This window comes from Lepidochelys olivacea (genome assembly GCF_965140295.1).
Source record: "Lepidochelys olivacea isolate rLepOli2 genome assembly, chromosome: 5".
NCBI classification, from domain to species: Eukaryota; Metazoa; Chordata; order Testudines; family Cheloniidae; genus Lepidochelys; species Lepidochelys olivacea.
The window spans coordinates 12,646,317-12,718,405 of NC_140415.1; the positions used below are offsets into that span (position 1 = coordinate 12,646,317).

General features: G+C 45.7%; 1 protein-coding gene across 1 annotated transcript; it reads left to right on the forward strand.

Annotated features, from left to right (window-relative positions):
- Nucleotides 1–3,765: 3,765 nt before the first annotated feature.
- Nucleotides 3,766–46,693, forward strand: LOC311521334 (urea transporter 2-like; the record flags this gene model as incomplete). Its single annotated transcript, XM_084629616.1, has 10 exons — nucleotides 3,766–3,826; nucleotides 22,899–23,058; nucleotides 23,803–23,992; nucleotides 30,518–30,646; nucleotides 33,229–33,421; nucleotides 37,683–37,830; nucleotides 38,693–38,827; nucleotides 40,810–40,859; nucleotides 41,808–42,519; nucleotides 46,608–46,693. Exons 2-10 carry the CDS (start codon nucleotides 22,914–22,916, stop codon nucleotides 46,691–46,693), a joined length of 1,788 nt encoding a protein of 595 aa, XP_084485742.1. The 5' UTR covers nucleotides 3,766–3,826; nucleotides 22,899–22,913.
- Nucleotides 46,694–72,089: the final 25,396 nt, after the last annotated feature.

The following is a 72,089-nucleotide window of genomic DNA, read 5'->3' on the forward strand; positions in this document are numbered from 1 at the left end:
TTAGTCAATGGCTCTGACAATGCCGGTGATACTGAAAGGATGGAGTTAGGCACATAGAGCCTTTCTGGATCGGGCCACTAGTGTTTCCTGCATCAAGTCTAGGCTGTCTGGCTGAGCAAAAATGGATCTTTTCAGACAACGTCCAGTCTTTCTTTAAAGCCCTCATGTGACAACTAGGTAAGTTGTTCCAATGGTTAATTACTCTTATTGTGCACCATATTGTTAGTCTAAATTTGTTAAACTTCAGCTTCCAGCCACCTGGTCTTGTTATATCTTAGTCTGTGAGATTGAAGAGCCAGCTACTGTCGGAAATCTCTTCCCCCTGAAGGAATTTATAGAACATGATCAAGCTACTCTTTGATAAGATCTTCTATTTGACAAGATAAACAGCTAGAGTCTTGCAAAGACATGTATTCCAGGCATCTGATCATTCTTGCAGCTCTTTTCTGAACCCTTTCCAGTTTGTCACTCTCCCTTTTAAAGCGTGCCTCTGCCCCGCAAGACCTGAACATGGTATGCCTGAATTAGCCCGAGAGGATTTTTTTTCAGATGAACTTGACAGGGATGCTTGTGAACATTTTGCTGAGAAATGCATTTCCTCCTTGAGTCGCCTTAATGCTAATTAGCTATCTAGTGTCATAGGGGGTTGTTCTGGGGGCATTCTGTGGGGGCAGTCCCAAGGAATGAGGGCGGGGGTTGCAGCACCTTCGTACTTGTTTAGCCTAACCAAAAGAAAGCTGAGGGGAGATATGATTGCTCTCTGTAAATATATCAGCAGGATAAATACCGGAGAGGGAGAAGAATTATTTAAGCTCAGTACCAATGTGGACACAAGAACAAATGGATATAAACTGGCCATCAGGAACTTTAGACTTGAAATTAGATGAAGGTTTCTAACCATCGGAGGAGTGAAGTTCTGGAACAGCCTTCCAAGGGAAGAAGTGGGGGCAAAAGACCTATCTGGCTTTAAGATTAAACTTGATAAGTTTATGGAGGAGATGGTATGATGGGATAACATGATTTTGGCAATTAATTCATCTTTAACTATTCATGGTAAATAGGCCCAATGGTCTGTGATGGGATGTTAGATGGGGTGGGATCTGAGTTACTACAGAGAATTCTTTCCTGGGTACCTGGCTGGTAAATCTTGCCCACATGCTCAGGGTTCAGCTGATCGCCATATTTGGGGTCAGGAAGGAATTTTCCTCCAGGGCAGATTGGAAGAGGCCCTGGGGGGGTTTCGCCTTCTTCTTCAGCATGGGGCACGGGTCACTTGCTGAAGGATTCTCTGCACCTTGAAGTCTTTAAACCATGATTTGAGGACTTCAATAGCTCAGACATAGGTGAGAGGTTTATTGCAGGAGTGGGTGGGTGAGATTCGGTGGCCTGCGTTGTGCAGAAGGTCAGACTAGATGATCATAATGGTCCCTTCTGACCTTAATATCTATGAATCTACTCTAGCATGTAGTACCTAGGAGGCCTGGGGCAGTGCAAATACAATATAGAGTAATAGAAAGCCTGCTTTACCTTACACCAGGAGCCAGGGTTGCATTTGAACAGCCCCAGAATGTGGGAAGTATAAAGGTGGCTTAGAGGTAAGGTCCTGGAACAGAGGTTTTGTGGTCAAACTCTTTATATTAGGACCGTCCGCCCAAATCCTTTTCCTTCCTCTGAGCGGCTGGTGTTTGTTGAACAGGAAAGAAAAGTAAAGGGCTCCCCAAGAGTAACAAACAATGAGAAAAGGCAAACATTATTACTGAGCACTTCCTAGAATAACATCACGCTATCTTATATAACACATGTGCTATGAGCCACAGCTTCAGTTTATCGCACAATCTGGCGATGTCCCAAGGATGGTGCCTGGGAGATTAAGCGGGGACCAGCTCACACTAATGAATTGAAGCTGAAAACTGCGAGCACAGACCCAGCTAAGAAAAAGTAAGAACATTCTTCCATTAAAAATATCTTGATCAGAATACGGTGCATGTGATTCATAGGCAGGGATGGGCATCTACAATATATATAAATAGAATATCCTCCTTTCAGTTACTGCAGAGCAAGAGCTTGTATTTCTACAGGGTAGGAAGCAAAGCCACAAAACCAGATGTGGTCTGTACTTCAACTACAAGCTGGTGGACTTGATGCAGGAATTCCTGGGAGAGATACTATGGTCTGTGTTCTTCTGACGAGATAATCACGATGGTCTTTTGTGGCCTTAAAATCTATGAAACTGGGTCTTTAATTCATGTGAAAGATATCTAAGCAGAGCTGGTTGGAATTTTACATCCAAAACAGAGGGCTTTCAGAGAATGCTGATTCATGGAACATGAAACCTTCAGCTAATCAAAGGCGGGGTCCTTCAGGAGCTTGTCAAAGATTTGGTCATTCGTGCTCAGCATACACCGCAACGGCAGCGTGCCTGCCAAAACCACAGTTTTCCAGGGAATGCAGCTCTGGGGGGACTTCCGATGCTTCCACTCTCCCTGCCATAGAGTTAGGAACCGAAAGCCCTGGGGTGGTCTCCCAGAATCAGCTCTTCTAGGGCAAATCCACCATGCAGACTGCCCCGGGGCTAACAGCAACCATGACATTCACAAGAATGTAAAAAGAAAAGGAGTACTTGTGGCACCTTAGAGACTAACAAATTAGTTACTTTATAAGAATGTAAGTTCCACGCAGCAGCTGTGGGGAGTGGATTTTGTGTCAGAAGCACCGTGTGTCAGTGTTTCTTAAATGAATTTGTTTTTAAGATTTCCAGTTTGCAGGAAATGTTAAAAAAAAAAAAAACAACATTAAAATAATAGATTTATTCCCTTTGGAACTGAACCAAAGCAAAATTTCCTGTGAACTGCAAATCCTGCGTTTTGGCCAGCTCTAGATCTAAGTTCATGGGGTTTTCACTGTCCTTTCTTGCACTATTCACCCTTCTTAGATTCCCCTCTGGTACCCTCTTTCTACCTTTCACAGCTATGTATGTTTGCCTTATAAACTTCTCAAAAATGCCAATGTTCTACTATGCTAGATTCCTCCCACAGGCCAGGGGGTCCCGGTGAAAAAAATAACTTGAATTTCTCAAGTGACTAGGAAAAACCCAGTTCACAAAGTAAAGGTCATAAGTGTGCTAAGCACCTGGAGCAGAAGCACATTACAGGATTGGGCTCACGGAATTCTGCTGAGAAGCAAATATGAGCCCAAAGCAGTTTCATACAGCCTTAGAATTTGGGGTTAGGGTGGGAAGTTTCAAAAGCCAAATCCATATATCGTAACTGGTTCATATCACAGGACTTGACCAAAGCAAAATCCTGGCTCCGATTCCCTCCTCAGGTTTGGGGGTGTTGGATGGTTCAAATTTTTGCAGCTGACTCCCCTCTCTGCTAAGAAGCCATCTACACTGATGTGTGTATAGATGCATTAAAATGGACAAAGACATACCATAGAAATAAGTTCAGACTCCTCCGGATTCTTCTTTGGTGACCTAACAGGCAAAGTTACACAATTAAATAATTGAATTTTAATGTGGAGTGGAAAAGTGTAGGCTTGATGAAAATGCAAAACAGCAGCAGGAAAGATGGGGTTTAGTAAGATACTTGGCAAGAAACCAAGACAAAAGGTGGAGCAGGTGGCTACCTTTTAGCATGTCTTTCCAATCTGCCATGTAACATGAAATGGTAGGAGGAGTGCTCAATTTGTTGCGTTACGATAGGAGCTGTTCTCGCTATATAAACTGGTGGGGCACTTGGTCTACTATCTCTGGCTCGGCACACATTCTTTAATAGATAGTCAGATACTGCATAGCAACAGCTGCCTTGCTGGACTCAGCTGGAAGGTAAGAAGAGTTTGTTTTAATGCAGAGCTTGAATTTCTTATGTATCTGTGCCTTTTCCCCCATGAATAGGAAAATACAGACAGTTAACAAAACTCTTGAATGGAAGTAAATGAAAGTAAATAAAGCAGATTAGAGTAAGTGAAACAGCACCCGGGGACTGCCTCAATCATATTCATTCCCAGCACTTTTCTGCTAGGCACTCTAATTACATTTATTAACCCGACTGACTGTACCTTTGATACATGCACTGCTTCTCTCTTATCTGTTCTGTTTACTGCCTTTTAATTTTGCAAATGAAAAATGACCAGTCAAAACTGATCAGGATCAACTGTGATAGCAAAGCCAGAGATATTCTAATATTGGACAGATCTTTGAAAGTTGAACTATGGATGGATTTAATGCGTGTTTGATTGTCACAGTTGAGCTACATTTGAAATGAGTGTTTTAAGAAGGCATTTATCTATGAGCAATGTGCTGGAATTATGAATAGGCAGCAGGTTTAAAACAAAGAAAAGGATGTACTACTTCACACAATACACAGTCAACCTGTGGAACTCATTCCCAGGGGATGTTGTGAATGCCAAAACTATAACTAGGTTCAAAAAAGAACTACATAAGTTCATGGAGGCATCAATGGTTACTAGCCAAGATGGTCAGGGATACAAACTGATGTGCTGAGTGTTCCTAGCCTCTGATTACCAAAAGCTGGGTGGAATTGACAGGGGATGTATCACTGGATGATTGCTTGTTCTGTTCATTCGCTCTGAAGCAATTGGATTGGCCACTGTCGGAAGACAAAATACTGGGCTAAATGGACCATTGGTCTGACCCAGTATGGCCATTCTTATGGGAAAGCACCAAACACCAATTTAACCATAAATTCCTTTATTAAATCCAAAAACCAAATGATACTTTATGCAGTAGCTCTAAATATAGCTAAGACCCTAAAAATGAGCAGTCACTACACCCAATACAGTAACAGAGTATTCTTAAGTATATGATCAGTATACTTACAAATAGGCCAGACCTTGGGCTAACCCTCTCATTCTGGTGTACTCCAGCTAGTACCAGGTTTCCCATGGCGCCACAGTGCCGGGCCCAGGCTCCAAAGGGGCCCTGCCCCCAATCCGCTCTGCTTGGGCTGCAAGGCCCCCAAAGCTCCTCTCTGCCCCTGCCCACCACTCTCTCCTGCGGGGGAGGCAGAAGCTTGGTCCTGCCGGCTCCTGGGCTCCTGCTGCAAGGCTGGCTCCTCCCACACCCACCAGCAGCCAAGCTCCCCCGCCTCTTCTCCAGAGTGTGCCACATTCCCACCCCTTCCCCTCCCTCCCAGCACTTCCCCCACCGCCAAACAGCTGTTTGCCAGTGCTCCGGGAGGGGGAGCGAGGAGTGGGGCCACAGCATGCTTGGGGGAAGAGGCAGAAAAGAGGCAGGGGCAGGGCCTTGGGGAAGGGGGTGGAATCAGGGCAGGGCGGAGCAAAGGCGGGGCCCCAGCACTCCCCCATCCCACCCTCCCCACCCCCCGCCGTGAGCCACTCAGGGCAGGGGGCTGGGGTGTGGGCTGGAGTCATGGGGGTGCTCCCTGCCCTGACTCCAACACCCCTCCCCCCAACCACATTCCCACCTCCACCCCTCGCACCAAACAGGAGCTGCCCCAGGTAAGCGCTCCACACCCCAACTTCCTGCTCCAGGCCTGAGCCCCCTCCCACACCCTAACTCCTGGCCAGACCCCACACCCCGATGGTTTTTTTACTTTCTTTTTTATATAAAGTGCTCTTATCCAAAGCGCTTTACAGTAGGTAGCTAAAGGTACAAACAATATTTGGAAAGATCATTAAGTGGTCCCCCGAGACCCACCCCCACCCCCCCGCAGTGATTTTCAGGTGGCCTGTGGAAGAATAAGTTAGACTAGAAAAACAATCAAGCTATCTCACTCTATTTTCGTGTACTCGCTATTACTTACAGGAGGAGGGTGAAGAAAAAAAGAATGAAAAATGGGGGCAGGGGGGGAACTAAAAGAGAACGTTCTTTTTCTCGGCTGGGTCCCAAGGAGGGGCCCCAAAAATGAAGCTGAGCCCAGGGCCCCACTAACCTTAAATCTACCACTGGGGCTGACCCCTCCCCCACAGCTCCCCACGCCGCAGCCAGGGGCTGACCCTCCCCCCCCCACTCCCCGAGCTCCGCGTGCTGCTGCTAGAACTGGGGCTGACCCCTCCCTTGCCCCAGCTCCCCACACCGCTGCCAGGGGCTGACGTTGGCCCCTAAACCTCCCCCCCCCCACAAGCTGCATTCTGGCTGGGTCCGGGGCTGACCCCTCAAGCCCTGCTGCCTGACACCTCGCATCGCCGCTCCCCGCACGCACATTCCTCCACACCCCGCTATGGGGGGGCACACTGGACTTTTTTGGTAAACTGGGCATTTGTTCATTTGCTCTTGCCAACTGATCAGTGCAAGAGCAAACAGGATAAATGCCCGGTTTTGTCAAAATAGTCAGGCTGGCCGGGACAGAGCTTAAAAAGGGAACAGTCCCAGCCAAATGGGGACGTATGGTCACCCTATCTCCAGGCAAGTGGATCCTGAGGGAGTCTTGGGGTGGGGAGGGAGGTCTGTGTGTTGGGATGCTGGGAAGTGGGGGGTCTGAGTGGGATGCTGTGTAGTTGTGATGGTGGGCTGTGGGGAAGTGCATTGGGCAGTAGTGGTGCGGCTGTGTGTGGGGAGGGAGGGTGCTGGGTTGGGGGGGAGTGCAGGCCGCTGTGCGTTTGTGGTGGAGGGTCTGTGTGTGGGGCTGCTGGGCATAGCAGTTCCGGGAGATGCTGGGCATAGGGAGTTGGGGGCTGTGTGGCACAGCCTGGGCCCACCCCCGAGAGGAAGGGGCACACTGGCAGCACAGGGCTGGGCGGGCCAGTGTGCGTCTGACAACTGCCGGTTTGAATACAGTGCCCTTGCACTGGGCTGGGTGGAGCAGGGCCGGCCCCACCGTGCTATGCCCCATTGCCCCTGGCTGGTCCCTTGCTCTGGGGACCAAACTCCCCACGCCATGCTCCTTTGCCCCCGTGGGGGCCCACAAATATGTTTGGGGCTGGGCCCACAAAAGGTTAATCCAGCCCTGAGTCTCCAGCATAATCAGGTAGAGTCTGACCAAGAACTTTCAGATTCATGGCTCTCTTTATACTCTTCAGGTAACTTGACAGCTTTAACAAAAACCCAGTCTGAGGCAGTTTATGCTTGCCCCTTTCCTTCCTCCAAGCTTCCCTTTCTTGTCTTCTCCCCACATCCTTGCTTGCCAGCAGAACAGTGGAAACTTTTGTGCTTGTTTCTTTTAAGACAATTTTTCTTTGTCTTGTTGGTGCAGCTCTTTGTTAGTTTTGGAATCATACATTTTCCCCACATTACGAGTTATATTACTTATTATTCTCACGGCCTTCTTTTATTTGATTTTTGAGGCCCTCTCCGTATTAGCCACAATCCATAAAGCAAATACATTATTTTCTTAACCAAACTTATGCTAACGCTAATTGTTTAATTTCATAATTATCCTACATTCACCACCTTAGAACCCTACATACTACATGGGCTTTACTACATTAAGCATTTTAAACATACATCTATAATTTTGCAACATCTTGTACAACTAATAAACTTGACAATACAAAATCAAAACTACAATTACCATAATCACACTGATAACTATCAAAGCTCTGAATGACAATCTTCACCATGACAGGTTTCAGAGTAGCAGCCGTGTTAGTCTGTATTCGCAAAAAGAAAAGGCGGACTTGTGGCACCTTAGAGACTAACAAATTTATTTGCGCGTAAGCTTTCGTGAGCTACACCTCACTTCTGTAGCTCATGAAAGCTTATGCTCAAATAAATTTGTTAGTCTCTAAGGTGCCACAAATACTCCGTTTCTTTTTGCAAATCTTCACCATGAATGTAATTCCACTTTGTACCCTTGTTCCCACCAGGTGGAGCTAGTTAACTGCCGAATTCTCTGTGCATGGCTATTAAGCTTTTAAGATCCAGGTTCAAGTGAGGATAGCATGCCCAAATTTGGGTATTGCTTTTCAAGCATTCTCCTCTCATCTGAATTCAGCCCATCATTCAGTTACATTATGGAAAATGGGTATGGGATGTAAAGTCTTTCCATTTATCACTGCAGTGAATTTTGGTGGGGTACAAAAAATTGGCCAATCAGAATAACATTTTTTGGATCTAGCTATGTGGCTATTGCCATCCACCAAGCAATATTTACCAATCCCAGCATAAGCAGTTTTCATTTCACCAGTTCCCCAGCATCTCTACTGTACTGTGCAGTTTGGAGATTGCTCCCGCAGAGTTAACTCACATGCCAGCAGCTCTGTCTGTAAGACATTACATGGGCATCTATTGGTGTCTCCCAGGTGTGAGCAACAGGACAAGCTCAGTGCTTTCAAGACCTTGTCCTCATCTTGCAACAGTATTTGAGGAGGAGAAACAAACTCTTTTCCAACTTAATTAGTTGCCGTATCTTCCAGAACTTTGAGAGGTTTAACAGGGGTTTGAATGACCTGATCTGCAATTACTGGGACAGATAGCGTAGGTGGGATAAGGAGTCCTGTATTCTTTTCATGATATTGGAGCCTGGAGAGGTTTTGTTGTTATAGTTTTACACCAATCAGCCTCATCACATTTTCAGTTTCTCTGGGGTTATACAAGAGGGCAATTTACCTTATTCCATATCAGTGAGAGTGGCCTTGATTTTGGCTAATACATTCTCTCCAGGCATAGAACAGGGTATGGCCCTGGCCATTGCCCCACTTTGATAACCTTAATTGGTTTGGTTAACTTGTTCGTTGACTTTGTGCTGTACTTCCTTAAACAAACTGCATATTATATACATTCAAAAGTTATTGATTAATGAGTTCTTTCCTATGCTCAGTCACTGGGCTCAGGATGTCCTGGCGTTGGAATGCATGGTCATGTTCCCACAAGGGCTCAATGTCTGCCTGGTTTCAGATTGATGCTCTGGCTCCAAACCACCTGCTACATCACTGGCAGATAGGCTCCGTTGGCTTTGCCTTTGAATTGATTTGGGTGCCTTTACTTCTGCATTTGTACCAACAAAGTCTTCCCAATAGTCCTTTATCATTTTGCCATACAATTAGCCAAGCTCCGGCAGACAGAATCCTTTTGGCAAAGGCAATGAAATCAAATTAAACAACACAGGTACATGTCTACATTGAACATTGTTGTATAGCTCTTCTTTAAGGGGCCTTAATACCAATCCATTACCGGGTCCTGCCTCTACCCTGAAGCACTCTGAGTTTTTCTTTTCAATGTACTTTTGTGCCACTCTTATTTCTACCCTTCCTGATCCCCAGAAGGGTACATATTGATAAGCCCTGTTTGCATAAACTTTTACAGGAAACACAAACTCTGTATAATGCCCCTCAGGCCTAGCATACCCATATGGAATATTCAAGGTACTGTTCCCTAAATAGGGATTGGTGCGATGCCTGTCAATTCTTACACAAGTATCATGGCTTTGCTTGTTCTTAGACCACTTACAGAATTGAATGCAATATCCAGAGGCATTGTCTATTTCACCCCACAACTGACCAGGGCTTCTGGCTCTCACCTCAGTGACAGAGACTTCTTCATATCTCCAAACGTAGATTGTTATTTCTGTGTTTATTGAGTTGCATTTTCCATGTACCGCAGTGGTAGACTTCTTATGTGCAATGACACCAGCTTCTTCATACACTGACAGTAGTCTGAAAAATCCAACCCAATTTTTGGTGTTCCCTTTACGGGAACCTTTGTGCAACTTTCACTGAGTAGCAGGAGCCATCGATCCTTGCTTTTAGGTCCTGCTTCTATTTGTACCAAATAAACGGCAGGGCTGAGGTTTTATATTATATAGTATGGACCTCCCCACCTAGATGCCAAAAATGGGGGGTTGTCTGGGGTCAGCTGCACCATCACTCTGTCCCCAACTTGCCAATCTACAGTTCCGGCTTGTTTGTTAAAGTATGCCCTCATTTTGGCATGATCCTGCCCCTGCTGCTGTGCAATAGACACTTACATGTCTCATAAATTTTCTCCCAGCAGTCTTACCGGCTGAGCTGTGACCAACCCTTCCTTCATTAGGTTTGGCAATGAGGACAGCAAACAAATATTCTGGGAGTCTCATCTCTCCGCCCATCATGGCAATAAAAGGAGTGACACCGGCTGGTTTACTTTGGCTTCCCCCTTAAATCCATAAGAATCAAAGGCCACTTTTCATCCCAGTCTTTGCCTGATTCACACACCGTGTTGTTTCACTTGTTCTGTTTGTCCTTTCCGCCAAGCCAGAAGCCTAGGGCTGATAGGGTATGTGACATTTTTGCTCTTTTCCCAGAATGATGAAAGCACCTTTCATTGCCTTCCCTGTGAAAGTTGTTCCTCGAGCACTGTCTACGCCCTGGGGCATTCCCACCTAGCAGAGACATTCTACAATCTTGCTGTAACAGGTGCAGTGGCTTTTCAAGTAGGCAAGGCCTCTATCCATTTAGTAAAAGGCATCAGCAATCACAGGCTATGGCTACACTACAGCGCTTACAGCTCTGCCACTGTACACTGTCCCTACAGAGGCTCTAAGCCAACAAAAGATAACACTTCTGCCAGCATAGTGCTGTCCACACCGGCGCTCAGGTCAGCTTACATCGCTCGGGGTGGGGGTGGGGGTGTTATTCACACTCCTGAGTGACATAGCTTATACCCACTTAAGCTGCTGTGTGTACATAGCCACAAGTAAATATTGGTTGCCTCTTCTTGTAAGTGGTAACTCCCCTGCATTGGCACTTGGCAAGCTTTCCCAGGACCCCCTGCAGTGTTGGGCCTGGCTAAATCCACGTTTTGTTTTCCCTGGTGGATTGTTTTTAGCACAAAACATGAAGTTTTACGTTTGTTTTACTATTGGGCCGCCAGGCCACCTTACTTAGTCGCTGATAAGTGGCATCAGCGTTTTGGTGGGCCCCTGATGGCACATCATGCACCAGTCTTAACATTTCCCTTTTAAGGGGAATCCAGACCGGGTCATCTAAATCATCCCCTTCACTAAGCAACAAGTTTCCCCTGGCAAGGAGCCATTTACCCTTCAGCTGGTTTAGCTCCCCGTGTGTTACTTTGGGTGTAAAAGCAGATAGCCCTGGATCAGACTCTTGCAGTGTTACTAAATCACCGTTTTCTGCTTGCGCTCAGGTGGTACCAGCAAGGACTGGATAATTAGGGGCTGGACCCACACAAACAGCAAATCCTGGGCTTAATTTGTGCCAGGGCTGAGCCCCAGCACCTCTCAGCTTGGCAGATCATAGCCCTCGTGCCTCTGGGCTTGTGACGTCAGTTATGAAAGCAAAAGAATTGCTTGGGCCCAGCCCCTAATTGCTTGAGCCCCCGCCCTTCTTTCATTACAAATTAAGCATTGAGCAAATCCTGTGAGTGGGTCCCTTTCTGGTGATATAGGGAGAGGGGTCAGCCTAACATAAGCCGCTCAGGTTGCAGCCCTTCAGAAGTTAGCTTCTGTACTGCACCTGGGATAAAAGGGTGAGGGGGCCCCTCTTGAGAGGGAATTCCTCCAGGACACTCCTCTGGAGCACCGTCAATTAAGACTCCCACCCTGGCAAAGGTGAGGGTTGTTTAAGAGGACAGACAGCAGTTTGCTGCTCTCAGCAGCCAGCGGTTGTGTTAAACTAGGACTAGACACTGTACTGTCATTACAGTTTTACGTGTCCCAACCCACCCGACATCTGAAATGTGTCCCGGACCGCCACAAAGCTAATACGTGTTTTTCACGGAGGCTTTACTGCTTTTCAACTCCGTTCAGTACTCTGGAAGCATAAGCAATAGGTTTTCCTCTCCCGTGATAGCCCTGAGTTAACACAGCTGAAATGGCTGTGTCCCTGGTTGCTACAAATAGTCCAAAAGGTTTTGTATAATTTGGGACTGGAGTCCAAACCTCTTTGAAATAATACACTACCTGGATATGCTGGAGGTTCCATTCCCACTCTACCTTTTTCCGCTGCAGCGGGGAGACGGCAGTGTGCCGCAGTGGCTGAGGTAGTCAGGAACAAAATCCCAGCAAAAGCTTCTCATGCCAAGTGTTGTTTCTGAGGTAGGGAGGGGCAGCTCCAAAATCACTTTAATATTTTGTTTGTCTGGAGCCTGCTGACTGGGTTGCAGGGTTAGTCCCAGGAAGGAAACCTCCTATTTCACTAGCTGGGCCTTTTTCTGAGTTTAGCTTGAGTCCAGCTTTCATCGAAACCTTAAACAGGGCTTCCAATACTTTGAAATGGCTTTCCCCGTCAGTAAGATGCACAAGAATATCGTCTACAAATTGCACGTTTTCTTCATAGGTTTAACACTAATTAGATGAAGTTGTTTTCTATCTCGGGCATTTTAATCTTTTCTACTATTGCTTTAGTTTCAATACAGTTATTCTTTTTCACTTACAAAAGACCACCAGACAGATTTTTCGCTCCCTAATAACATTTACTTTACACCACAGTTAATCATAATTTTTAGATACGATTTTTCATGGTTAAGCACCATTTTTTTCTATTTACTGATCTTTCTTGGCGCGGGGTTGTGGTTCCAAAGCACGCAGCAATCTGAAAAAGAAAACACAACCTACCATGGCTCCTCTCTGGAGCCCTCATAGGATTTTAATTAAGGAGCATGTTTTGTTTACATTCCTTTTACGCCTGCATATGCTATGGGGACATACACATTCCTCCATAATTCACCATGCACTTTTTATTTGCTACAACATTATAATAGTCATATCAGTTTTCACATGAAGTATAACCATTTATTTTGTGCTCACAGAATTTCCATAAAAAGAACAGGAGGACTTGTAGCACCTTAGAGACTAACCAATTTATTAGAGCATAAGCTTTCGTGAGCTACCGCTCACTTCACGAAAGCTTATGCTCTAATAAATTGGTTAGTCTCTAAGGTGCCACAAGTCCTCCTTTTCTTTTTACGGATACAGACTAACACGGCGGCTACTCTGAAACCTGTCAGAATTTCCATGCACAATTATCAACGTGACTGTCTGATTACTCAGAGCCACCTTAAGGCCCAGTGTTCCTAACTGCATCTCTTATGTACCTCACCCCTGCCATTGCTCCAGAGGGGCACTGTCATTTTAATTTCTCATTCTTCTCCAGCAGCTCTGAGCTGCTGTTTTATTACTGAAAAAGGATCCAGAGTCTCTCCCCGCTCTTCTGGGTCTGGCTGCCCCTGCCACCACAGCCACGACCAGGACGCTGAACTTTATAAAAACACTGAGACACCCAAAGGATTAAATGCTAAATAACAAAGCCAAACAACACTAGCTAGCTGTGTTTGGCAAAATGTGTCTATCATTGTTGCAACTTTGAATGAACAATTCAAATGGATTTTTAGTGGCATTTTTAAAAAGCCAGTTCATTTTAAACATACAAAATAGGGTTTTATAAACCAGAAGTGTTTCTTTAGGTCCTTAAACCCTTACCTAATTACACAAATAGAGTTTTACATTAAAAAAAAAATCTTTTCTTAACGTCCCTGGCACTGGTCTAATTATTTTTACACAGTTGTACCCAGATTACACTCCCCAGTCAAGTTCCAATGGAAAACCCTGATTTCCTTTTAGTAACTTTGACTAAATCGTTCATAGTGAAATTATTCAAATCACACTGTCTCTCTGCCTGCAGCTGTCATTTATAATTGTTTATTTTCAGGTGATTCCTTTCAGAAAAGGCCCAATTTTCCTTCAGGACGGCTGTAAAGATTCCTGGGGACAAAAGCATAGTGGTAGTAATTGCTGCCCCTTGACCCCTCCCCTCCCCACCCTCCTGTATAATTTGTTTGACTGCCAGGGCTCCACCCGGCATGAGTGTACCAAGCTGTACTGCCATAAGTGGGTTTTATTATCAAACCAAGCATTCTCTTCTTATAACACTTTCACGCTACCATTTCCACAACACCCTCCAAACTCTGTAGCATTAATTTGTGCAAATGCTCCTTTGAACTCCTCACTCTCTTTCCTTAAATCACTTACTTATCTCCCAAAGAGACATACATTCACCAGCTGATTTCTCTCAGTAGCACAGAACTTATTTCTGGGGTTTTTTGCACTCCTACATCAAGGTGGTGCTCTTTGCCCGGACAGACTTCACCACCGCGTCCAGTGCCTGAAACACAGCTGCCTTAGTCTGTGCTTTCTTTAACCTTCGGATTGCTTAAGAAGGCAGTATTGATATTTGTCTCCAGGGTCATCAAATTTCTTTTAAAATTCTTTACAATTTTAGCGGCATTTAATGGCCCACCGTCATGCTTTGCCAATAATGTATCTATTTACAGCATAGAATCACAGAATCATAGAATATCAGGGTTGGAACGGACCTCAGGAGGTCATCTAGTCCAACCCCCTGCTCAAAGCAGGACCAATCCCCAACTAAATCATCCCAGCCAGGGCTTTGTCAAGCCTGATCTTAAAAACTTCAAAGGAAGGAGATTCCACCAGGTAACGCATTCCAGTGCTTCACCACCCTCCTGGTGAAAAAGTTTTTCCTAATACACAACCTAAACCTTCCTCACTGCAACTTGAGATCATTACTCCTCATTCTGTCATCTGCTACCACTGAGAACAGTCTAGATCCATCCTTGTTGGAACCCCCTTTCAGGTAGTTGAAAGCAGCTATCAAATCCCTCCTCATTCTTCTCTTCCACAGACTAAACAATCCCAGTTCCCTCAGCCTCTCCTCATAAGTCATGTGCTCCAGCCCCCTAATCATTTTTGTTGCCCCCCGCTGGACTCTTTCCAATTTTTTCACATCCTTCTTGTAGTGTGGGGCCCAAAACTGGACACAGTACTCCAGACGAGGCCTCACCAACATCGAATAGAGGGGAACGATCATGTCCCTCGATCTGCTGGCGATGCCCCTACTTATACAGGCCAAAGTGCCATTGGCCTTCTTGGCAACAAGGGTATACTGTTGACTCATATCCAGCTTCTCGTCCACTGTAACCCCTATGTCCTTTTCTGCAGAATTGGTCCCTAGTCTGTAGCGGTGCATGGGATTCTTCCATCCTAAGTGCAGGACTCTGCACTTGTCCTTGTTGAACCTCATCAGATTTCTTTTAGCCCAATCCTCCAATTTGTCTAGGTCCCTCTGTATCCTATCCCTACCTCCAGTGTATCTACCTCTCTTCCCAGTTTAGTGTCATCTGCAAACTTGCTGAAGGTACAATCCACGCCATCCTCCAGATCATTAATGAAGATATTGAACAAAACCGGCCCCAGGACCGACCCTTGGGGCACTACGCTTGATACCGCATGCCAGCTAGACATGGATCCATTGATCACTACCCGTTGAGTCCCACAATCTAGCCAGCTTTCTATCCACCTTATAGTCCATTCATCCAGTCCATACTTCTTTAACTTGCTGGCAAGAATACTGTGGGAGACAGTGTCAAAAGCTTTGCTAAAGTCAAGCAACAACACGTCCACTGCTTTCCCCTCATCCACAGAGCCAGTTTTCTCCTCATAGAAGGCAATTAGATTAGTCAGGCATGACTTGCCCTTGGTGAATCCATGCTGACTGTTCCTGATTGCTTTCCTCTCCTCTAAGTGCTTCAAAATTGATTCCTTGAGGACCTGCTCCATGATTTTTCCAGGGACTGAGGTGAGGCTGACTGGCCTGTAGTTCCCTGGATCCTCCTCCGTCCCTTTTTTAAAGATGGGCACTACATTAGCCTTTTCCCCAGCCTTTTTCCCAGCGTTCACCAGGCCTTTGCAGGGCTCTGTCACGAATTTCTTTATGGCATTCAGCAGACCTTGGTCATGCTCTGTCAGGCATTCTTTTACAGCGGTATCCAAAGTACCTCCCTCGGTTCCCCTGGTGTTACTGAATTTCTCTTGAGGAGAGAATTGTATACTGGCCCCCGAGGATAGATTGCTACCCCTTCATTCTGGGGGGTTTACAGCAACTGATGTTCATTTCTGCGGTCCCTTCATGGATCATCAAAATGTTGGAATAATGAATAATAATATGAGAAATCACCAAACACTAATTTAACTATAAATTTCTTCATTAAATCCAAAGCCCAAATGGTATTTTATGCAGTTGCTGTAAACATGTCAGCCTAAAAATAAGCAGTCACCACACCCAATATAGTAACAGAGTATTCTTAAATTTGTGAGCAGTATACTTACAAATAGGCCAAACCTAGGGATGACCATCTCATTCTGGCGTCTTTCAGTATGATCAGGTAGGGTCTGACCAAGAACCTATAGTTTCATGTCTGTCTTTATACTCTTCAGCTAACTTGTTAGTTTTAGCAAAAACCCAGTTTGAAGCACTTTATCTTTGCTCATTCCTTCCTCCAAGGCCTTCCTTTCTTATTTCTCTCCCCATCCTTGCTTGCCCGCAGAACAGGCTTGTTTCTTTGGGCTTGTTTCTTTGAAGACAGTTTCCCTTTGTCTTGTTACTGCAGCTCTTTATTTTATTAGTTAGTTTTGGAATCATACATAAGAACATAAGAATGGCCATAGTGGGTCAGACCAAAGGTCCATCCAGTCCAGTATCCTGTCTACCGACAGTGGCCAATGCCAATTGCCCCAGAGGGAGTGAACTTAACAGTTAATGATCAAGTGATCTCTCTCCTACCATCCATCTCCGTCTTACAAACAGAGGCTAGGGACACCATTCCTTACCCATCCTGGCTAATAGCCATTAATGGACTTAACCTCCATGAATTTATCCAGTTCTCTTTTAAACCCTGTTATACTCCTATACATCCTTCCCACACAACAAGTAAGATTAATTATTATTCTCACAGCCTTCTTTTACTTGCTGGTTGGGGCCTTCTTCCTACTAGTCACAAACGATAAACCAAATATGTTATTTTCTTAACCAAATGTAAGCTAACTCTACTTTTCTAATTGCACATTTACCCTATGCAATGGAGCATGTCTAGCAAGCATAATAAATGCATTAGAAGCTTGCCAACATTTGGGATTGTGTGTGCGTGCGCACGCATCCACATCACAAAATATGCATTTTGTACTTAATATTGAGCAACATGAACTTAGATATATGGGAACAGATCTTAATCAGCGTCAATGGAGCCACATTGACTTACGCCAGCTCAAAATCTTTCACAATAACAATCCTGAAGGAAGTGAGATATAATGAATGTAACTGCATGCTGGAATCTACTGGAATAAAGAAGGACCACCTGGGGCTTTAAATCCTCTTAAAATTATAGAGAAACTTGAAAATCCTCAGGGTCACATTGGCAACAAGAGAAATTCTAGTGTAGGGAAGAGAATACCTTTTCTATCTGCAGATCAGTAGGCAAAGATCAACTCCCTCCTCCCCTCAAAACGCACAGGAGAGAAGTTGGAAATCAGCATTATCTGTGAGTATTGAGCTAATAATTCTAATGACAGTCTCTGGTCCTTTACCCGCTATAAGTAGAGCTTGTACTCGTGTATTATAATGTATATTTTCTAATGAATGGACTACTAGATGTACAAGTTTATTTCAATATGTGAAATAATATTTACAGCCCATGCCAGATGTTCCAGGATTCAAACCCCACCATCCACTTCACCTCTCTTCAGCTTTAGTAGGTCACTCCTGTAGGTGTGGTGGCAGCAGAATGCTATGGTTGCAATGTACAGCAGAATGGAATTGACTTGATTTGGGGAGAGGATAAACTTATGCAATACCCAGACCTCCATTTAAGACATATTGGTTCTGGATAGATGAGAGAGAACAATCAATTGGCTTCTCATTCACTGCAGAAGAATCACTTCCGTAGCTTAATTTTTGTACATCAGAAATTCATGTAGGTTTTTTTTCTTCCGATAGGGCTATTTCATTATAACTATGAAATATTTTAACTAAACAGTATTGTTCTTCGAAAGGCTATAATTTACTTACGGCTACAGTGAGATATTTTATCTGACAGCTCAAAATTCTCAAGGCAAGGGGAGTCTAAAAAAGTAGTTGGAATCTTTGGATAATGTAAGCAATGCACCCACTTTGTGTAAATCAGCAGTAAATAGAGTAACTCTGTGATGTGACAGGTCAGAATTTGGTCAGATAAATTCCTTGCATCCTGATCACTTTCTAAATGCAGTTCTTGGGTGTTTATCTCTCACTCTTGAGCTGTATAAAATAGGAGTTGGAGCAGACCCATACATTGAGTTGTATCGTGTTCCAAATGAAACTCCCACAAAATAAGGAATATTCCTTAGCTCATCTACTTTTATTGTAGGTTCTATCGATCAACCAGCAGATTTTGTTTTTGTTTTTTTAATGATTTCATACCAAACCAGTAGGGAGCACATGTTATACATTATCACTGTAAATCCATAGAGACCAATGGAGTTACTCTGGATTTACAGAGGCATAATCAAGAACAGGAGTACTTGTGGCACCTTAGAGACTAACCAATTTATTTGAGCATAAGCTTTCGTGAGCTACAGCTCACTTCATCGGATCTGAAGTGAGCTGTAGCTCACGAAAGCTTATGCTCAAATAAATTGGTTAGTCTCTAAGGTGCCACAAGTACTCCTTTTCTTTTTGCGAATACAGACTAACACGGCTGTTACTCTGAAACCTGTCATAATCAAGAACAGAATTTAACCGTTCACTGGAATCTTAGAACAAAAAAAAAACATTTTTTTTTACAGGATCACGAAACTCAGAGAGAAACAAAAGAAATTGAAGCCAATTATTCCAGTCACATGTCACTGCAGAATTGTCCCTTGATGTACATTTTCCAGTTCCTCCTCACCTCTCCTTTAAAATGCTCTTTAGAAGAGTAAAAATCAATGTTAATTTTACTTTAATAGCATATTTATTTATTAAAGGACGACTTGCTGGCCTGAATAACTACCATGAATTCAAGAGACTTACTCCAACTTTACTCCCATGTAACCTACATCAGAATGTGGCCCTGTGAGCACATTTTTCAACTTAAGATTTCATGTTATTACCTTATAGTATCTTAGACTGCAATGAAAACCTCTGTAAGTCTGCAGTTTCATTAAAAACATTCAAAAACCTCCTCTGTCAGACTCAATTTTTCAATGGGTCAGATCTCACTTCAGCTTTCCTTTGAGCATGAGATGGAGCCATAAATATTTAGTTTACACCTTGCAGGTTGTACAGAGTTCTCTGTCCTTTTGGGTAGGGGCAGGGTTGGGTAGGAGAGATACTCATCTTGTTCTTTATTAATATATTTGTTTATAACAATATAAAGACCAAATCATACAAGACTTTTGGGCAAAATAAGGTGATTTCCCCATCCTCCAGCAGCAAGCATACTGCTAATATCATGGCAAGAAAGCCAGGACACATTACATAGCTATTTTGATAGATGAGCCATTTCATACAAGAATAAGCCAGTAATTTGGAATCCAAGCTTTGATCCTGCATCATTTAAGTCAATGAAAACAGGATTTGGCCCTTAATAATCCCATGACCCTTCCTGAGATTAATCATGAACTCTGCCTACTACATGCCATGCTGCTGTGGGCATGTTTCCTACTGATTTTCTTATGCTTGCCCTTTATCACACATGACACACATGTAGGAGGAATGAATGGATGTTCTCTGAGCCATATTTGTGACATCTCCAGTAGGCCACTCTCGGCTGACTCGTCTCTTGATGGACGCAGGCCTAACGAATCTGAGTGAAAGCACCACCTCTGGCCAGCACACTCTCCAGACCTCCCTGCAAGAGTGCCGCTTTTGGATATGCTGGAAGAACAGATAGGCATAGCTTTAATGCAGCTTCTTCTGAGGATTAAGTTCAGACCAGGACAGTGGAGGGACACATCCAAACAAATGTCACACTCTCCTCTCACTTTGCCTCGCTGCCCCTCACAGAGAACTGGAGCAATTTCTGCCCTCAGTTATGCCCATGAAAATCCAGGGCAATTCCACTCAATTCAGTGGAGTTCCCCAGATGTACACCTGCATAGTGGAGAGCAGAATTTGTCCCATAAGATAATTGTATTTAAACTAATTGACTGTCCCCTTAAGCATTTCAGAACACGTGACCTGATGAATAACATAATGACTAGGTCCTCTTGGCATTCACACATTCTCTTACATTAAGAACTCCACATTTCACTGAAGCTTAAAGCACTAATGTGCCAGCATTAATCTATATCCCAGGGCAAGTGTTCCTTTGAACAAAGAGCGAAAACTATTGGAAGCTGCCCTAACCATGTTTTTCATCACAGGGCAGGTTCTGCATAGACAGTACGCACCAATAAAGTTTAAATTTCACTATTAATGTAGGCTCCTGTTCAACAGAACACTTAAATCCCTTGTTGGCTTCAATGGAATAAGCCTATTCTTAAATTCCTTACTGAATAGGAATGGACTCGTGCATATACAGACAGTTAAGTATGTGCTGTCTTGAATTTAGGCCTTAAGCATATACCATTTTCATCTCTACTATACAACTTACCTGACCAGGTATGCAGACCCTTCTTAGTAGGGACATTATGTTCCCTACTGTGTAACATTTCCAAATTACTTTGATGTAAACAATCTCAGTTAGCTTTCCAGCTGCAAACCATTGTACAGGCAATCATAAAATCTGAGTTTTACGGCCTTATGGGTAGATGCCTTGGTTTTGCTGCCAAGCAGTGTGGCGTCATTGTATTTCTTTGTGTGTTTTAAAAAACCCGTCCTGGACAGACCATCTCATTTACAAAGTGTTTACTGCATGATCTCTTTCAGATAAACCACTCGTGTTTCAGTTTGTCAATTGGGTCCTGCGAGGGACATCCCAGGTGATCTTCGTCAATAACCCTATCAGTAGGCTTATCGTGTACACAAATACCTAGTTACTCCATTAGAATGCAAGGAAGCATGTGAGGAATGCTAAATGCTGCATACAGATTGCATTTTTCTGCCAAACCCAAAACACACTTTCTATTGGTTTTATGAAGTAGCCAGTTTTTTTCTGCATAATAATTAACGGGGGGGGGAATCATTATTTTGTTTAAGTGCTGAGTCATTTGTTTGTACATTCATCCATTGCCTGCAAGCACTTTTCTCGGATGGGAAAATTCTGATACTTGATTTTTGATACTGGAATGGCCAAGTAGAACCCCATTCTGAAATGAAAGATTTAAAAAATAATAAAAGTACAACACATCTGGTGCAGCGATTATGCCTAGGAAAGTGAAGAACGTGGGAAGATTAAACAAAAAACAAAAATGAGTAACAGAACCATGGAGATATGTACGCACAGCCCGTGCTGCACTGAGTAACCACATGATCTTATTATTGTCATCATTTTCTTCCTTTTCGCTCCCCTTACTGGTCTGTTGATACCGCCTATTGATTGGGTCACACACCTGAAGTAAGATTGTACGCTCTTCCAAGCAGGGATCACATCTGCACTGGTTTTGGTGAGGCACCTACACTAGCAGAGTTTTGGTTTTTCAAAAAAAAATGTGATTTTTGTATGTTTGGGCAAAAACTGATTTTTATATTTTTTTCAAAGTTGTGCCATAGTCTATGGCAGTAAACTGGTGACCAGTGTGTGCATGTAACCATGTGTTCCTCCAGACTGAGTCAGAACTGCTCAGCTGTGTGTTATAGGCCCTAAACTGCTACAGCTAAGGGAGAGTCTCCTTTAGTGTAAATAATAGGGCCTGTACTTTTGGAGCATGATTTCTATCCCTACTGCTGCCATGAAGCTCCAAATGACCATAATGTGCAGCATAGTGATAACTGTTAAGTCCTAACCAGCTATAGATTTATTATAATCTTTGTGTGTGAAATATAGTGTCATATTTAAATTATCTACTCACTGTCTTAACCAGTAGGGGTGCCCTAGTACATTTTGCTTCCTGTGTAGGCAATAGTCCACCAATCAGAACAGATGTAGCTTTAGTTTGCCGTTCACTGCAATGTCTTCTTTTCCTCAACAATTGGCCTGGATGGGTCCTATCACTCCAAATAGTGAGTGAATTCCAGTGAAAGCTTTGTGGATTTTGAGCTCGTGGTGCTAAATTGGGAATTGCTCCCTAAGCACTTGAGACGAGAGTTTCAAAAATTGTCTGTGTGATTAGGATCCTACATTCATAAAGTCTTTCCAATGACTTCAACAGTCCTCAGATCGGGCCCCTAGTCTCTTAAATAAGTGCTGAGCACTTTTGAAAATCAGGCATTCAGGCCTATAACCGCAAAGACATTTAGATGCCTAACTCACATTGATCTCCATGGGAACTAGGCACCTACATATCTTTGAGGATCTGCACCTACGACCCTAATTCAGCCAAACATATAAGCACACGCTTATCTTTATGCAAGGGAGTAGTGGTGTGAGGGACAATGCACATGTTTGAAGTTAAGCCTGGTTTTTTTTGTGCTTTGCTGTATTTGACTTCATTTAAGTGATTAAATATGGATATGTGGTCCTAACTTTAAGCATTCTCTTTTGATGGCTGGAAGAAACAGCTAGACAAATTCAAGCAAAAAATAAGGTGAAAAAAATGTTAACAGTGAGTGTACATATCCATTGGAACAGCTTCCCAAGGGATGTGGTGGATTCTCCATAACATGGAGTTTTGGGACGAAATCTTGGCTCCACTGACATCAGTGGCAAAACTCTCATTGGCTTCAATAGGGCCATGGTTTCACCCTTTAAATCAAGGATTGATTTATTTCTAGGTTGTAGCTGAACCACATGTTATTACTGAGATAAACTATGGCCCAGGTTATGCCTCAGGTCATTCTAGATGACCATGGTTCCTTCAGGCCTTCAGATTTATGAAACTATGAAAATCTTGACCTTGGGTATTGTGGTGAGGGGCAATACAGAGAACCTGAGAGAGATTAAAGATATGACCTTCTCTTCCAGTGAAGAGTGATACTTTAAAGAAAAGCAGATAGTTCCATAATAGACCACCTTCTCTCTAATTGCTCCCAATTCCAGTGTGCAATACATACTAAGTGGCAGAGGGAATAAATAACAGACATATTGGGGCATCGTAATACATTGTCTCCTTTCCTGAATTCCTTCAAAGGCTCTGAAAGCAACCATGGAGGGTGCTGAAGTCAAGATAGAAATGAAAGGCGAAAAGAAGACACAAAACCAGACTCCAGTGAGAAAATGTGGGAAACAAGTCTGCAAAGCCATTTGCTATATCACAGGAGACATGAAAGAGTTTGGAGACTGGCTTCAAGGTAAGCCCATTTCAACTGAGCCAATTTGAATACATCAGAAAAGCACTGTGGCTAATAAATAGCGACCAGCATGTTCGATCTGTATTAACTAATTCAAGGATGAGCTGGTTCAATAAACTGCAGAACAGAAATGATAATACTGAACCATTCCTACATTGTAGGGGAAATGCCCCCTTGTGCAAAGAGCCAAACCAAGGCTCATCCACCATCCAAGTCCAGAGGGTGCATAAGCTGAAATTCACCCCATTGTGCCGGCCCCTCTGCAGAGGAGTGAATTTCATCTTGTGAGCGTAACAGAGGATGTTTATTTCAATGCTGGCTCATTCCTTATCATGTGCCCCTTTCTTTCCCACAGACTAATGTTTATCATGCCCAAACGCCAGTGTGAAGTTAAATCATTCATCCATGGGTTTTGATCTCTCAATAAATCAGCATCAAGATACTCACCTAACCTGCCATCCAAGATGCAGACATCATACGTCAGCAGTTTGTATAAATCTGGCACCGTATGCTTTAGAATAGGGAATTCTAACAGCTGTGCTATTCATCTCAGTTAGTTTTCCAGCTGCAGACCATTATCCAGGCAATCATAAAATCTGAGTTGAGTTTTACAGCCTCGTTGATACATGCCTTGGTTTTGCTGCCAAGCAGTGCGGCATCCTTGCATTTCTCCATGCGTTTCCAGAAAACCATCCTGGACAGACCATCTCATTTACCAAGTGTTTACAATGTGATCTATTTCAGATAAACCGCTCCCGTTTCAGTTTGTCGACTGGGTCCTGCGAGGGACATCCCAGGTGATGTTCGTCAATAACCCTATCAGTGGGCTTATCATGATTGTTGGGTTCCTTGTCCAGAATCGTTGGTGGACGCTCACAGGCTGTTTAGGAACTGTTGTCTCAACGTTAACAGCACTTATTCTGAGTCAGGACAGGTAGGTTGTTCTTGTGATTTAGAATATTGCGATAAGTGAGAAATAGGATCCTGATGTGCTGAGTAGCTAGTACTGCCTTAGCTTAACATATTAATAGAAAGAAAAAGTGCTTATATAGGTTGTTATACTCTGAAACATAACCTCTGGGGAATGCTGTCTTCACTAAGAAATACATTTTTCCTACACCTTCATGGCCCGAGCTCCTGAAATCCTAACTGAGGCAAAACAAGCCCAGGAGTTAGGATAGGTGCACGCTGCAATAGACAAACCTGAGCTAGCTTTGGCCTAGCCAGCTGGAATAACAATAACAGTGAAGCCATAGCTGCTGAAGTACATACCAGAATGCTGGGCGGGGCTGTACAACCCAGGCTGCTATGGCTTCACTGCGGTTGTAGTCTGAGCTAGCTATATCATAGAATTATAGAATCGTAGGACTGGAAGGGACCTGGAGAGGTCGTCTACTCTAGTCCCCTGCACTCATGGCAGGACTAAGTATTATCTAGATCATCCCTGACAGGTGCTTGTCTAATCTGCTCTTTGAAATATCCAATGAGGGAGATTCCACAACCTCTCTAGGCAATTTATTCCAGTGCTTAACCACCCTGGCAGTTAGGAAATTTTTCCTAATGTCCAACCTAAACCGCCATTGCTGCAATTTAAGCCCATTGCTTCTTGTCCTACCCTCATGAGCTGTGGGTATAATAGGCCAGGGGAGGCTAAGCCACCTTCCTATGGAGGAGCGCCGAACTGCCACCTTTGGAGAGCCACTGCTGAAAGGGTGCTGGGGCTATGGGCCTGCCCACGCTGCTCCTCTTACACCCATGTTCCGCCTCTTCCTCCTGAGGCCCGCCATCGCTCCCCCTCTTCCTGTCCCCACTCCTCCCCTTACCCAGAGACCCCACCCACCTGCCACTCACACCTCTCCGCCCCCGGCAGGCAGGGCAGGTCTGGAAAGGGGGTGAAAAGGGGCCAGCAGTGGGCAGGAGGGGATCTTGGGGGAAGGGGTGAAGAGTCAAGCCCTGCATGGATCCAAAGGTATATCCATGGATGCAGATATCTGCAGATATAAATCAGATATCCGTGAAGCTGCAGGGCTCTACCGGGAACCACAACAGCAAAACCAGCAGCACATTGGGCCGCTGCTACCAGGAACCCATGCCCTGCGCCGGCAGCTCTTCCAGTGTGGCTGAAGGGCACCAGGCTCACCAGCAGCTGTCCCTGGTCGCACTAGTCTTGTCCAGGAGCGTGCAGCCACTTGCATGACTAGGAACAGCGGTTCCCAGTAAAGCCCTGCAGCTCCACGGACATCCAATTTATATCCGCATTCGCGGGGATGGAGAATGGGTGGGGCCTTAGGGAGAGAAGGCCAAGCAGGTGTGGGCCTCGAAGCAGAGCAAGGGGCATGGTCCCCCACTTCTAGGGAGTGTCCGGCACTTGCACACAGCATCCCCAAATGCAGGAGTCGCACACCACCCATGGCTGTCCTCAGAAGTTAAGGAGAGAAAATTTTTCCCCTCCTTGTAACAACCATTTATGTACTTGAAAACTGTTATCATGTCCCCTCTCAGTCTTCTCTTCCCTAGACTAAACAAATCCAATTTTTTCAAATTTCCCTTGTAAGTCAGGTTTTCTAGACGTTTAATCATTTTTGTTGCTCTCCTCCTGACTTTCTCCAATTTGTCCACATCTTTCCTGAAATGTGGCACCCAGAACTGGACACAATACTCCAGTTAAGGCCTAATCAGCACATAGTAGAGCGGAAGAATTACTTCTCGTGTCTTCAGAGTAACAGCCGTGTTAGTCTGTATTCGCAAAAAGAAAAGGAGTACTTGTGGCACCTTAGATACTAACCAATTTATTTGAGCATAAGCTTTCGTGAGCTACAGTGTCTTGCTTACAACACTCCCAGAATGATGTTTGCTTTTTTTGCAACAGTGTTACACTGTTGACTCATATTTAGCTTGTGATCCACTAGGACCCCCAGATTCCTTTCTGCAGTACTCCTGCCTAGGCAGTCATTTCCCATTTTGTATGTGTGCAGGTGATTGTTCCTTCCTAAGTGGACTACTTTGCATTTGTCCTTATTGAATTTCATCCTGTTTGCTACAGACCGTTTCTCCAGTTTGTCCGGACCATTTTGAATTTTCATCCTATCCTCCAAAGCCCTTGCAACCCCTCCCCAGAGCTGGCCCTATACCCGAATGGCACCCCAGGTGAGGAGCGTGTTTGGCGCCCCTCCCCCTCCATTAAACTTTTGAATACCTTATTTTTTATTGCATTGTAGCTCATTGCATGACTTTGATGCACGATTTGCATACATGATTTATCCCTGTCACACAAGACGATAAATTTGCACGCTAGGATCTGTACATCTGTATTTATTCTTGCCATATATAAGCAAATTTAAAAAATTGATCTCCTCTAAGCTTATAGAAACTTTTTAATTTTAAGTATAACTGACATCAAGAAATGGAAGTGTGGACCAGCACTGGGTGGACCGGTATCAAATAGTGTTAAAATAGGTGACAGCCTTGGAAGAGGTGGGGCCGGAGCACAGCAGCTACCTAGGAGAGCACCTGGTTGTGGTGGCTGCCCCTTGCCCAGGCTGGGCTTCCACGGACAGTGGCCAAGCAAGCTGGAGCCCCCCTAAAGTCCCCAGAAGCCAAGCCTGGGCAGGGAGAAGGTTTTGCTGCCGCGCCTCCCTGACCAGGTTCTCTCCCAGGCAGGTGCTGCTGCGCACAGAGCATGCCGGTGGGGGGGGGGGGAAAGGAGGAGGGGGGGTCCAGCTTGCTCAGCCTGTGTCCCGGAAGCTGAGCTGCAGCAGGGAGTGGGCTGCCGCTACCGCCCCTCTCTAGCCAGGCTGTCTCCCAGACAACTGACTAGGCTGCACCGAGCAGCAGCGACTGGGAGCAGCTCCGGCCCGCTCCCAGCCCTGGGCAGGCTGCCAGGGAGAGCAGCTGAACATAGCCGGGGGTGGAAGGGGAAGCTGGCACAGCAGAAGGACAGAGCCCCTCCCCCCGCCCTACAGGTAACGTACGGTGGGGTGAGGGGGCAGGGACAGTGTAGGGCCCCGGGCTGGGGTTGAGGCAGGGAGGAGACACGTGGGGAGGTCACGTGTCCTCCACTTTAGCTGGTGCCCCCCCAAATATAGGGAGGCACCAGTCATCATCATCAGTCAAAGATAGGTTTCACAAGCCTCAGCTTCGAAAAGCTGCACTCATCACTCGCAACTGTGACCGGCACCGTGAGCAGAAGCCTCAAAGCTACCCCCAGGTTAGGAAAAGTGTCCTTCAGCTCTGCCTCATGAATGAACTGGAGAACTTGGAATGGAGAGTGCTTCCCGTGTTGCAAAATGTGGCGGATGTTGTCCAATTCAACATAGAGGCCTTTATCATTGACATCCTAACATTACCCATGTGTCAGCGTCCGGCGAAGGTCCGTGCAATTGTTCAAGAGTGTTTTCCTGTCCGCCAGCAGCTTACTAAGGTCATACAAACCCCCCCAGGTCATTTCATGGTGCTTCATTTGTCCAAACCTTTCTTTGATACACACTTGAGCAGTGTCTATGAGCATGCAGAAAAACTCCTCTTGAATTTTATTTCCAAGCTTCCCATCACCTCATCTCTTCCCTCATAAGCAAACTGTCTCTTCTTCCAATGAATACAAATTTCCTTGAAGACAGGCTCAACTCTTTAAGTTTTCTGCCATTTCTTTGGCAGTAGTGGTAGCATCTTCAAATCCATTGTCTCTGTAGGCCACTGTGAAATCACGGCAGCTTCTCATCAAAGTAGTAGCAGTCGCGATGTCCACTGACTGAGGTTTGTAATAAACCCTGGCTTACAACATTTACTTGGAACAAGATATCGTGCCAAACCACAACTGAGACCAGAAATTTGAAGTCGGTGATGTGGTTTGCCAGGCTTTACGCCTCATGTCAGATTCCGGCTTCCGCTTTACTCAATTGTGCCAGTTCCATCAGGGCATTGTAAACCTCAGTCACTGAGGTATCTCACTGGCCTTACACTGTCAGTGCGACTCTCCCAGTGAGTATCACTGATTTGTAACATTGTCTGTGAGGATCTTCCATCTGATAGTTGACGCTGAAGACAGGATGTATCTCCTTTGCAGTACTCTGGAGAGAGATATTGAATCTAATGAAGATGACACTGCATCTGACAGAACCAGGCTGAGGGAATGGCAGCCACAAGACACGAAGAAAGCTCTTGGATTCAGCGCACGGATCCTTGCCTGGACACCACTGTTTCTTCCCTTCATGTTTGCATCACTGTCATAGTCTTGGTCGTGGCAGTCCTGAAGCTTTATTTTATTCTCATTCAAAAGGTTCATAAACAGTTCTGTTAGGCCTTTTCCAGTAGCATCATCCACAAACCAGAAAATGGTCTTCTGCTGGTTTTCCGTGTCTATGCGTTTATTCAACTTGAGCCTGGACTTGATTTCCATCCATTGGGAGTAGGCTGTAAAATTACCTGGTGACTTTTCATGTTGCTTCTGATCATCAGCTAAGTTATGCCAGGAGCTGTACCCGGAAAGCGCAAGCAACGATTTAGTATTCTGGTCAAATATTTTGCAACAAAAACAGAATATGTTGTCAGTTGATTTCAAGTAAACTAGCCAACACCGAGTCAGCTTCTCACCATTCTTGAGCACTCTTTTGCAGTGTGACTTTGAGAAGTGTCGCTTCTGCTCACTGACTGGAAATGTCATGTCCTTGATTTTGCCCAGCCCATTCAAAATTGTACGATCAGTATCGGCAGAGTTTAGGATCACTGGCCATAAAGCGGGACCTGATGTATCGATTTGTGGGGTGCAATTTTTCTCACTGCTGTTTCTGTCATCATGCAAGGCTGATTCTTCTCTATTGTTTCTCTCCTTTTCATGTAAACCAGATTTTTCTTTATCATCACTCTCCTTTACACCGCCAGGAAAACTGGACAATTCTTCACCACTTTCCTCACATTTCCATTCCTTATCTTTAAGTAAATCTGCTAATTCCTTAGTAACAGGACTTCCATCATTTATGCTTTGCTCTTCAATTTCTTCTGCACTGGGATGATCACTAGTGCCTAAAGCCCAGTCTGTGTTGTTCTGTTTCAGATATGTTCCCATCCAATTTGCCCCTTGCTGCAAACGAGATTGCACCTGAGCTTTTCACTTCCTATACTGAGCTCCTGAAAGCTTCTTTGGGGGCATCTTTTATTTTCTATGGGGGGGAAACAGACAGTATTAGGGAGAGCAAACATCTATGTTCCACAGTCTTGTTCAGCAGAAATGAGGGGTTCAGGGTGCGGGAGGAGGCTCTAGGCTCCTAGGTGTGGCGGGGTGTGGGAGGGGGGGGAGTGAGGACTCCTGCTGGGGGTCCAAGCTCCAGGGTGGGGCTGGTGATGAAGGGTTTGGGGTGCAAGAGGGTGCTTCAGGCTGGGATTCAGGGGTTCAGAGGGCGGGAGGGAGATCAGGGCTGAGGCAGGAGCCTGGGGTGCAGGGGGGAGTGAGGGCTCTGGCTGGGGGTGCAGGCTCTGGGGCGGGGCTGGGGATGAGGGGTTTGGGGTGCAAGAGGGTGATTCAGGCTGGGATTGAGGGGTTCGGAGGGCGGGAGGGGGATCAGGGCTGGGGCTGGGGCAGGGGGTTGGGGCCCGGGAGGAGGTCAAGGGTGCAGGCTCTGGGTGGCGCTTACCTCAAGCAGCTCCCAGAAGTAGCCAGCATGTCACCCCTCTGGCTCCTATGCAGAGGCTCTGCATGCTGCCCCCTCCACATGTGCCATGCCTGCAGCTCCCATTGGCTCTGGTTCCTGGCCAATGGGAGCTACGGGGGAAGCACTTGGGGCGGGGGCAGAGTGCAGAGCGTCCTGGCTTCCCCTATGCATAGAAGCCGGAGTGGGGACATACCGGCTGCTTCCCGGGACACGCATGGTGCAGAAGCTAGCAGGGAGCCTGCCAGCCCTGCTGTATGGTGCTGCCAACCAGATAGTCAACAGCCCGGTCAGCTATGCTGACCAGAGCCACCAGGATCCCTTGTCGACTGGGTGTTCCGGTCGAAAACCAGACACCTGGTCACCCTAACTGTGCTAGGCACTGTACATACACATAGTAAGAGACAATCCATGCCCCAAAGAGCTTACAGTCTCAATCGACATGACAGGCAGAGGGTGGGAGAAAGAAAGTATCACTTTCCCCATTACAAATGGGGAACAGAAGCCCAGGGAAGTTAAATGACTTGCTCCTTGTCATCAAGAAGCCTGTATCATAGGTGAGACTTGAATCCAGATTTCTCAATGAGCAGTCCAGTACCTTAACCACAAGACCAAGGACCTGGCAGCCAGGACTTTTAGGGCTTGATTCTTCTCTCACACTGGTTTTACACTGGTATAATTCCACTGGTATGCAGCACACCTGGAAATTACATTCCAGCACAGGAAGCAGCGATTCACAACAGGTGAAGGGACAGTGTTAAGTGATGATGCATTTCAACAACAACAAAACCTTCAAGTCAATTGTCTTTCTCCCACAGATCATCCATAGCAGCGGGACTGCATGGCTATAATGGGGTCCTGGTGGGACTGCTCATAGCTGTATTCTCTGACAAGGGAGATTTCTATTGGTGGCTTCTACTGCCTGTTGCTCTTGTATCCATGACATGGTAAGTCGCACACTTTTAGGCTTCTGTGTTGTAGAATTTAAGGGCAGAAGGGACCACCAGATCATCTAGTCTGATCTCCTGCATATCATAGACCACCAACACCCACCCACTAAATCCAACAACTGAAATGAGACCAAAATATTACAGCCCCCACAGACTAGACTCCTATGTGTCACAGGCAGAGAATAAGAGGAACTGAGGTGCACCGGTGCTTGGATTCTGATTCCTTCTGTTCCTGAGACATTGGTTGTCATATGTTGTCTTGCATTTATTTTAATAATATCTAATAAAATCATGCTACTCTTACTCCTGGGGGAATTCTGGGCCACTGTGCACATGCAGAATTTATGTCCCCCACAGATTTCTTTGCTTCTCTGCAGAAAAATGACTTTTTGACAGGGAAGTAAAGGGAAGCCGCAAGAGCGGTCATGAGCCCCTCCCCAGGAGCGCAGGCAAGTCGTTTCAGGCACCTGGAGCAGCTAGCAGAGAGGGAAATCACTGCACCAGCGCGGGGGTTAGGAGATGGGAACGCCCTGGTTGGTGGCTCCTACCCTGTGCCAGGCATAACTCCTCTTCTCCTGAAAGGAGCGGCTAGGACTGGGTCAGCCCCACTCCCAGAAACCTCCTCAGGCTGCAGGAAGCTGTCACGCACACACACATGCACTTCCTGCCCCCATCGCTCCTCAGTCATGGGGAGATGGGTCACTGTATAGGGAGCTGCTCCCCAGTCTGCCCAAAGCCTGCACGTCCGGATCCCCCCATACCCAGATCCCCCACCGAGCCTCACTCCCCCAGCATCCAGAACCTTTACCACCAATCGCCCACTCCACCAAGACTCACCTCCCTGCACCCGGACTTCCCCACCAAGCCCCACCTCCCCACCCGGACTCCCCTGATCCCCACCCTCCCTGCATCTGGACCCCCACCCCTGCACCCAGACCATCCCCCACTGAGCTCCCTGCACTCAAACACCCATCTTGGTGAGCCCCATCCCACCTGCACCTGGACCACCCGGACCCTCACCTCACTGAGCCCCAACCAGCTGCATCTGGACCCCCACCAAGTCCCACTCCCTCCCTAAGTCCCCCACACCCAGACCCCCTCTGCTGAGCCCCAACCACCTTCGCCTGAATCCCCCTGCAGAGTCCAATTGTCCCCCAATGAGCCCCTGTGCATCCAGATCCGTCCCCCGCACCCAGACCGCCCACAGAGCTGCCCACACCCAGATTGCCCTGCACAGAGCCCTCTCACCCTACACCTGGATCCCCCACAATAAACCCCTCCACACTTGGCTCCTGCCAGGCTGAGCCTCCCCAGCCACACCTGGTGTGCCTGGGTGGAGAAGCAGAGCCCTGGGGTGTTTCTGGGGCAGGTGCAGCCTCACCGCCAAGTCTGGGGCCAGGGCCGGGGGCTGCAGGGTGATCTCCCACCTCTGTGCAGCCAGTGGCCTCTGTTCCCCATGGCCATGTGGGAGACTCCACATTTATTTATTGAAAAAATTTGCAACATTTTAAAATACTGTATTCAGAATTTTGGGGGGAGGGATGCAGAATTCCCTCAGGAGTATACCACACAGGTATTGGCTTCTAAAGCTGTGATTTTTTGCTGTCATTTACCTTTATACATTTTAGATTAATCCTTTCTAAAATAAATTCCCAGTTTACATGTAAATTCCATGTTTAACTGAAATTAATTCAATGTCCTCAATGTTAGCCATATGGCTGTATGTCAGTTGCCCATTGTAATGTGAAGAACAACATTATTTTCACCATTTCCCTGCCCTTGTAAACCATATTTTTTTCATTTATTCTTTTACTTGTATAAATGGGTATTGTAAAAATGTTATAAAAATTTACCAGCCCAGGCACAAAACCTACTCACCTGCCCTTAACCATGATGATGGATGATAATGAAAACAACTAATGATATTTTACTGGCCTATCAAACAACGATGTGCCCAGGCAGATTGGCAGTCATCTTCTGAACTCAGGACATTTTGCTGGAAAGGGCTGAAACTCATAGATTCTCTTGTCTGCCTGAAGATCAGGTGGTGAATTATAACCAGTTTTGTTGCTGTAACTCGAATGGTCATAGGTTTTGTCTATTGTTTTAATTATCCAGGGTCCCAACCCATAAGCTTGGATAGACTCCAAGCTTTCTCCTAGCTCAAGGCTTGGCTCTGGTCTGATTTGGGCCCCTCTCTAGCAATAATAAATTAAGGCCAGATCCTCAGCTGGTGTAAATCAGCTTCATTGAAGTCAATAAAGCTTCACTAGTTCACATCAACTGAAAATCTGTCCCTAAATATTTTTAGGGTAATTAAAGCAGGGAGGAAATCTGAATATTGCTGATTGCAATGCACAAGTATGGATGCAGGACTTTCAAGATAACCTGAAATAAATCTGATTGTATCAGAAGGACCTTTGGAACTCAAACAGCTCCTAACAAAAACCAAAAGGCATGAAGAGTATGCGTTTCCTAAATTATTTGTCAGGATAATGGACAGTTTTTGCCTGGCTGAGCGATCTGAGGAATTAATCTTCATGAGCTTCTAATGAGATAATTTTGTTTTTCTCTTTCAGCCCTGTTTTCTCCAGTGCTTTAGGCTCAATCTTCAGTAAGTGGGATATTCCTGTTTTCACCCTGCCTTTCAATGCAGCACTGACATTATACTCTGCAGCCACTGGACATTACAACCTTTTCTTCCCTACAGTCCTCATTAAACCTATATCATCAGTGCCCAATATCACCTGGTCCAACATTGATGTGCCAAAGGTAAGAGTCACTAAAGAAACATTCCACGCCATTTACACAGTAGGCCAATAAACAGTCATGTCCTTTTATTTTGCATGACAAAGACAGAGCCCCAAAATACAATTCTGTATTTACATGGTAACAAGTAAACAATATGTAATACTTTACTATGGCAACTGTCTGTTTTGGTGACTTCAGTTTTAGAGTTGCCAAGTATCTTAAGCACACAACTGGACCTAAATACATGCTATAATCCTCAGTGAATTTCTTTGGCTTCTAGTAATCCATTACCATGGAGACATAGCTCCATAGTTTTGTTCAAATGTTCATGTAATGCCGGGATTACACCTTTGTATCACATATGATTAATATAGTCCATTAAGTTTTTTTTTTAAAACCACCTTTCTGTTAAGAAATTGGCACAGACACTACCAGGATGGGATCATTAGAAACTCATATACAGGAGGACATCCAGATTTTTTTATAGCCAATATTTATGCTGGACCTACACAAAAACAATCTTTTATACTCTAGTGGTCCCTCTACTATTAACCAACCAGTTGTGCTGCCATCATTAATTAATGCCAATGTATAAAAAAAGCTTGTAGAAATGGGTATTTCCATTTTAAACTTGTTAAGACCGATAGGAAAAGGAAATCAACCTTTGCCAAGTGGAGAACAATAAAAACCAAAAAATCCCAATGATAATAGATGTTATTTATAAGCTTCTAACAAGAATTTAAAATATATGTAGAGCAATAAAACAAAGTACAACTCCACAGGGCACATCATCAAATGAGAGCCATAGAACTAAGTCAAAACTGCAAATGACTCTATATGTGGCTGGTGACCTCCCCAACACTGCAATCCGTGCACACCTCAAATGCCTATTGATTCCAAAGAGAATTTGGGGTGCAAAGGAAGGAACAGATTCTCTGCTGAGGGAAATGAGCAAAGCTCCTTTGAAGTGAATGGAAGGAGGCCCATTTATGACAGCAAAGAATGTGGCCTGGCCTTTACCTGGAAAATATCTTTATTAGAGACCACATAAATGCTGCTTCAGTGGAGATTTATTAATATTAAAGGAAAGAATTAGAAACATCTTCTTATCTTCACAAATTACTTGAAAGGTGAAAGAGAAGATCATCTAGAAATGCCAGCTGGCTACCCAAACCTGTAAGAACTATCTGCTGACAGAAAGAGCCGTTTCCATGGAACTAATGTTCATTAAAATGAGGCCTTTTGGCGGGCGGGGGAGGCCAAAGCATCAGCTTTCCATTTATTCTGGTATCAATATTTGAACACAACATCAGTCATGGGAAAAAAATGTCCGGCTGGTGACTTCGCCTTGCAATATCTAATACTTCAAAGGAAGTCTGCAGCCTGAAGCAGGAAAAGGTGAAAGCTGTCAGTGCTTTTGAACAGGTGACTACCAAGGCTCACCATCCACGTGGCTCGTTTCTGGATTACTTATTAACACATCCCTTGGTTAGGTTTGCACAGAGCGAAAAACCCTGCAGGACAATCAGAGAGTAAGTCACAGAGAGGCACGGTCAGTAGTGTCAGCCCCCTGGCACACCCTGAATAGAATTTTCAGAATAACTGCTTTGTCGCAAAGTGAAAGGAGGCTGATACATATGAAATCGCAGCGCCTGAATTTGACAGGAGGTCTGAAGGAGCTTTGGCCTATTTACACTAGGCTAATTTCTCTCCTGTGCAGATGAAACAAAAGGCCGAAGAGAATGTTGAGGTGCTGATCTAGAATGCTGAAATGCAAGGGCAGGGGAGGGACTAACAACAAACAGCCTTCTTCAACTCCAGGGACCATGGGCCTGATCCAACGCTCATTGTGGTCAATGGAAAGACTCCTATGGTCTATAATGGGAATTAGATCAGGCCTTGTGCTATCAGATGAAATGTAAAATCCCCAAGAGATCCAGGTGGTGGCAGCCACAGAACACAGACTGGCAGTAATCACTGGGAAAGCCTGAGGCCTGGCTTTGAAATACTTCACTGTTTAACGACAGGTTTCAGAGTAGCAGCCATGTTAGTCTGTATTCCCAAAAAGAAAAGGAGTACTTGTGGCACCTTAGAGACTAAAAAATTTATTTGAGCATAAGCTTTCGTGAGCTACAGCTCACTTCATCGGATGCATTCAGTGGAAAATAAAGGGGGGAGATACAGTGTGTATGGTAACACCCATTGTTTCATGTTCTCTATGTATATAAATCTCCCCACTGTATTTTCCACTGAATGTATCCGATGAAGTGAGCTGTAGCTCACGAAAGCTTATGCTCAAATAAATTTGTTAGTCTCTAAGGTGCCCCAAGTCCTCCTTTTCTTTCCACTGTTTAAGCTTCAGCTTTGCTGCCAGGACTTCACTCTGATTAAACTCTCCCATAGACTTTCATATGGAATTTGAGGGGCAGAAGGGGGCCTTTCTGGTGTTTTTTCTACCTCAACAGTGTGCAGTGAAGCAGTTGCATTAGGACTGAGAGCAGCAGTTGCAGTAAGAGACTTAAGGAACTCAATCTGTTTAGCTGATCTAAAAAGAAAATCAAGAAATGTCTTGATCGTGGTGTATAAGTCACTTCATGGGAAGAAAATACCAGATAGTAAAGGATTCTTTAACCTAGGGGAGAAAGGCATAATAGGAATCAATGGCTGGAAGTTAAACCCAGACAAATTCCACTTACAAATTCTTAACAGTGAGGTTGATTAATTACTGGAACAAACTACTAAGGAAAGTGGTGGATTCTCTGTATCTTGATGTCTTCACATCAAGACTGGAGGCCTTTCCTAAAGATAGTGTTTAGTCAAACACAAGTTACTGTGCTCAATTCAGCAGTAATTGGATGAAATTCTATGGTCTGTGATAGAGAGGAAAGCACACTAGATGATATAATGATTCCTTCCGCTCTTAAAATCTATGTTTCTATGAAGATCTGCTCCATAAAGGAGGACCCAGCACAGATAAAGTCAAAATCCTATCCTCTGTGCATCATGGTTAAAAATTACATGGCTCGTCACAGGGGTTAAAGGAAGTGGGTGGCGAGGAGTGTGGCCATTCCCTATGGAAAATCCCTGTAGAATTTAATAGATACATTTTCTGTGAGTATTTTCTACTGAATTCTATAGGATGATCCAAAACTACATCCAGGCTATAGAATTTTGTAGGCTGATTAAAAAATAAACTATTAACAAGTTGTTAGAGTGACAAGGTGGGTGAGGGAATATCTTTTCTTGGACCAACTTCTGTTGGTGAAAGAGACAAGTTTTCAAGCCACACAGAGCTGCTTCTTCCTCCCCCACCACATCTCTCTAATATCCTAGGACCGACCTGGCTACAGCCACACTGCATAGAAACAGGTTGGCATTTTTATTAAATTCTATAGGTATTTGGAGGGCTTTTTATTGAATCCCATTAGTTTAAATTATACAGGATCTTTCCATTATTGGGGGTACAAGTCCAGTGCAGATTCATGGGGCCACAAAATGAGTGGGGGGGGGCGAATGTGGGCTCTATCTGCTACTCCAATCCATAAGCACTAGTAGCGCCCTCCTCTCAGATGCATAAGGCCCTAGAAGTGAGGATTTCTTCCTCCTAATCCCTGTGTCCTTACTATGGGAAATCCCCGTTTATTTGGTTTTGTTTGTATGTTCAGAAAAATGAAATAACGAACTCTATAACAAGCTGAGACACAAAATGGGTGAGGTAATATCTTTGGACCAATTTCTCTTGGTGAAAGAGACAAGCTTTCAAGCACCACAGGGCTCTTCCTCAGAACTAGGAAAGGTAATCAGAGGGTACGTCTACAATGCAGTTAACCACCTTCAGCCGGACCCAGTCAGCTGATTCAGGCTGTGGGGCTGTTTAATTGCCATGTAGACATTTGGGCTCTGAGATCCTCCTGATTTGTGGGGTCCCAGCGCTCAGACTCCAGCCCAAGCCTGAAAGTCTACACTGCAATTATACAGCCCCATAGCCCAAGCACCCCTAGTCCAAGTCATCAGATCTGGGCCAGCCATGGGAGTTAAATTGCAGTGTAGACATACCTCAAGTGTCACTGAGAAATACAAGGTGGAACTGATTGTTAAGCGTAAGAAGTTAACACATGTGGCAAGAAAATATTCAAAATGAAGTCGGCATTAACACCTCAGAAGTAGGTCCAATAAAAGATATTACCTCACCCATCTTGTCTCTTTTATATTCTGGGACCAACATGGCTACAACAGCACTGCAAATAATATATACTAACCGCTCCTTTTAAAATGTCTATAGCTGCTACAATCCATTCCAGTCGGTGTCGGCCAGGTGTACGGCTGTGATAACCCCTGGACTGGTGGCATCTTCCTGATTGCTTTATTACTCTCCTCTCCTCTCATTTGCTTGCATGCTGCAATTGGATCAACAGTGGGGATGCTGGCAGGTATTACAGACTATTTCTCTCTTACAGATGTCATACACGATCACTTAATATGAAAAGAATTAAAGCCGGTGGAAACATTTGCAATCTATACATGGTTTTCCTCATGGAAAATGGCTTTTTTGACAAAAATGAAAACTTTTCCAAAAAGCGTTTTGGTTGAAGTTTTGCTTTTTTCAAAAAAAAAAAAACATTTTGTTGCAGTGAGAGGGGAAAGCCACTTTCACTTCTCCTCTCCCCTTTCTCAATGGACAAACAGTTTTAAAAAAAAAAGTGAGAGAAAGAGAGCGAGAGAGAGAGAGTGCAAGTGATTTTTACAGACCAAAATGAAACAACATTTTTCAAATATCTTTTTTAAAATTTTGTTTAGAAATTTTTCATTGAAAACTTGAAATATATTTTGTGGTAAAGTTCAAATAAAACAAAAAAATGTTCAAGAAATATACCAATCTTTTTGACCAGCTGTACAAAGAACAAGAGATTTCTGTGGTTCTGAAATGTAGGGCTGCTAGGCCCAGATTCACAAAGGTACCTAGATGGCTAACTTCCCCTGGGAGTTAGGTGCCTAAATACCTTTGTGAATCTAGGCCTCACGGTCCAAATCTGCCTTAATTCATCGGCTGCCAGTGAGGTCATAGAAGACAGGGATTCTGTCCTCAGTCACCCAGGAAGTTCAGAGTAACTCCACTGGCTTTGTTGGTGTAACTCTGGATTTACACCAGTGGGAATGAAACCAGAGCTTGGCCCAATGGGAGTGATACCCCTGAGCGCAGAACTGACCCCTTTATAAGTCTGATTCATTCTAATTCTTAGCTTCTTTTATTCCTTAAGCCCAGCAGTGACATTTTTCTGACTTTCTTTACAGCACTGAGCCTAGCAGCACCTTTTAGCAATATCTATGCTGGCTTGTGGAATTACAACAGTTGCCTCGCATGCATCGCTATCGGGGGCATGTTCTATGCTCTGACATGGCAGACCCACCTGCTAGCAATTGCCTGTGGTATGTACCTGATGGATGTCTATTACTAGGGTGATTCCTTCTGAAAACGAAAATACAGGAGGCTTTTGTACGAGAGAGGGGTGAAGCCACAAAGTTCACAGCTAGGTCTGCAGATGAACTTAGGCAAGGCTGAAGATTATTTCCGTCAAAGGTATTGATTAGGAACCATCCCTATAATTTATGCTATCAAAACAAAAATGATACCTTTGCTTTCTGCCATGCCAAAGGAAACATCCTTCAAGAGCTGTTTACCTAATGACTCTGTGACTTATCACTAGATGTTCTGATGTATAAAATGTATCTATTCCGTGCTCTTCAACATGTCATGCTGGGATAGCTGAAACTAGGGATGGACCCAAACTATTTCCCCAGATATGGACATGCCTAAACTCTGGAGACAATCAGCACCAGACTGCTCCATATCCATCTCTACCTGAAACTACATTGCACAACTTACTATCCCTATTTAAATGGAGAGTGGAATTGTGAGTTAGCACAGAGTTCTTGATATGCCTTTATAAAGCAATTCCATGTCAGGTTTCAGTATATCCGCATCAGGAATGGACCCTTTTCTCATTCAACAAATGAGATTTGATTTCTTCACTGGCTTCACGCATTATAGTCTGGCTGTATCCTATAGACAAAAGAGATACAGGGGGGAATAGTGTTTTCCATACCAGCCTTCGTGGTGCATCCTTGCATTTTCAGCAGACATGTTTCCAATGATTCTCTCTCCACAGTCACACTCTGAGACTTAGACTCATAGATATTAAAGTCAGAAGGGACCATTATGATCATCTAGTCTGACCTCCTGCACAACGCAGGCCACCGAATCTCACCCACCCACTCCTGCAATAAACCTCTCACCTATGTCTGAGCTATTGAAGTCCTCAAATCATGGTTTAAAGACTTCAAGGTGCAGAGAATCCTCCAGCAAGTGACCCGTGACCCGTGCCCCATGCTGCGGAGGAAGGCGAAAACCCCCCAGGGCCTCTTCCAATCTGCCCTGGAGGAAAATTCCTTCCTGACCCCAAATATGGCGATCAGCTGAACCCTGAGCATGTGGGCAAGATTCACCAGCCAGATACCCAGGAAAGAATTCTCTGTAGTAATTCAAATTCCACCCCATCTAACATCCCATCACAGGTCGTTGGGCCTATTTACCATGAATAGTTAAAGATCAGTTAATTGCCAAAATCATGTTATCCCATCATACTTGTAAACTTTAAGGCCAGAAGGAGTCGTCATGATCATTTAGTCTGACCTACTGCTCACCTCATGAACCTCACTCACCCACTCCTGTAATATGCCCATAACCTCTGGCTGAGTTACTGAAATCCTGAAATCTTGATTAAAAGACTTCAAGTTACAGAGAAGCCACTATTTACAGTAACTCAAACCAGCAAGTGACCCACACTATGGAGGAAGGTGAAAAAAACCCCAGTGTCTCTGACCTGAGGGAAAATTCCTTCCCAATCCCAAATATAGCAGTCAGCTGAGACCCTGAGACAAGGTCATTAATTAACATGTTAAATAAGATTGGTGGCAAGTCTGATCCCTGAGGAACTCCACTAGTAACCTCCCTCCAGCCTGATAGTTCATGACCCATTGTAGACTCCCATTTAACCAGTTCCTTAACCACCTTTCAATTCTCTTATTAATCCCCATCTTCTCCAATGTAACGAATAATACCCCATGTGGGACTGCTTTCCTGAAATCCAGGTAGATTAGATCTTTTCGTTGTTTCATTTCTATTGCTGGGCATGAACTATTGTGCCTTTTGCACGGTTGGAAGGAGCACACACTTTCTGTGAAAAGAAGAGTTCAGAATGAGACTAATCCTTATGCTCTCATGAATGATACGAGGAGGGGATTGTACAGTGCAGTGGTAGGTCTTGCCCAAAACCGCTGTCCTTACTCGTTTCTTCAGTGCTGTGAGTAATCTTATTTATCAGGAATTGTCTGTCTGTCTCTTTTCACAGCATTCTTTTGTGCTTACCTGGGAGCAACTGTGGCCAATATGTTTTCTGTGGTAAGTTTTTAATAGCTCGGGGCCAACTAATAGGGAAGTGAGATGTGTTTCCAAAGACAGATTTAAATCCTTGATATTTAGTTTCCTAATCTCCAGTGTGGTATAAACAGGTTATATGAATAGAGCCAATCCATCCCATTGAGAAGGCATCCCTCAAGCCCGCCAGAGCTGGAACAGGTTTTGCCACATGGGACAGTTGCAGTGCTCAGTAAAATATATTATAAATAACTTCGAACTTTTCATCTTCAAAGTGCAGGCCCTACATTAACTAATCGTCCCTCAATATCTCCACAAGGGAGGGATCATTAGCCATATTTTACAGCTGAAGACACTAAAGTCCCACTCATCAAAGGTATGTAGGCGCCTAACTCCCACAATGGGAATTAGGCTCCTGAATGCCTTTGAGGACATACGACTAAGTGACTTGCCCAGGTAGACCACCTTAAGGACCGAGCCAGAGATTGATCCAGATGGCCCTCAATTTGCAAGGAAGCCAGGTCCCTTTGGGATTTGTCATGATGATGATGATGAGGACAACAACTTGCCCCGGTCCCCAAAAGGCGTTGGTTCAAGAACCAGGGCAGAGTTAATTTTCTGGCTTCTACTCCTGCATTCATATCTATAGCCTGTTGGCCACATTCTGCCCTGCTTCACACTTGACCTCACTGGAGTTGCATAGATGTGACAGAGGGAAAGATTTAGTCATATACCATTCTCTGTGCAGCCCGTACTCATTTATGTGACCGGTCCCATAATGTTGTTACCATCCCACAAGCAAATGGCTATGCTTTGGTAAAGAGGAAAAAGGCAGCTACCCACTTGGGAAACAAGACTCCCCTGAGAAGGCTCATTGTGGACCACCTAGCTTTGAATTATGTTTAAGGCTGGAGGATTAAGTTAAGGAGGATCATAGAATGATTAAAATGATGAATATTCTCTTCTTTTCAGTTTGGATTACCATCATTTACCTGGCCTTTCTGCTTGTCTGCACTCACCTTTCTGTTACTAACCACAAACAACTCCGCCATCTACAAGTTACCTCTTGCCAAAGCCACTTACCCAGAAGCCAACCGAGTGTATTACCTCACAATGAAGAAGCAGTACCGGGTTTACCATAGCTCCAGTGGCACCATGGCACCGGGCCCAGACTCAGAAGGGGCCCCGGCCAGCCTGATCCCCCAGCCAGCTGAGCCGGCCAGGAAAGCTGCACCCGCCCATGCTCCACCCTCGCCCCACCACTTCCCACCCCTGCTCCGCCCCAGCCCCACCCACACTCCACCCCCTTCCCTGAGCTATGCATCATGGGGGACTGCAGCAGGGGTCAGGCCCACCCTGCACTCACTGGGCACCGGGAAGTGGAGCGACCCGGCCCCAGGCCGCTCCACTCTGCCGGCTCCCAGCCGCGCCGCCGGTGAGTGCTGGGGGAAGGTTCCCCCCTACCCCCCAAGTCCCAAGGCTGGGAGCCAGGGGAGCAGAGCGGATCAGGCTGGGGCCGTGTCACTCCACTTCCTGACGCCCCATGAGTGTGGGGTCGGGCCCGCCCTGCAACCGCCGGCCGGCAGGAAGTGGAGCGACCCGACCCCAACCCGCTCTGCTCCGCTGGCTTGTGCTGGGGGGCGGTTTCTCCCCTGCCCCCCAAGCCTGGGGAGGAGATGGAGCAGTGGGGAAGGGGCATGGGATGGGGAAGAGAAGGGGATAGGGGAAGCGGGGGCAGGGAGGAAGAGGCAGGGGGGAACGAAGGGGATGGGATGGGGAGGAGATGGAGCCGTGGGGAAGGGACATGGGATGGGGAAGAGAAAGGGATAGGGGAAGCGGGGGCAGGGGGAAGAGGCAGTGGGGAAGGAAGGGGTGGGGTGGGGAGGAGATGGGGCAGTGGGGATGGGAAAAAGAAGGGGATGGGGGAAGCAGGGGCAGAGGGGAAGAGACAGGGGGGAAGGAAGGGAGTGGGATGGGGAGGAGATGGAGCGATGGGGAAGAGAAGGGGATAGGGGAAGTGGGGGTGGGGGGGAAGAGGCAGGGGGGAAGGAAGGGGGTGGGATGGGGAGGAGATGGAGCTGGAGCTGGGGGGAAGGGGCATGGGATGGGGAAGAGAAAAGGATAGGGGGAGCGGGGGTAGGGGGGAAGAGGCAGTGGGGAAGGAAGGGGTGGGGTGGGGAGGAGATGGAGCAGTGGGGAAGGGGCATGGGAGGGGGAAGAGAAGGGGGTGGGGCAAGCAGGGGCAGGGGGGAAGCTAGAGCCCAGCATGCGGCATCCCCTTGGCAGAAGCTGGGGCTCCCCTGTTCAGCAGGCCCATCAAACCCTCACCCTGACAAGCCCCACCTCCCCTGCAGCTGTACCACCCCAATGCACCCCTCCCCAGACACCCTTGCTACTGAGCCCCAATCACCTGCACCTGGACCCTCATCCAAATGAACCCCACCTCCCCTGCACCAACCCCCCCGATCCTGCTGAGCCCCAAACACCTTCACCTGGATCCCCTGCAGAGTCCCGTTGCCCCAGAACTCGGAACCCCCCCCCAATGAGCTTCTGTGCATCCAGATCTCCCACTAAGCCACCAACACCCAGATTGCCCCACAGAGAACTCTCTTACCCCCACCTGGATCCCCCCCACACAAAGTCCCTCTGCACTTGGATCCTGCTGCCGGGCTGAACCTGCTCCCCCACACCTGGTGGGTGTTTATGAGGTGTGAGGGGGGCCACATGGGAGAGAGCAAAAAGATATTGAAAATGTAACAAGTGGGCAAAGGAGGCTGATACCTTGGGCCTACTGGGAGCAAGAGTCAGCATCTTGAAACTGAATGAAAGATGCGAGGTAGGGTGAGGATAAGCTGTGAAGGGCCTTGAAAGTGAAGGCAAGTAAGTCAAGTGCCAAAAGAGAAATATTCAAGGTGACTAGGCAGTATTTTCCTGAAAATTTTTTATTGATTTTTCAAACTGGAATATTTAAATATGAACAATGCTTCAAAAATCACTTGAAAAATTATACCGTTTGCCATGCTTTACTTGCTAAAGCTCTGCAGAGCATTTTGTGGTGTTAATAAAAAATAGCACATCTAGGTTTCAGATATGCATTTTCTTGCTCTGTTTAGTCACAGAGTTTTCTCAAAGGTACATATTGTTTAAGTGATCTTAAAGGTAGCAAATAGACCAAAAAGAGCTTGAAGACGTAAGTTCTATGTGAAGACAAGCAACAGGAAAATCAGTGGCTTTTCAGATTTTTAGGAGACTGTAACCAAAGCCTGATGCAATATTTAGGGTTTGATTTTACAACTCAGCCCCTATTTTAGCTCATGCAAATTTACATCTTCAATTAATTGCCTCTACATTAGAACAATGCCACACAAATCAATTAGTAGATGCACAAGTGCTCGCTTTTGCACCTGCAGCTGTGAGCACAGGTAACTGAAGGCCCAGTTTTGTGCCTGCAGACCCGGAGGCCGGGATGAGGTCTTTAATATCAAGGCATAAGAGTCCAATCCAATTCTCTTGCAAGTCAACAGGTCCCTTCAGTGGGTATTGGATTGGGTCATATTTTGTCCTGAGCATGTGCATGTTTATATTTCTCTGTATAGCTGTATTCCTGTGGAAAGTGTTAGCTCTCTCTGTCTGAACTGAAATCTACCTTGTCAAGTTTCAGAGTAACAGCCGTGTTAGTCTGTATTCGCAAAAAGAAAAGGAGGACTTGTGGCACCTTAGAGACTAAGCAATTTATTTGAGCATGAGCTTTCGTGAGCTACAGCTCACTTCATCGGATGCATGCCGTGGAAACTGCAGCAGACTTTATTTATACACAGAGAATATGAAAAAATACCTCCTCCCACCCCACTGTCCTGCTGGTAATAGCTTATCTAAAGTGATCATCAGGTGGGCCATTTCCAGCACAAATCCAGGTTTTCTCACCCTCTGCCATGTACATTGGTCAAACTGGACATTCTCTACGTAAAAGAATAAATGGACACAAATCAGATGTCAAGAATTATAACATTCATAAACCAGTCGAAGAACACTTCAATCTCTCTGGTCACGCAATCACAGACATGAAGGTCGCTATCTTAAAACAAAAAAACTTCAAATCCAGACTCCAGCGAGAAACTGCTGAATTGGAATTCATTTGCAAATTGGATACTATTAATTTAGGCTTAAATAGAGACTGGGAGTGGCTAAGTCATTATGCAAGGTAGCCTATTTCCTCTTGTTTTTTCCTACCCCCCCCCCCCCCGATGTTCTGGTTTAACTTGGATTTAAACTTGGAGAGTGGTCAGTTTGGATGAGCTATTACCAGCAGGAGAGTGAGTTTGTGTGTGTATGGAGGTGGGGGGGATGTGAGAAAACCTGGATTTGTGCTGGAAATGGCCCATCTTAATTATTCACATTGTAGGGAGAATGGTCACTTTGGATGAGCTATTACCAGCAGGATAGTGAGTTTGTGTGTGTGGTTTTTGGGAGGGGGGTGAGGGGGTGAGAGAACCTGGATTTGTGCAGGAAATGGCCCAACTTTATTATCATGCACATTGTGTAAAGAGTTGTCACTTTGGATGGGCTATCACCAGCAGGAGAGTGAATTTGTGTGGGGGGGGTGGAGGGTGAGAAAACCTGGATTTGTGCTGGAAATGGCCCACCTGATGATCACTTTAGATAAGCTATTACCAGCAGGACAGTGGGGTGGGAGGAGGTATTTTTTCATATTCTCTGTGTATAAATAAAGTCTGCTGCAGTTTCCACGGCATGCATCCGATGAAGTGAGCTGTAGCTCACGAAAGCTCATGCTCAAATAAATTGGTTAGTCTCTAAGGTGCCACAAGTACTCCTTTTCTTTCTACCTTGTCAAGAGAATCTGCAACAGAGAAGGTAAAAACCACAGAGGACAGGAGAAGACCAGATTTTATTGATATTGCAAAATCTAGAGCATTATATGGCGTATACATTTTAAGGGCCTGAGCCTCAGGTGGTGGAAATCAGCCTCGTTACACTGACTTTAATGGAGTTATTTCAGTTTATACCCACTGAGAATCGGGGTTGTTATAGCAATACTGAAGCAAGTCAATCAGAAAAAAATAGAGATGAAGTGTCTTCTTAAATCATTCATAAGATCCTGTATGTCGCTGGCAGTGAACTGTGCCTTAGACGATATATATCAAATACAGAACTGGCATTTGTCTCACTATGACAAATAGTCTACTCCACACTGTGCATATTAGATAGACTTTAATTTATCACAGAAATGTTGTCCAGGAATCCCTGCCATTCACTGTTGTATCTACATGAATCTATTTTGTTACGGTTTCGCAGGATAACAAACAGCTCCATCCTTGCTTACAGAAATAACTTACCTTATTATTGAAGCTATGTTGTTGCATTTCTCTGTCATTTATACCAAATAAACTATACTCGGAGTTCACAAATTGTGCGAGTTTTCAAGCTGTCTTTTGCATTCTCATTTTTTTGGCACTGAAATATGAGCAACTCTGGGATTATGAGAAATGTCTCCAGTATGAGGGAGCTGTTCACTCTGAGTGTTTTCTGTCCTACTCCTTCTTACATAGCCCCCATAACGTCAATATCATGTCACAAAACCCCTCCAGCAGTTTTTAAAGCTACATTAAAAAGTTACATTTGAATAAAATTAGAATGTTTGCATCAAGTTCTGCTTGATGACCAAAGGATTTCCATCTCCTCCTGAAAAACATGGATGCCAATTAATTAATTGTGTGTCCCCTAATTCAGTCTCACCTGTTCCCCCCGGTCTAGTCCTACATCAGTTTAATTCTGCACGCCTGCACTGTCAGATCAGTTACCCCTGCGACCTCACCCTGCTCCCAGACCCACATAAATGACCTCTGCATCCCATCCTGGACAATAACCCCACATCAATGAAATTTGTGACTCCCCCAACCAGTATCTGCATCTGCACATCTCCACTCCTGCTGCCAGTTCTTCAACAACCATCCAACCTCCCTCAGGAGAAGGGGGACACTTCATCCCTCGCCCCCAATCTCAAGAGGCAGGTGAAGGCACTGACAGTCATTGAGTGTGAATGGGCACTGAGCCAGCAGGGAACACAGCTGGCTCTGAGAATACAGAGATTAGTGTTTTGGCAGCATCCCTGCCCTTTGCACTCTGTGGGAGGTGAGAGGAAATAGCCTGCTCTGCCTGCTGAGGCAGGAATCTACCCTGGGGAAGTACCGTAACGGCAGGAACCAATCAGGCTGGTTAAGTGATTCCCAAATCCCACACCCCCTGCCTGAGAACTCCACTTGTGGTGATGCTCTGTACCTTGGGGAAACACCCAGCCTTGTAAAAGCCTGTTCATCCTTGTAAAATGATTGTGTGGTATCTGATTTAGTTGGGGATTGGTCCTGCTTTGAGCAGTGGGTTGGACTAGATGACCTCCTGAGGTCCCTTCCAACCCTGATATTCTATGATTCAGTGCAAAGTTTGTCATGTTGGGTGTCTTCAGAAGGCATGGTTGTTATAGTGATGTTATAGTAATTGTTACAATAATGTTATAGGTTATAATTTCATGTATATAGTTATGAGGCTGAAAATGTGTCCTCATGGCTTAAAGACAGCCCAGGCAAAAACTCTCCAAGAACAGAGAGGCAGTTCACACCTCACCCGGGCATGTATGGGACAAACCCCGCCCACCCTCACAGGAAAAAAGGAAGCTGGCCTAGGCAACAACAAAAGGATCTGCTAGTCTCTAGGGAATTGCCCCCCTTCCTTTGGTCAGTTTGGGACTGCAATGAGGTAATTCCCACCTGACTCGGAAGGGGAGGGGACAAAACCCAGAGGGAAGAAAGGACATGATAAAAGGGAGAGACATTTGCCATGCTCTTCCTCTCTCTTCCACCTCCATCTACAGACACACCACCAAGCGACTGAAGTTCTGATCAAAGGGGAGAGCCTGGCTGAAGGGCAACCTTCCAGCCTGTGGTGAGAAGCATTTAAGTTTCTAAGGGCACTGAAAGTGTTAAGATCAGCTTAGAATGTATTTTGCTTTTATTTCATTTGACCAAATCTGACTTATAATCACTTAAAATCTATCCTTATAATTAATAAATCTGTTTGTTTATTCTACCTGAAGCCATGTGTTTGGTTTGAAGTGCCTCAGAGACTCCCCTTGGGATAACAAGCCTGGTGCATATCAATTTCTTTGTTAAATTGATGAACTCATATAAGCTTGCAGCATCCAGCAGGCATAACTGGATACTGCCAGACGGAGGTTCCTAGGGTTGCATCTGGGACCGGAGATATTGGCTAGTGTCATTTGGTTGCACAATCCAAAGAGCAGCTTACATGCCAGAGGCTGTGCGTGAACAGCCCAGGAATGGGGGTTCTCACAGCAGAGCAGGGTAAGGCTGGCTCCCAGAGTCAAGGATTGGCATGACCTAGCAGATCACCGGTCCAGATAACACCAGAGGGGAACGTCACACCTCAAATTTCAAGAGGCAGGTGAAGGCATTGAGCATCATTGAGCCTGAGTGGGTACAGAGCCAGCAAGGAACACAGATGGCTCAGAGAATACGGAGATTAGTGTTTTGGTAGCACTCCAGTGCTTTGCGTGCCATGAGAGGTGAGCGGCAATAGCCTGCTCTGCCTGCTGAGGCAGGAATCTACCCCTTGGGAAGTACTGGAAGAGCAGGAACCACCCAGGCTGGTTAAGTGCTTCCTAGATACCACGCCCCGTGCCTGAGAACTCCACTTGCCTCTGACTTGGCCTGAACCCCATTGGGACCCTTCCACAGCCCTTGGGGTCACAGTGGTGCTGGAACACTTTTAGTAGTGGGGGTGCTGAAAGCCAGCCCCCTTACCCTTCCCCAAAGGCTGGGAGCAGGGCTGTGCCTTCGGGAAAGGGGGACCCAGACAGGAGAAAGGAGGCCGAGGCCACAGTTGGAGGCAGGTGTGGGGCCAGGAGCGGAGCCCCAGGCAGGGGCTGGCAGCCAGGACCCCACATGTGGGGCTAGGTGCGGGGCCCAGGCACAGGGCCAGGGCCCCAGGAGCAGAGCCCCGGGCACAGGGCCAGGAGCGGGGTGGGCCCTGGGAGAGGAGGCCTGGGAGCAGGGGTGGAGCCGGCAGCCATGATCCGAGCCCCAGACGAGATGAGGGGTTGGGGAGCAAAGTGTGCGCAGAAGGCTGGGAGCAGGGCATAGGCACAGGAAACACCCCCAGGTTTTATGTGAAGAGCCAGTGCCAGGGAAGCGGGGCACTGGGCCACTGGCCTTGCATAAAACCTGGGCATGCTGCAGCACCCCCCCTTCCCGTGCCTATGCTTGGGGAGGCATGAATAAGCCCCAGAAACAAAGGCTTCCAGAACAGTTTCATCAAAACAGAGACCAGGTGAGGGACGATTCAGGGGCCCCTATAGGGAGTCACGCATACACCCCCTCCAGTAGCGCAGTGCACCCAGTCCCCAGTGCCCAAATACACAAGTTAATGCTCACTAAACCGTTCCTAACCACAGTCTATAGACATAGCTTCGAATGGCCATCCAGGTCAGAACACTGCAAGCTTTCATAAAAGACCGTACTTGATGTATTTTAATAATACAAAATCACTACATGTAATCTGCTGATGTAACTAATTATTCCTGGGGTTTAACACTCCCCTCACCAGGCTAATTCCTGGGGTTCTCCCTTTGGGATGTCTGGACCCTCTTTGTCACAGGAGTCCATATTACCATCAGCCGCAGTCTCTCAGCCCCAATCAGGGCATCTTCTGCCCCAGAACTGGCCACAGAAGCAGTGTTGACAACCTCAAGTGCTCAAAAGGCATGAGCCAGACCCCACAAATCATGAATTTAGGTTAAAAGATAAAGAAAACTTGAAGTTGCATTTCTTTTGGTCTGTCTTTTGATTTTCAGCTTCCCCCTGCCCAGCTCCAAAGGGTTTGGCTGCTAGTCACTGGTGCCCACGGGCCCAGATGTATTGAGTCAAGGCATTTTCAGCTCCTGCTGCAGGAGCTCTCACCCCCACATCTGCCCATCTCCTGCCCAGGCTCTCTCTGATCAGCTTACCTGCTGCCCCTCATCCATTCAGCCCTCCCCTCCCCCCCAGCCTCACCTCTGCTCCTTCTGAGGTTCTTCACCCCCCTCTCCCAGGCCAGGGGGGAGGTACAGCAGGGTCCCCTTGTGACATTCTATACCTTGGGGGAGCGCTCTGTAACCCCCATATTCCTCATTTATATATAATTGATCTTGCATATAAAGCAGGCTGTGTGAGGTATCAGGGGAAAGGTTATGATCTGCTGAAATTCATTTTTCTATCTAAATATGTATATCATCAATGCATATGAAGTTATGAGAATGTGTTGTATGGTTGTCACTAAAATATGCTGTGAGTTTGGAAGGTACCCAGATACTAGCTCTCCAGAGACAATGACAAGGGAGGTAAACAACACCCGGGTGGATGCTGAACAGCCATTGTCCAGCAAGGGAGCTACAATTCAGTGACTCACCTGCATAAGGCCACATCAGGGAAATTTTTCAACCTTGCCTGGGGACTCAGCAATGCCCACCAGACATGCCTGGACTTGTATTCTACAAGCATATGGAACTGAGGGTACAAAACAGAATACAGTGGCCACATACTTGGCTTTTCTCCTTCCCCCACCTACACTGCAAGCAATGAGGACACTCTGAAGACTCCCAACAGAGGGGACTGGTCCAGGTTTCAAGGGTGAAACCTGTGTACTATGAACTTCAATATCCAGTGGGGTGAGAAAAACTGCTTAATCTAGATGTTGCCCAGTCTAATAGGTTGAGAGTTTAGACTCCGTGCTTATATTTTTCTTTTGGTAACTAACTCTGACGTTTTGTCTATCACTTATAATCACTTAAGATCTATCTTTTGTAGTAAATCAACTTCTTTACCAGTGAGTTTGCCCGAAGTGTGTGGTAAATCTACTCAGGTTTGCAAAGGCTGGTGTTTATCCACTTTCAATTGATGAAGTGGTGAACCTATTAATAAATTTGCACTGCTTGTCTTGAGCAGTGCAAGATGGTACCTTCTTGGGGTACAAGGCTGGGAGCTAGGGGGATTTGGCTGGCTCTGGGAGCATTCATACAATCTAGCTGTGGGTGGAGCTCCACATGCTGGTGGCTGAGTGATCACAGCGCCTGGAGGGGTTTGCTGCTTGTCACTAGTAAAGCAGTGTGAGAGACAGCCCAGGCTGGAGAGATAAGGGAGCACAGTGGTCTCACAGTCCCAGGCTGCACCCCGTGGGATCCCATCACACCCCTCTCCCCTTCCAGGGTGGGGCAGCTCCAGGGGCTCTTCATTCCCCTTCCCAGGTGGATGTTGCAGCGAGGGGAGGGGGCAGGAGCAGAGGAACTGTCCTGTCCCTAAAAAGAAAAGGAGGACTTGTGACACCTTAGAGACTATCGAATTTATTTGAGCATGAGCTTTCATGAGCTACAGCTCACTTCATCGGATGCATACTGTGGAAAATACAAGAGGGAGATTTTATATACACAGAGAACATGAAACAATGGGTGTTACTAGACACACTGTAACCAGAGTGGTCAGGTAAGGTGAGCTGTTCCTGTTGCTCAAAGGATGTGGGGGGAGCAGAACTGCCCAGAGCTGCTGGGCAATTCCTGCTCCGCCCTCTGAGCATGACTTCAAATTGCTATGGGGAGCGAGCCCTTCCTTCTGCAGCTCTGACTGGTTACTCTGCCCCAGGAGGGCAACCAATCAGAGGGTCCAGAGTCTCCAGCGGACTGGAACATCTCACGTCACCGCAAGACCAGCCCCAGCCAAAACTGTCTTTCTTGTGATAAAATGGCATGTGCAGGTGGTGTGGGTGGCATGAGCCTGAGGCATGCGCGCAGAGCACCGAGGCCTGGTCCATGCTGCAGTGACTGGTTTCCACCCCCACGGTCACCTGTTGGTCAGGACTCCTGTGCTGGGCTTTGGCTCCTCCCTCAGCCCAGCTGCAGCCGTGCCCCCGGTCTGTTCTCTTGGCCAATCCTCTCCCCGCAGGTTCAGGCTGTGTTTGGGACTGCTCCCCCCAGACAGCAGCAAACAACCACCCTGTATGCTCAGACCTTAGCATCTGTGTTCACTCGCTAGCCCTCTCCCTGATCCAGCCAATTAACCCAGAGCCAATTGGATGCCCTGTAGCCAGTGCCCTGTCCTTGTTTTGGAGAGAGATTTCTGCCCTCTAATGGGCAGCAAGAAGTCAGTGGGTGGTGTTTCCACCTTGTCCTCTAGGCCCAGCTCCCCTGTCTGCCCATGCCCTCGCCAATCAGGGCTCTGGGGGACAGAGCTGACCCTTCTTTAATGTAGCCACTCCACAGCAGGATTATGGGGGAGGGCAGCAATTTCCTCATAGCGGGATGGGCTTCCCAACAGACATACATGAGCCTACAGAGGAAGCAGTGGTAGGTCTACCACCCAGTTCCCTTGCACAAGCTCAACAGGGCTTTTACCCTGCAGCCCAGACACTGCCCTAGGTTTATTACCCAGCCCTTGTGGGCTTAATCTTGCAGCTCCTCCTGGTGCAAAACTCCCAGTAAAATCAAAGGGAGTCTGGCCGGTGTAGGGCATAGAGGGGCCGTAGCGGCACTGCTATAAAAGAGAGGAACACTCAACTTTCACAAAGAGCTCAAGGAATTAGACAGCTGAAGTGATTAAACATGCGCACGTTCGCACACACACACACCCCTCTTGGGCAGTGCAGCCCTCAGAATGGCTGTTCCTGTTATCAGGCAGTTCCTAGAACTGGAGTTGTGTAAGGAAGGCTCCAACTGGGATATTCCCTCCCACACGCACTTCTTCTCTAGTCCTCTCTGTCCTAGCATGTCAAAGTCAGGGTGTAGCCCTCTGTCTGGCAGGCAGAGAATATGGAGGACTGCCTCCATGGCTACTAAGCCAGGGAGACCCACCCGGTGCCTAAGTACCCTGGAGGCTCTGTAGCATAAACAGGATTGTTGTACACACTCCCCATCAGTGGATGGATTTAATCCAGAAGGAGCATTAGTTCACAGGACCTGGACACCAGAACTTTTAAACCAATAGGGTATCCTCGGGAATCCCATGTTCAGAACCTCTGTAAGAAGGCGGATGTGTGGGAATCGATGCAACATAAACATGGCTTAAGACCCACCATCTCTTCCTCTTAGTTTGGGTTCTGTGCTGTCTCAAGGATTTGGGTGCTAAAGCGCACATCCTGCATTTGTTAGAGATAGGCCTGAGTCACTGACTTTCAATCCAGATCACAACTTCCCTAGAACTTGTGGCTGTTTGTATCAGGTATTTTGATTTGACCCAGAGACAACATGTACCTGCCAATAGGGGGTGGGAGGGCAAAGTGAGGGCAGTGGCTTCGGCAGATGTTACTGAGCACAAACTCAGTCCATGCAAACATGCTCAGTACAAGCCAACCAGCAACTTGGGGCGGGGTAGGGCATGTGACCCCCCCCTCCATGTGCCCTCTTCTCCCTCCCCCACAGTCACCTCTGATTTAACCTATTGCAGAGTTAGAGTCTTGCAGGGAAGTTCAAACCTGTTACCGAGGTACTGATGGCCCAGTTCATTCCTGGGAATGGCTGCAGAGGAAAGTTCATGGGAACTGGCAGCCCATGCTGTTTCACATTACTTCTTGCAATAAAGTTAGGTAAACAAACAACAGGCAGGCTCCAGCCAGAAGCTGCCAACTGGGACATTGTTTAAGGGTATGTCTACACTACGAAATTAGGTCGAATTTATAGAAGTCGGTTTTTTAGAAATCGGTTTTATATATTCGAGTGTGTGTGTCCCCACAGAAAATGCTCTAAGTGCATTAACTCGGCGGAGTGCTTCCACAGTACCGAGGCTAGAGTCGACTTCCGGAGCGTTGCTCTGTGGGTAGCTATCCCACAGTTCCCGCAGTCTCCGCTGCCCATTGGAATTCTGGGTTGAGATCCCAATGCCTGATGGGGCTAAAACATTGTCGCGGGTGGTTCTGGGTACATATCGTCAGGCTCCCGTTCCCTCCCTCCCCCCGTGAAAGCAAGGGCAGACAATCATTTCGCGCCTTTTTTCCTGAGTTACCTGTGCAGACGCCATACCACGGCAAGCATGGAGCCCGCTCAGGTAACCGTCACCCTATGTCTCCTGGGTGCTGGCAGACGCGGTACGGCATTGCTACACAGTAGCAGCAACCCCTTGCCTTGTGGCAGCAGACGGTACAGTACGACTGGTAGCCGTCATCGTCATGTCTGAGGTGCTCCTGGTCGCCTATGTGAGGTCGATCAGGAGCGCCTGGGCAGACATGGGCGCAGGGACTAAATTTGGAGTGACTTGACCAGGTCATTCTCTTTAGTCCTGCAGTCAGTCCTATTGAACCGTCTTATGGTGAGCGGGCAGGCGATACGGACTGCTAGCAGTCGTACTGTACCATCTTCTGCCGAGCAGCCATGAGATGTGGATGGCATGCAGTCCTTCTGCACCGTCTGCTGCCAGCCAAAGATGTAAAAGATAGATGGAGTGGATCAAAACAAGAAATAGACCAGATTTGTTTTGTACTCATTTGCTTCCCCCCCTCCCCTGTCTAGGGGACTCATTCTTCTAGATCACACTGCAGTCACTTACAGAGAAGGTGCAGCGAGGTAAATCTAGCCATGTATCAATCAGAGGCCAGGCTAACCTTCTTGTTCCAATAAGGACAATTTCTTATTGGAACCCTCCGTGAAGTCCTGCCTGAAATACACCTTGATGTAAAGCCACCCCCTTTGTTGATTTTAGCTCCCTGAAGCCAACCCTGTAAGTGCCCCTCCCAGCGTCAGAGCAATGGCAAACAATCGGGCATCTGAGAGTGCTGTCCAGAGCAGTCACAATGGAGCACTCTGATGGGGCTAAAACATTGTCGCGGGTGGTTCTGGGTACGTGTCGTCAGGCCCCCGTTCCCTCCCTCCCTCCGTGAAAGCAAGGGCAGACAATCATTTTGCGCCTTTTTTCATGAGTTACCTGTGCAGACGCCATACCACGGCAAGCATGGAGCCCGCTCAGGTAACCGTCACCCTATGTCTCCTGGGTGCTGGCAGACGCGGTACGGCTTTGCTGCACAGTAGCAGCAACCCATTGCCTTCTGGCAGCAGACGGTGCAATACGACTGGTAGTCGTCCTCATTGTGTCCGAGGTGCTCCTGGCCACGTCGGCTGGGAGCGCCTGGGCAGACATGGGCGCAGGGACTAAATTTGGAGTGACTTGACCAGGTCATTCTCTTTAGTCCTGCAGTCCTATTGCACCGTCTTATGGTGAGCGGGCAGGCGATACGGACTGCTAGCAGTCGTACTGTACCATCTTCTGCCAGGCAGGCAAGAGATGAGGATTGCTAGCAGTCGTATTGTACCATCTTATGCCAGGCAGGCAAGAGATGAAGATGGCTAGCAGTCGTACTGTACCATCTTCTGCCGAGCAGCCATGAGATGTGGATGGCATGCAGTCCTTCTGCACCGTCTGCTGCCAGCCAAAGATGTAAAAGATAGATGGAGTGGGTCAGAACAAGAAATAGACCAGATTTGTTTTGTACTCATTTGCCTCCTCCCCTGTCTAGATCACACTGCAGTCACTCACAGAGAAGGTGCAGCGAGGTAAATCTAGCCATGTATCAATCAGAGGCCAGGCTAACCTCCTTGTTCCAATAACAATGATAACTTAGGTGCACCATTTCTTATTGGAACCCTCCGTGCAGTCCTGCCTGAAATACTCCTTGATGTACAGGCACACCCTTTGTTGATTTTAGCTCCCTGAAGCCAACCCTGTAAGCCGTGTCGTCAGTCGCCCCTCCCTCCATCAGAGCAATGGCAGACAATCGTTCCGCGCCTTTTTCCTGTGCGGATGCCATACCAAGGCAAGCATGGAGGCCGCTCAGCTCACTTTGGCAATTAGGAGCACATTAACCACCACACGCATTATCCAGCAGTATATGCAGCACCAGAACATGGCAACGCGATACCGGGCGAGGAGGCGACGTCAGCGCGGTCCCGTGAGTGATCAGGACATGGACACAGATTTCTCTGAAAGCATGGGCCCTGACAATGCATGCATCATGGTGCTAATGGGGCAGGTTCATGCTGTGGAACGCCGATTCTGGGCTCAGGAAACAAGCACAGACTGGTGGGACTGCATAGTGTTGCAGGTCTGGGACGATTCCCAGTGGCTGCGAAACTTTCGCATGCGTAGGGGCACTTTCATGGAACTTTGTGACTTGCTTTCCCCTGCCCTGAAGCGCATGAATACCAAGATGAGAGCAGCCCTCACAGTTGAGAAGCGAGTGGCAATAGCCCTGTGGAAGCTTGCAATGCCAGACAGCTACCGGTCAGTTGGGAATCAATTTGGAGTGGGCAAATCTACTGTGGGGGCTGCTGTGATGCAAGTAGCCCACGCAATCAAAGATCTGCTGATATCAAGGGTAGTGACCCTGGGAAATGTGCAGGTCATAGTGGATGGCTTTGCTGCAATGGGATTCCCTAACTGTGGTGGGGCTATAGACGGAACCCATATCCCTATCTTGGCACCGGAGCACCAAGCCGCTGAGTACATAAACCGCAAGGGGTACTTTTCGATAGTGCTGCAAGCTCTGGTGGATCACAAGGAACGTTTCACCAACATCAACGTGGGATGGCCGGGAAAGGTGCATGATGCTCGCATCTTCAGGAACTCTGGTCTGTTTCAAAAGCTGCAGGAAGGGACTTTATTCCCAGACCAGAAAATAACTGTTGGGGATGTTGAAATGCCTATATGTATCCTTGGGGACCCAGCCTACCCCTTAATGCCATGGCTCATGAAGCCGTACACAGGCAGCCTGGACAGTAGTCAGGAGCTGTTCAACTACAGGCTGAGCAAGTGCAGAATGGTGGTAGAATGTGCATTTGGATGTTTAAAGGCACGCTGGCGCAGTTTACTGACTCACTTAGACCTCAGCGAAACCAATATTCCCACTGTTATTACTGCTTGCTGTGTGCTCCACAATATCTGTAAGAGTAAGGGGGAGACGTTTATGGCGGGGTGGGAGGTTGAGGCAAATCGCCTAGCTGCTGGTTACACGCAGCCAGACACCAGGGCAGTTAGAAGAGCACAGGAGGGCGCGGTACGCATCAGAGAAGCTTTGAAAACCAGTTTCATGACTGGCCAGGCTACGGTGTGAAAGTTCTGTTTGTTTCTCCTTGATGAAACCCCCCGCCCCTTGGTTCACTCTACTTCCCTGTAAGCTAACCACCTTCCCCTCCTCCCTTTAATCATTGCTTGCAGAGGCAATAAAGTCATTGCTGCTTCACAGTCATGCATTCGTTATTCATTCATCACACAAATAGGGAGATGACTACCAAGGTAGCCCAGGAGGGGTGGTGGAGGAGGGAAGGAAAATGCCACACAGCACTTTAAGCACAGCACTTTAAAAGTTTACAACTTTAAAATTTATTGAATGACAGCCTTCTTTTTTTTGGGCAATCCTCTGTGGTGGAGTGGCTGGTTGGCCGGAGGCCCCCCCACCGCGTTCTTGGGCGTCTGGGTGTGGAGGCTATGGAACTTGGGGAGGAGGGCGGTTGGTTACAGAGGGGCAGCAGTGGCAGTCTGTGCTCCAGCTGCCTTTGCTGCAGCTCAACCATACACTGGAGCATACTGGTTTGGTCCTGCAGCAGCCTCAGCATTGAATCCTGCCTCCTCTCATCACGCTGCCGCCACATTTGAGCTTCAGCCCTGTCTTCAGCCCGCCACTTACTCTCTTCAGCCCGCCACTTACTCTCTTCAGCCCGCCACTTACTCTCTTCAGCCCGCCACCTCTCCTCCCGGTCATTTTGTGCTTTCCTGCACTCTGACATTATTTGCCTCCACGCATTCGTCTGTGCTCTGTCAGTGTGGGAGGACAGCATGAGCTCGGAGAACATTTCATCACGAGTGCGTTTTTTTTTTCTTTCTAAGCTTCACTAGCCTCTGGGAAGGAGAAGATCCTGTGATCATTGAAACACATGCAGCTGGTGGAGAAAAAAAAAGGGACAGCGGTATTTAAAAAGACACATTTTATAAAACAATCGCTACTCTCTTTCAGGGTAAACCTTGCTGTTAACATTACATACATAGCACATGTGCTTTCGTTACAAGGTCGCATTTTGCCTCCTCCCACCGCGTGACTACCCCCTCAACCTTCCCCCCTCCCTGTGGCTAACAGCGGGGAACATTTCTGTTTAGCCACAGGCAAACAGCCCAGCAGGAATGGGCTCCTCTGAGTGTCCCCTGAAGAAAAGCACTCTATTTCAACCAGGTGACCATGAATTATATCTCACTCTCCTGAGGATAACACAGAGAGATAAAGAACGGATTTTGGTTGAATGCCAGAAAACATACACTGCAATGCTTTGTTCTACAGTGATTCCCGAGTACGTGTTACTGGCCTGGAGTGGTAAAGTGTCCTACCATGAAGGACGAAATAAGGCTGCCCTCCCCAGAAACCTTTTGCAAAGGCTTTAGGACTACATCTAGGAGAACCGCAAATGCCAGGGCAAAGTAATCCTTTCACATGCTTGCTTTTAAACCATGTATAGCATTTTAAAAGGTACACTCACCAGAGGTCCCTTCTCCGCCTGCTGGGTCCAGGAGGCAGCCTTGGGTGGGTTCGGGGGGTACTGGCTCCAGGTCTAGGGTGAGAAACAGTTCCTGGCTGTTGGGAAAACCAGTTTCTCCGCTTGCTTGCTGTGAGCTATCTACAACCTCCTCATCATCATCATCTTCTTCGTCCCCAAAACCTACTTCCGTATTGCCTCCATCTCCATTGAAGGAGTCAAACAACACGGCTGGGGTAGTGGTGGCTGAACCCCCTAAAATGGCATTCAGCTCATCATAGAAGCGGCATGTTTGGGGCTCTGACCCAGAGCGGCTGTTCGCCTCTCTGGTTTTCTGGTAGGCTTGCCTCAGCTCCTTCAGTTTCACGCGGCACTGCTTCGGGTCCCTGTTATGGCCTCTGTCCTTCATGCCCTGGGAGATTTTCACAAAGGTTTTGGCATTTCGAAAACTGGAACGGAGTTCTGATAGCACGGATTCCTCTCCCCATACAGCGATCAGATCCCGTACCTCCCATTCGGTCCATGCTGGAGCTCTTTTGCGATTCTGGGACTCCATCATGGTCACCTGTGCTGATGAGCTCTGCATGGTCACCTGCAGCTTGCCACGCTGGCCAAACAGGAAATGAGATTCAAAAGTTCGCGGTTCTTTTCCTGTCTACCTGGCCAGTGCATCTGAGTTGAGAGTGCTGTCCAGAGCGGTCAGAATGGAGCACTCTGGGATAGCTCCCGGAGGCTAATACCATCGAATTGTGTCCACAGTACCCCAAATTCGAGCCGGCAACGTCGATTTAAGCGCTAATCCACTTGTCAGGGGTGGAGTAAGGAAATCGATTTTAAGAGCCCTTTAAGTCGAAATAAAGGGCTTCATTGTGTGGACGGGTGCAGGTTTAAATCGATTTAACGCTGCTAAATTCGACCTAAAGTCCTAGTGTAGACCAGGGCTAAGGCACATGGAATTGCTGGCTGGACACAGGGCTGTGACCAAAATAGATTAGCTTGAATTCCATTCATGGACATTTTAAAATCAAGATGGGATGTTTTTTTGAAAAGATCTGCTCTAGTCCAAACAGGAATTAATTCAGGGAAGGTTTATGGCCCATGTTATTCAGGAGGTCAGACCAGATGATGACCAGAATGGTCCCTTCTGGCCTTAAAAAAAACCCTATGGGTCTGAGCAAAGAGCAGAAGTGGGGAAAAGTAGATGATACAAGCATGGGGAAATAAGGGGTAGGAATACTGTAAAGAGATGACAGAGTTGAGCAGGAGGAACGAGGCTCCTGAAAGCCCATGTCAGGGCTGAGGCCCCACTGTGATAGGTGCTGTACAAACACACAGGAAGACATGGTCCCTACCCCTAAGAGCTTGCAATCTGGAAAGAAACCCCTGAGGAGAGGGTGACAGAAGAGGATACAACAAACTAGCACAGTGCCAAGGGGTGGCACTTGGTGGTTTTAGATGCATCTTGGTGGTTTCAGACGTATTTGTTAAGCTGTGTAGTTTGGGGAGCTGGGAAGGGAGGGAGGGGTATTGAGGGGATATTTAGGGATCAGGTGATGAGGAGGAAACGATTGTTGGAGTAAGAGATGGGGTGGGTAAAGGGAGAGAGAAACTGATGTGCAGGAGGTAAATGGGCAGGAGAACAAGGCTGGGCAGCTGATGGGATGTGGAGGTAGGAGAGGGGCAGGATGAAGGGAGCCAGCAACCAATGATAATATAGCAAAGCGGGAAGGGGGGTGTGGAATCCGGAGTCCAAGCTTGAGCTAAGTAAATGCTGATGTCAGGAGGCTGTAAAGTCTCCTTCCAGATGCTACTTCCTACATGGAGTGAGGGAAGAGGAGGAGGAAGGCATCGACACAGAAAGCCACCATCGGGATCAGGGCTCCACTGTGCAATAAAAACAGCTGTAGAAATAGACAGGAAGACATGGTCCCACTCTCTGCCCTGAGGAGCAATCCAAGGCCCATCTCCTACATTTGTGGCATTGTGGGTGGGACCTAGGGGCATTGTATCTATCTACCTAAAATAATCCCTCTAATTTGGTCTAATTTAGCTACTTGTAAGATGTCTATCAACTTGGTATCCCTGAAAATCGGTGGGGTGGTCCGATGAGACACACAACTCCCCTGAGTGAGGGCTGCAGGATCAGATCCATAACGTGGACTTCTAGAGTGATTTTCATACAAAGATCTCAGACTACCTTAGAATTATTGTTTAACTAAGCCTGGCACACACCTGTGAAGTAGACAATAATAATGGTAACTCACCCAATAGCTTTCTTTGATAAGGTAACAAGCCTCGTGGATGCAGGGGGGAGCAGTAGATGTGGTCTATCTTGACTTTAGTAAGGCTTTTGATACTGTCTCGCATGATCTTCTCCTAAAAAACTAAGGAAATACAACCTAGATGGAGCTATTATAAGGTGGGTGCATAACTGGTTGGAAAACTGTTCCCAGAGAGTAATTATCAGAGGTTCACAGTCAAGCTGGAAGGGCATATCAAGCAGGGTCCCACAGGTATCAGTTATCAGTCCAGTTCTGTTCAATATCTTCAACAATGATTTCAATAATGGCATAGAGAAACTTTAAAAAGTGTGGAGACAATGCCAAGCTGGGAGGGGTTGCAAGGGCTTTGGAGGATCAGATGAAAATTCAAAATGATCTGGACAAACGGGAGAAATGGTCTGAAGTAAATAGGATGAAATTCAATAAGGACAAATGCAAAGTACTCCATTTAGGAAGGAACAATCAGTTGCACACATACAAAATGGGAAATGACTGCCTAGGAAGGAGTACTGCGGAAAGGGATCTGGGGGTCATAGTGAATCACAAGCTAAATATGAGTCAACAGTGTAACACTTTTGCAAAAAAAAGCAACCATCATTCTGGGATATTTTAGCAGGAGTGTGGTAAGCAAGACATGAGAAGTAATTCTTCCTCTCTACTCCATGCTGATTAGGCCTCAGATGCACTATTGTGCCCAGTTCTGGCCACCACGTTTCAGGAAAGATGTGGAGAAAGTCCAGAGGAGAGAAACAAAAATGATTAAAGGTCTAGAAAACATGACCTGTGAGAGAAGATTGAAAAAATTGGGTTTGTTTAGTCTGGAGAAGAGAAGACTGAGAAGGGACATAACAGTGTTCAAGTACATAAGGTTGTTACGAGGAGGAGAGGAAAAAATTGTTCTCCTTAACCTTTTAGGATAGGACAAGAAGCAATGGGCTTAAATTGCAGCAAGGGCAGTTTAGATTGGACATTAGGAAAAACTTCCTGTCAGGGTAGTAAAGCACTGGAATAAATTGCCTAGGGAGGTGGTGGAATCTCTGTCACTGGAGATTTTTAAAAGCCGGTTAGACAAACACATGTCAGGGATGATCTAGATAATACTTAGTTCTGCCTTGAGTGCAGGGGACAAGACTACATGACCTCTCGAGGTCCCCGCCGGTCCTATAATTATATATACATAGTGTCTTTGATGCCAATGCATTAAAAAAAAAAACTTAATAAACTGATATACAATTTATATCCAGGGACCACTAAAACACAGCCACTTCTAAGGTGAAACATGATAGTTACACAATAACATCTAGCTTTCCTGAACTCAGAGTTAGCTACCACAAAAAGTAGTGTGGCTAAGAAAGCTTTAAACATCCGATGAAGTGAGCTGTAGCTCATGAAACTTATGCTCAAATAAATTTGTTAGTCTCTAAGGTGCCACAAGCCCTCCTTTTCTTTTTGTGGATACAGACTAACATGGCTGCTATTCTGAAACCAATTAAACATGAATGTGCCTCACATATTTTCAGAAGGGTTCCAGATTTTATGTTTTAGGTTTATAAAATCCTCCTTTTATTATAAAAACTTTAGCTTGGCTTGAGGATTTAATATAAAAAAGAACATAGGGTAAAAATTTCAAAAGTGCCTAACTGACTTCAGAGCCTAAGTCCTCATTTATTTTCAAAAAGAAAAGGAGGACTTGTGGCACCTTAGAGACTAACAAATTTATTTGAGCATAAGCTTTCGTGAGCTACAGCTCACTTCATCGGATGCATTCAGTGGAAAATACAGTGGGGAGATTTATATACACAGAGAACATGAAACAATGGGTGTTACCATACACACTGTAACGAGAGTGATCAGGTAAGGTGAGCTATTACCAGCAGGAGAGCCGGGGTGGTGGGGGGGAAGAAACCTTTTGTAGTGATAATCAAGGTGGGCCATTTCCAGCAGTTGACAAGAACGTCTGAGGAACAGCAGGAGGAAGCGCGGGGCGGGGAATAAACATGGGGAAATAGTTTTACTTTGTGTAATGACCCATCCACTCCCAGTCTTTATTCAAGACTAAGTTAATTGTATCCAGTTGCAAATTAATTCCAATTCAGCAGTCTCTCGTTGGAGTCTGTTTTTGAAGCTTTTTGTTGAAGAATTGCCACTTTTAGGTCTGTAATCGAGTGACCAAAGAGATTGAAGTGTTCTCGGACTGGTTTTTGAATATTATAATTCTTGACGTCTGATTTGTATCCATTTATTCTTTTATGTAGAGACTGTCCAGTTTGGCCAATGTACATGGCAGAGGGGCATTACTGGCACATGATGGCATATATCACATTGGTAGATGTGCAGGTGAACGAGCCTCTGATAGCATGGCTGATGTGATTAGGCCCTATGATGGTGTCCCCTGAATAGATATGTGGACACAGTTGGCAATGGGCTTTGTTGCAAGGATAGGTTCCTGGGTTAGTGGTTCTGTTGTGTGGTGTGTGGTTGCTGGTGAGTATTTGCTTCAGGTTGGGGGGCTGTCGTAAGCAAGGGCTGGCCTGTCTCCCAAGATCTGTGAGAGTGATAGGTCGTCCTTCAGGATAGGTTGTAGATCCTTGATGATGAGTTGGAGAGGTTTTAGTTGGGGGCTGAAGGTGATGGCTATTGGCCTTCTGATATTTTCTTTGTTGGGCCTGTCCTGTAGTAGGTAACTTCTGGGTACTCTTCTGGCTCTGTCAATCTGTTTCTTCATTTCAGCAGGTGGGTATTGTAGTTGTAAGAACGCTTGATAGAGATCTTGTAGGTGTTTGTCTCTGTCTGAGGGGTTGGAGCAAATGTGGTTGTATCGTAGAGCTTGGCTGTAGACAATGGATTGTGTGGTGTGGTCTGGATGAAAGTTGGAGGCATATAGGTAGGCATAGCGGTCAGTAGGTTTCCGGTATAGGGTGGTGTTTATGTGACCATCGCTTATTAGCACTGTAGTGTCCAGGAAGTGGAACTCTTGTGTGGACTGGTCCAGGCTGAGGTTGATGGTGGGATGGAAATTGTTGAGATCATGGTGGAATTCCTCAAGGGCTTCTTTTCCATGGGTCCAGATGAAGATGTCATCAATGTAGCGCAAGTAGAGTAGGGGCATTGGGGGACGAGAGCTGAGGAAGCGTTGTTCTAAGTCAGTCATAAAAATGTTGGCATACTGTGGGGCCATGCGGGTACCCATAGCAGTGCTGCTGATTTGAAGGTATACATTGTCCCCAAATGTGAAATAGTTATGGGTGAGGACAAAGTCACAAAGTTCAGCCACCTGGTTTGCTATGACATTATCGGGGATACTGTTCCTGATGGCTTGTAGTCCATCTTTGTGTGGAATGTTGGTGTAGAGGGCTTCTACATCCAAAGTGGCTAGGATGGTGTTTTCAGGAAGTTCACTGATGGATTGTAGTTTCCTCAGGAAGTCAGTGGTGTCTCGAAGATAGCTGGGAGTGCTGGTAGCATAGGGCCTGAGGAGGGAGTCTACATAGCCAGACAATTCTGCTGTCAGGGTGCCAATGCCTGAGATGATGGGGCGTCCAGGATTTCCAGGTTTATGGATCTTGGGTAGCAGATAGAATACCCCAGGTCGGGGTTCCAGGGGTGTGCTGATTTGTTCTTGTGCTTTTTCAGCGAGTTTCTTGAGCAAATGCTGTAGTTTCTTTTGGTAACTCTCAGTGGGATCAGAGGGTAATGGCTTGTAGAAAGTGGTGTTGGAGAGCTGCCTAGCAGCCTCTTGTTCATATTCCAACCTATTCATGATGACAACAGCACCTCCTTTGTCAGCCTGTTTGATTATGATGTCAGAGTTGTTTCTGAGGCTGTGGATGGCATTGTGTTCCGCACGGCTGAGGTTATGAGGTAAGTGATGCTGCTTTTCCACAATTTCAGCCCGTGCACGTCGGCGGAAGCACTCTATGTAGAAGTCCAGTCTGTTGTTTCGACCTTCAGGAGGAGTCCACCCAGAATCCTTCTTTTTGCAGTCTTGGTAGGAAGGTCTCTGTGGGTTAGGCTTATTCACCTGCACATCTACCAGTGTGATATATGCCATCATGTGCCAGCAATGCCCCTCTGCCATGTACATTGGCCAAACTGGACAGTCTCTACATAAAAGAATCAATGGACACAAATCAGACGTCAAGAATTATAACATTCAAAAACCAGTCAGAGAACACTTCAATCTCTTTGGTCACTCGATTACAGACCTAAAAGTGGCAATTCTTCAAAAAAAACCCTTCAAAAACAGACTCCAACGAGAGACTGCTGAATTGGAATTAATTTGCAAACTGGATACAATTAACTTAGGCTTGAATAAAGACTGGGAGTGGATGGGTCATTACACAAAGTAAAACTATTTCCCCATGTTTATTTTCTCCCCCCCGCCCCCCCCCCCCCCCCCCCCCCCCGTTCCTCAGATGTTCTTGTCAACTGCTGGAAATGGCCCACCTTGATTATCACTACAAAAGATTCCCTCCCCATCCCCCACCCCCCACTCTCCTGCTGGTAATAGCTCGCCTTACCTGATCACTCTCATTACAGTGTGTATGGTAACACCCATTGTTTCATGTTCTCTGTATATAGAAATCTCCCCACTGTATTTTCCACTGAATGCATCCAATGAAGTGAGCTGTAGCTCACGAAAGCTTATGCTCAAATAAATTTGTTAGTCTCTAAGGTGGCCACAAATCCTCCTTTTCTTTTTGCCGATACAGACTAACACGGCTGCTACTCTGAAACCATTTATTTTCAAAGAGACTTAGAGCTAGATTTTAAAGGTATTTAGCAGCCTAAAATGCATATAGATGCTAGTGAAATTCTCAAAAGCGCCTAGGTGCTTAACACCTATTGAAATCAAGCATCTATCTTTATCTTTAGGAACCTAAATACCTTTAACAATCCAGCCTTTAAACTCATAAGTGCCTAAATCACTGCTATCTCACTCAAACCAATCACAGCAGTAGTCAGTTAACCCAAATATCTTGGTTATATTTGTTTGTGGTTATGGTTTTTGTGGGGTATTTTTAATTCCACAGGGAGTCACTGATGGAGCCAAAATAGCACGAGACCCATGTGGTCTGCTCACGATATCTACACCAGCCAGGAACTGAAATACCATGAGGAGAGCCTGATCTCATGTTTACTTTGTGTCCCTAAATGGCACCTTGATACATTAAAGAAGTCTATGAAAAAACAAGTACAAACACTAGAGCCTAAAAACTAGTACAAACACTCTAGGTTCAGGCCTTTTCTTCAAGGTGCTCAATAGCCTGGGGCTAAAAGATCACCTAAAACTCTGGGATAAAGATTGTGTTCAACCACTCTACTCCTAAACCATAATGGAACTTCCTACCATAATGATACAACTCATCTGTGCAAGAGATAGAGCTTTCTCAGGAGTTGGGGACCATGACAACCTCACCACTTTCCACTCCAAATGCAACGTGCATTTCTTTGCCCTTGCCTTCTCCATCAAACATGGAGCAACCTGTGTGTATATACATTAAAAAAATCAAATTCCAAACCAAAATACTGCACACACATACTCCCTGGGGAAAGGATGAGAGAACAAATAGCATGTGAGGGATGTCAGTCGTGTGGCTTAATGAAGTATTGCTCAGTGATGATCATGGCATAAGAACCTATACAGAATAGAGTGAGTAGTTATTTCAGCATCAGAGCAATTATTTGCACTTGTGGGCCTGGATCCTGCAAACTTGAATGAGATTACTCATGTGCGTAAAGTAAAGCACATGCACACATTCTGCAAGATCAGGGTCTTAAACCCAAACATGCTCAGTGAAAAAATGCATTTTCCTATCTTTTGCCCCCAAATAAAAATATAGACATTGGAAAATTAATGAGAAAAATACATATTGGCACTAAAAAGCTCCTAGATTTAGATTAATCTCAGATCAGACCTCAATTTAATCAGATAAGTAGGAAAACAGCAGGGTTCAGGGTCTGATTTGTTGATTAGTATAACTGAAAAAATAATGCTAGAAAAGCGTACTCTTGGCAGCTTGCTCTGGAAAGGAAAAGCAAAGTTTACGAATGGAATTTTCCAACCTTCTTTGCAAATAGTTTCAGTGCCTCAGAACCAAAGGAAATTGTCAACTTGTTCTAAAATGTGTTTTCAGACACAAGTTTTCTGTGGGGGAGTATGGTAGCCCTATAACAAAGGTTTGCTACAACAAAGCAGCCATTCAAGACTAGTTCACTCCAGAAAGGCCTTGTAAATGCAGACACTGTTAATACCAAAATATTGGAGACAGCAGTAAGTCTGCAAAGAGAGAAGACCAAGGGGATTTGTGGGTTTCTAAGTGAATTGTATAACTCCTTTTAATGATCTTCTAAAAGCAGATTCCTTCTGATTTTAAGAACAGGTAAGTCAAGATGAACAAAGACACCTCTTTCTTACCTTTGGGCTACCAAGCAGCCCTTTAAGAGGTCTCTCTCCGAATCCTGCTTTCTGCAAAGCTTGCATCGATTACTCTATGAAGATGATTTACCGTTCCATATGCACTTATTTGGAATGAGACCTAATAGGGAAACACTAGGATGCCTGTAAAATACAACCAAGCTTTAAAATACCCCATAGGAAGCTGACGGGGAATTATTAAATACTATGAATAGAACATTAACACCTGGGCCTGATTCCCCACAGCCTTTCACATTGTGTTGACCCTCACTCTTGTGCAGAATGTAAAACCTCCCCTAGTCTGACCTGGTGGCATCTGACATCTGTGTTGCCCAGATGTGGATGGCCACGTAAGGTACAAGACAGTGGAGAATCATATTTATAGAACAAAACAATTAGGTACTTCTATGCAAAAGGTATGGAAAATCAGATACCTTTAAATTTCCCAAGAAAATAGGAACTTCACTTGCAAAAAAGCACAGAACTTGGCATATAACAACCTAATAATTAATAGGCATCCACATCTAAAGCCCAAAGACTAATCCCCAGATGAGAGAGAACTGAAGGATGTTCTTGTGGCTAAGACTCTGGACTGAGCCTCAGGAGATCTAGATTCAATTCCTGGCCCTGCCACAGAATTCCTGCATGACTTTGGACAAATCTCTCTTTGATTCAATTTCTCATCTGTAAAATGCAAATAATAATGCTTCCTTTCTCCTGACATTTGCCTGTCTCGTCAGTTTAGATTGTAAACAGCTCTGGGCAGGGACTGTCGAATGCCTAGCACAATAGAGCCTTGAGCACGGTTGGGCCCGCTAGGTGCTAAAGGAAAAAATAAAAACATGAACCATGTAGTTTCCTAAAAATGATGGGAGTGATGTTGCTCCCTATCTTGTTTTCCTGTTGTGACTCAGGATTTGGGTTCTCTGAGGACCTAAGAACAGCCATATTGGGTCAGGCAAATGGTCCATCTAGCCTGGTATCCTGTCTTCTGACAGTGGACAGTGCCAGATGCTTCTGGCAGGTTAAGGTTTAGGGGCACTTTTTTTTTTTTGAGATAGGGTGACCAGAACTGCACATGATATTCAAGGTGTGGGCATATCATAGATTTTCTATTATCTATCACTTTACTAATGGCTCCTAATATTCTGTTTGCTTTTTTGACTGCCACTGCACTTAGAGTGGATGTTTTCAGAGAATTATCCATGATGACTCCAAGATCTCTTTTTTGAGTGGTAACAGCTAATTTAGACCCCATCATTTTGTAGGTATAGTTGGGAGTATTTTTTCCAGTGTGCATTATTTTTGCGCTTATCAACGTTAAAGTTCATCTGTCATTTCATCGCCCAGTTACCCAGTTTTATGAGAGCCCTTAACTATCTTGAGTAAGTTTGCATCAGCTACAGATTTTGCCACCTCACTGTTCCAGATCATTGATGAATGTGTTGAACAACACAGGTCTCTTCCTGCAAGGAAAGAAAAGGGAGGTAGAATAGTATGTTCCCTTGGATATAGCAAGAGAAATATATTAAAAGATGGGAAATCTGTTTGCCCATCTAAATAGAATTAGGTGATGGAAACAGTGTCTTTATTGCCCTTCAAACAAACAAAATTACCTGCTCATAAAAATAAAATGTCACCTGTTTTTATAGATGGGGGGAGAATAAATCCACGCTGATTTCTTCCCTTTCAGATGTAAGACCTAGCACCTGAGATTCACAGCAGCCAGGCTGAGTTTTTCCAGAAGATCTCTGATGATATGAGGGTTGTGTTACCTGATCGGTGGGCTGCAGATGGCATGGGGGATGTGCCACATCCCTTGCTAGCTTCATCCGCAGCAGCTGCCATTGTGACACTAGGGCCAATGGGCCTACTTTCATAGATTCATAGATTCATAGATTCATAGATATTTAGGTCAGAAGGGACCATTATGATCATCTAGTCTGACCTCCTGCACAATGCAGGCCACAGAATTTCACCCACCACTCCTAAAAAAGACCTCACACCTATATCTGTGCTATTGAAGTCCTCAAATTGTAGTTTGAAGACCTCAAGGAGCAGAGAATCCTCCAGCAAGTGACCCGTGCCCCATGCTACAGAGGAAGGCGAAAAACCTCCAGGGCCTTCCAATCTGCCCTGGAGGAAAATTCCTTCCCGACCCCAAATATGGCGATCAGCTAAACCCTGAGCATATGGGCAAGATTCATCAGCCAGATACTACAGAAAATTCTTTCCCGGGTAACTTGGATCTTACCCCATCTAAAAACCCATCACAGGCCATTGGGCCTATTTACCATGAATATTTAATTACCAAAACCATGTTATCCCATCATACCATCTCCTCCATAAACTTATCGAGTTTAATCTTAAAGCAAGATAGATCTTTTGCCCCCACTACTTCCCTCGGAAGGCTATTCCAAAACTTCACTCCTCTGATGGTTAGAAACCTTCGTCTAATTTCTAATCTAAATTTCCTAGTGGCCAGTTTATATCCATTTGTTCTTGTGTCCACATTGGTATTGAGTTTAAATAATTCCTCTCCCTCTCTGGTATTTATCCCTCTGATATATTTATAGAGAGCAATCATATCTCCCCTCAACCTTCTTTTAGTTAGGCTAAACAAGCCAAGCTCCCTGAGTCTCCTTTCATAAGACAAATTTTCCATTCCTCGGATCATCCTAGTAGCCCTTCTCTGTACCTGTTCCAGTTTGAATTCATCCTTCTTAAACATGGGAGACCAGAACTGCACACAGTATTCCAGGTGAGGTCTCACCAGTGCCTTATATAACGGTACTAAAACCTCCTTATCCCTACTGGAAATACCTCTCCTGATGCATCCCAAGACGACATTAGCTTTTTTCACAGCCATATCACATTGGCAGCTCATAGTCAACCTATGATCAACCAATACTCCAAGGTCCTTTTCCTCCTCCGTTACTTCTAGTTGATGCGTCCCTAGCTTATAACTAAAATTCTTGTTATTAATCCCTAAATGCATGACCTTACACTTCTCACTATTAAATTTCATCCTATTCCTATTACTCCAGTTTACAAGGTCATCCAGATCCTCCTGTAGGGTATCCCTGTCCTTCTCTAAATTAGCAATACCTCCCAGCTTTGTATCATCTGCAAACTTTATTAGCACACTCCCACTTTTTGTGCCCAGGTCAGTAATAAAAAGATTAAATAAGATTGGTCCCAAAACTGATCCTTGAGGAACTCCACTGGTAACCTCCCTCCAACTTGACAGTTCACCTTTCAGTAGAACCCGTTGTAGTCTCCCCTTTAACCAATTCCCTATCCACCTTTCAATTTTCCTATTGATGCCCATCTTATCTAATTTAACTAATAATTCCCCATGTGGCACAGTATCAAACGCCTTACTAAAATCTAAATAAATTAGATCCACTGCGTTTCCTTTATCTAAAAAATCTGTTACTCTCTCAAAGAAGGAAATCAGGTTGGTTTGGCACGATCTACCTTTTGTAAAACCATGTTGTATTTTGTCCCATTTACCATTGACTTCAATGTCCTTAACTACCTTCTCCTTCAAAATTTTTTCCAAGACCTTGCATACTACAGATGTCAAACTAACAGGCCTATAATTACTTGGATCACTTTTTTTCCCTTTCTTAAAAATAGGAACTATGTTAGCAATTCTCCAATCATATGGTACAACCCCTGAATTTACAGATTCATTAAAAATTCTTGCTAATGGGCTTGCAATTTCTTGTGCCAATTCTTTTAATATTCTTGGATGAAGATTATCTGGGCCCCCCGATTTAGCCCCATTAAGCTGTTTGAGTTTCGCTTCTACCTCAGATATGGTGATGTCTACCTCCATATCCTCATTCCCATTTATCATGCTACCATTATCCCTAAGATCCTCTTTAGTCTTAAAGACTGAGGCAAAGTATTTGTTTAGATATTGGGCCATGCCTAGATTATCCTTGACCTCCACTCCATCCTCAGTTTTTAGCGGTCCCACTTCTTCTTTCTTTGTTTTCTTCCTATTTATATGACTATAGAACCTTTTACTATTGGTTTTAATTCCCTTTGCAAGGTCCAACTCTACTTGACTTTTAGCCTGTCTCACTTTATCCCTACATATTCTGACCTCAATAAGGTAGCTTTCCTTACTGATCCCTCCCTTCTTCCACTCCCTATATGCTTTCTGCTTTTTCTTAATTACCTCTCTAAGATGCTTGCTCATCCAGCTTGGTCTACAACTCCTGCCTATGAATTTTTTCCCCTTTCTTGGGATGCAGGCTTCCGATAGCTTCTGCAGCTTTAATTTAAAATAATCCCAGGCCTCCTCTACCTTTAAACCCATAAATTCTTCAGTCCAATCCACTTCCCTAACTAATTTCCTTAATTTTTGAAAGTCAGCCCTTTTGAAATCAAAAACCCTAGTTGCAGATTTATTTTTGTTAATCCTTCCATTCAGTTTGAACTGAATTAGCTCATGATCACTTGAGCCAAGATTATCCCCTACAACCATTTCCTCTATGAGATCCTCATTACTCGCCAAGACCAAATCTAAAATGGCATCCCCTCTAGTCGGTTCAGCAACTACTTGTTGAAGGAATCCATCAGCTATCGCATCTAGGAAAATCTGAGCCCTATTATTATTACTAGCACTCATCCTCCAGTCTATATCTGGGAAGTTAAAGTCTCCCATGATCACACAGTTTCCATTAGTATTTACTTTATTAAAAACATTAAAAAGGGCTCTATCCATATCCAAATTAGATCCCGGCGGTCTATAGCACACCCCAAGCACTATCCCAGGGGAGGCTCTAATAGTTTTCTTCCCCAATTTAATTATTGCCCAGACAGACTCAGTCATATCCATTTCATCGCTTCTTATTTCTTTACATTCTATCTCATCATTGATATACAGTGCTACTCCACCACCTTTACCTTTTTTTCGGTCTTTCCTAAACAGCACATACCCTTCAATACCTGTAGCCCAGTCATGACTACTATTC